This window comes from Zophobas morio, unplaced genomic scaffold (assembly GCF_036711695.1).
Source record: "Zophobas morio isolate AGI-343-1 ecotype UQ-CSIRO unplaced genomic scaffold, CSIRO_AGI_Zmor_V1 ptg000004l, whole genome shotgun sequence".
Lineage (NCBI taxonomy): Eukaryota > Metazoa > Arthropoda > Insecta > Coleoptera > Tenebrionidae > Zophobas > Zophobas morio.
The window spans coordinates 13111095-13180051 of record NW_026972109.1 but is presented as its reverse complement, the minus strand read 5'-3'; the positions used below and the strand labels follow the sequence as shown (position 1 = coordinate 13180051).

Genomic DNA, 68957 nt, shown 5'->3' with positions numbered 1-68957 from the left:
ACATCACCCTATGATTAATAGGAGCGGAGCAGAAATGAAAAATATCGGAAAAACGGGAAAATTATTCTTCCTTTGGCAGCTTCCGTTGCTTACGCTGTTGTTAAACGGTTAAAGTTACATAAAAATCATGTATGATGGAATTGTTCCCTTCTAAAAGTTCTAAAAAAAAGTCCGCGACAGCATACGTCAATCTTTTAAGGTCGACTCAGTATAACCTTTTTTATGGTAATAATTTTTTTTCTAAAATAATTTAATATAAAATTCTGGTGTCACAGTGTTTGTAACCAATCTTTTCCGAAACGCCTTGACCGAATTTTATTAATTTTTTTGTGTATATTCGGTAGGTCTAGTAAACTATTTTTTAAACCCCTAAGTGATAAGGGTGACCCACCAAACTTTTTTTATTTTTTAGACAACATTTTTTATTTTTATTTTTTTAAGATTTGGCATCAAAAAATACATATAACCCTAAATTTTGACCCTTCTACCACCAACCCCCATTTTTTAATAACGATATGAGTATCTTTGCTTTCATCCACAGATGCGCAATAGGGTTGCAAGATGACCATTGAATATAAATAATCATTGTCGTACGATAAATTTTTATGTATTTATTTTAATTTTTTATTTAACTATGTACCAAAATATTCACTAGAAATGCCAAAACAACGTTTGCCGGGTCGGCTAGTTTCTAATATTGTATATATTTTAATTATATGTCTTCAGGTAATTATTGTATTTTATTTTTTTAATTCAATGTTTCAGATAGAATGATTTTAATAAAACGTTAGCGCTAATTGCCATCGACTCATTCTTTATTCATTATACTCGTATTTTTAAATATTTTTATTTCGCTGTTCATTAGGGGCCCCACAGTGTTGTAGAACACAGGCCCGCAGTTTGATTGTTACGCCACTGGAGGAGGTGTTCCACAGCATTCGGTACTGGGGCCGACCCTGTGAAACATTTTGTACGATGACGTAATGAGGATAGACGTACCAGAGGGGGTTACCCTAATCTGCTATGCTGACGATCTGGCATTATTCTGAATAGATGAAGGAACATCACAGAGTTGGTCTTTGAACTAGATCAAAAAAGATTGTGCCGGAATCGGTAGTGAAATACCTACCTGGGTAAAAACTTAGATCGTGGGTTTCCATTCATTGTTGTTATTGGTTAATTGATTTATTGTTTAATATGAATTAAAATTAATAATAATTATTACTCCTAATTTATTTAATTATTGTTTAATAATTTATTTTGCCATTTCAGTCAGAAAGAAAGTATGATTGTGCTATATCAATGAATTCAGAAAAATAAGGTCTATTCAAAAATGCATTAATTATAGGGTAGTGCCATTTAAAAAAGATCAAGTTGGCCTTGCATATCTCAAACAAATGAATAAAAAAAAAATATTTTTTTTTGACGAATAATAATTAACACAACTTCTTGTATTCCTACATCTAATTTCAGGTGTTTTGTACAATTGGTGCTCAAGATATTTCATAGTTTCCATACATTCTAGTCATTCTATATACATACATAATATAAAAATGCAAATATGTATGTTGAAAACTGTTATTCAAAAATCCATTGTGTCCGATGTTATTTTTCTTTTTTTTTTTTTTTTAGTAAAACACTACATAGATAATAATAGCACCTTATCTGTGAGTAATTATAGTTCTTAGAAATATAAAAGGAAAGGCGAAATTGAAAAACCTTTTATTTGCTCATGTTTATCTCAACTAGGAGAAATAGATAATTTTTTCTAAATAGGTACGGACTTTTTTTTATATTCTTGTTTTTTTCGTGATTATATTGGCAAATTATCCACTTGACTAACACTATGATAAAAAACACTTGAAGCGAACTTCATAAAAAAAAAGATTAAAGAGCCGTCCCGGTATATAAAAGCGGCACTATCAAAATTTCTCAGACAAAAATCCAACCATGAAGCCTTGTATTCTACTGCTTGCATTCGCACTAGGTAAGAAAACCAAATCTTTTAATCAAAAATTACACCATATTGCAGCACTACTAGTAGGTGCCGACGAGCACCCTCCGTACTTAGTATCCATTCAACAAATTTTCTACGAATTTGGGGACGATCACTACCACGTATGTTCAGGCGTTATCATTTCACCCTTTTGGATACTAACATCAGCAACCTGCGTACATCCAACAAGAATGCGCCCACCTTTCCCAGCCTATGTAGTAGTTGCAGGAACCACAACTCCCGACGGCACAGAAAACAGACAAGAAATCAGTGTCGATATTCTTCGACAATATGCATACCCTGATTTCGATAAATATAACGCTTTCAGTGCGTACGACATAGCAATTTTTCAGCTGGATTTTCCTTTAACACTGAATGAACACGTCCAACCCGTCCAACTTCCAAAACAAGGATCTTTGCCTAGAGGGAAAGCTGAGATTTCTGGATGGGGTTCAACGTTTAATGAGTCAGCTATAGCAGAAATGTCAGTTCTAGATTACACAGGTACTAGCCTATCTATAAGTTAATTTTCTTGTTTTGCTAAAAAAAAATTGTTACTAGAGTGCGCCAATGCTCTTGATAGTATTAAAGACGGTAATTCGCAACTTTTATCTAACGTTTCCAACTTCTGCACTGGTCCTTTGGATGGTACATGGTAGTACTGGTTCTTGTTACTTTGACAAGGGGTCGCCTTTGGTTCAACATGGCGTTCTTGTGGGTATTGCCAGCTGGGGGGCCACCGCACTACAAATCGAGTGTGGGATAAATGGTCTTCCTTTTATCTTTACAGAAGTCAGTCAATTTATCGACTTTGTTGAGAGTTATGCTACTGATTTAACTTGGCCGCCCTGTCACTGCGAGAAGAGTGAATTTTAATTTTAAGTATTGTAATTGAAAGTAATATATTAGTTGAGCATGAAAAATCTTATATTTATTTGCTTATAAAAATAAACAAAAAATACAAAATTTTTAGAGATCATGGCAGGTTTCCCCTAATTTATTTTTTATAATTAAAAATAATGTATCGGTTGGTAGGAAATATGCCGTGAATGAAAAAACAATACTTTGGATAAATTCAAGGTTGATTTCAATCGATTTAATGTCATCTCCCATCGAAGTTCGTGACTGTCAATTTTTAATGAAGCAAGGTCAGTTGGCATTGTTTACTTGTCTTTCTTTTCTTTCATTCTTTACGAGTCATGAAATATATTTTCATTTATAATATATGTACGCTTGTTGTTTTATTACTTCGACAAATTTCAAAATACCTATATATCTACTCAAATTTGATGAAGAAATATTAAATGGATGTAATTGTTATATAATTTCCAATGGCGTTTTAAAAATGTGATGTGACCAATATTTTGTGTCTTAAACTTGTTAACGCTCCGAGTGCAGTAAACCGAATTACAGATCTCGTTGTCCTTAGCCTGTAAACACCACGTAATACATCCTGTTGCGAATTTAAAATCCAAACCATCGTAATTTTCTCATCAATTTAAGACTCTCCAATTAAACCTGCAATGCAGACCTTCTCATTACAATTATAACATCAAGCCTGCCGTTTCCCCGTCGATTGAAATGCCACCGCCATCCAATTACCCCGAATTTGTATAGCTCGCATAAAAACGTTGCGCAACCGAAAACAACGTAACGTAATTTAAAGGACTCAAATGGCACAATGTTGTGATGGAGTGAACCAACAGGCCCATCAGGTTTATTCCAGCGTTCTCCGCTCAATTAAAATTAAAAAGCGCCCGTCCAAAAGCTCGACGTCCCATCAAACTACCTGTTTATACCAATGGCTCTGGTTGCATTTACATACCCAAACGACATGAAGGAGATGACAGAGACGCATACTTAAAATGATATCCCAATGATGTAATCTGGTTAAACTAAACGGCCGGTTAGTTCTGGAGAAATGCGCCACATAATACACCCTAATTAAATTAAAATGCCGCAGTCAACTTAGAGATAATTGATTGTCGAAACAAAAGGCTTCCGATACCATCTCGCAGCCATCCAAGACCGGCCATCAATAACACGAAAATGACAATGCGCCAGGGGCGGACTGAGGGTACGCGACTAACATCGTCCGGCAAGCGACATTCATTCCCGGTAACGGTGACTGTTGTGGAGGTTTTTATTACACTAAGCGAGTGCAAGAGGTTTTGTTGCAATTTCGCCAGAAAAATGAAACTAGAGTTGCGATAAAACCGTGAGCGAAGCCGGCCCTGGTAATTATCGGTCCCAAATCTCGAAAAATATAAAGTGAAGCGCACGTCAATTGTTAGGAGCGACCCTCTTTATGAAATGTTGTCATACAAGTATCTTATCAGATGTTAACTCGCTCATTTGTGTACGCCAGGTTTTGGTCGAGGGGCGTCCCTTGTCCGCTTGATAAATTCCATAATAAATATGCCGATTTCGTTGGCAATTTTTAAAAGGAAAATTAATTGCAACTGCAGTTCAGGTAAAAGTGGGGCTGAATTGGGCCACGGATGCACCGAAAAAAAGGTAATTAAGGCCAAAGTAGTTAGAGAAGTCGTATAAAATATGGGTATTAATGTCACTGTAGAGGAAAATGTACATTCTTTGACTCTTTGTTATATACAGCTTTCTATTCTATATGACATCGCGACAGAAATCCCTATTCATGCTAAAATCAATAGCGTTTGCAAAACCATTTCAGTTTTTATACCAAGGGTTTCATTTTTTCTCCATTTTTTCTATTTCAAAGCCAATATTTGTTGAATGCGATAGTCAGTCTGAGATTAGAAAAGTATATGATAATACGCACTGCTTACAAATAGAATGTAGGAGACCAATTTCGCCAGGAAATTTTCAGACATTTTAAACAGGTATCAAACTCCTTCGGGAAATCGTCGTATATGGTCGTTGAAAGGAGGTGAAATGTTGTTAAGTGCCCAATACTTACAAAAAATCCACCTACAAGTAATATATGGAGAGAAAGTATAGTAGGTGTGCAATCCCCTCGGGAACTCTTCGCATATAGATAATGTTAAATTATCGAGTTGTTAATAATGACTTTAGAATAATAACATTAATTTAAATATATAGTAATATTTAAAGAGAAAACTCCTACATTGCAAATAAATACTTTTACCTACGTCTGTAATTGTGGAAGAATGCTGTATTTTTATTAGAGTTTTAATAAGTATATTTCAAGTGATATTTCCGGATTTTTTTTATCTCATCTTAACTTTCTAGAGGGGACAAATACATATTTCAAATTTTGATACGTAACACTAATAACAACAACAACTACAACACTGTGTTCCCAAAATTTTGGGAAAATTACATCAATTGTTTTATATACCGGGTGTCTGGAAAATGGCGGATTAACTCTTCAGTACGTTATGTACGGGAGTTTCGGGAGTCCCAAAAAAATAATAAAAAAATCCTTCATGATGTAGGCATTAATTACATTATTATTAATAAAACAAGCTGTTATTTTTCATTAATAAATAAACCAAAAAAAAAACATTTAATAAGACAATTAAAAACTATAAACAAAAACAAAACCAACAAAAGAAAAATCCATTAAAGCATAACCAACTAAACTCTAGAAAAGTTATTCAAAATTCCTGCCTTGTGCGTATAAGTAAGCTCGTAATATTTCCAAATTTTGAACATTTTTTATAAAAATTAGTCATCAGTACTTGCTAAGATAAATCTGATTTTGGCAAATGAGACCCCCTCTAAGAAAAGAGAGGGTGGGTGGGCGGGGCCAGTACCTGCTAGGATACGACTGATTTGTTCTCTCTAAGAAAATAGAGCGCGGGTAGGGAGGGTTAGTACCTGCTAATCTAAGATCGATTTTGGCAAATGACATATCCTCTAAGAAAATAGAAGGCGTTTTTTTAATAAAAAATAAAAACAGAAAAACTTATTTTTCTTTTTGAGCCAAAGCTATAACGTATTTTGGCTTAAAAAATTTTGACAGTGTAGATAATATTATTGCTCACCTGGGAATAAAAGTTATTTTTTCGTTAAACTGTCCATTTTTTAGTTATTGTTGATTAAAGCAAGACCTAAAAAGGGCATTTTTTGTAAATGTAGGCTACCAAACATCTTCTTTCGTCAAGAACGAACCAAGAAAGTGTATGATTTACGATAGGGGTTGGCCACTATTGAGAGATTAGACGGATTTAAAACCCTTGTTGAGAAAGTATGCAAATGAGGTGACCGTAGTGTGTTCTACCTGAAGGTTTAAAATGCTGCGGAAAATAGATTGAGAAACCCACAAGGTTCAGTCTAACACAACTTTTTATTTTCTTTATAATGTTTTAAAAATATATAAAATAAACTGTTTATGTTCAAATATAACAGCAAAAAAAATTCGTGGAAACTTGTTTCGACAGAACTTCCCTCGCACCTAAAATACAATGAAACATACATTTTCGAGTTAAATTTTTACTTTAGGTACACAATTTTGTGATGAAATTATCAACATTTTGCAAGGACACGTAAATCAATTTGGATTAGACTAAAAATAACTGTATTCCCAAAATTTCTGGGAAAATGGAGTGAGTCGTTCTTGATTTAATCAATAGAATAAATTGACTCATTCATTTTTTTTTGAACTACCTAAAAATATCTAAAAAACATGCATGCAGTGATAAATTACCCGTAAAAACTCATCATATTTTGCACATTTTTAGTAGAATTTATTCGGCAAAATTTTGAGATGACGTTATCAATTTTTTAGTAGCATAATCCTGAACTTGTGGTTTATAAATACATTACTGAGCTTTTTCGGTTTTTCGGTTTTTCGATTTTTCAACTTTTGATGTTTCAATTTTTCAGTATTTTAATTTTTGACATTTTCAATTTTTCCATTCTTCAAATTTTCGATTTCTCCATTTTTTTATTTTTCGATTTCTCAATTGTCCGATGTTTCAATGATACGATTTCGCAATTTTTCAACTTTTCGATATTTTAATTTTTCAATTTATAAAATTCTAGATTTTTCGATTTCTCGAGTTTTCAGTTCTTCTATGCATATTTCAGTTTTTCAATTTTCGGAGTTCATTAAATTTCTGATTTTCCATTTTTTTTTTTAATTTTTCGATTTTCCAGTTTTTCGATGTTTCGATTTTTCAATTATACGATTGTTCAATTTCTCGATTTCTAAATTTTAGATTTTCCGATTTTTTTTTTTTATTTTTTTTTTTTCTTGTTTGGACTATTTATTATTACTAAAAATAAAAGTAAAAAATAACTACCAAAATTGTGACTAAAAATATGTAAAAATTAATAGAAAGTAGAACGCATTGCTGCTAAAACATAAAAATAACTGTACTTTGCCAAAAAAATCTATTGGATAATTACTGTTCCACTAGTATTGCTAATTTAGGACGTTAGTATCAAACGCAATGAAAGTATTAATACTTAGTTAAACAAAAAAATAGCTGCATGTCAAAATCGAGTGAAACATGTGAGATGTGTGTAAATAAAAGCATCTAAATAATAACTATTTCCCGCAGAATTTCTGGAGGCTTATAGAGCCGACATTGGCCTGAGCGCGCTCCGGTCTGTGGATCACACAAGTTCTCGGGCGACGATGTATCTAACGAGGCAGTTAAAATACCTGATATGTCACAGCGCAAAAAGTATTTCTCAAAAAACTTTCAAACGTTGATGTCTTTTTAATCGAACAAAACACAATTGACGAACGCAATAATCCAGAATGGTGCACAGAAAAATCCTCTAGACTAACCGAACGTTATTTTGGTAAAATTTGCAAAATGAAAGAACAAGTAACACGGCTAATCCTACTGTACTGTGAAAAACATTTAGGGTTACCTAGTTTCATTTTATTTTCATTATTCAGTATTTTTTTAAAAAGCAAATATTTTGATAAATATAAATTTTAAACAAAAATGACCGGGTCTTCCCCACAGAGCTCAATGTTGTCTTTGCACTGATATAAAAGTTGAAGCGAAACATGCTCTCTCCTCGTCTAAAAATGCAATTTCCTTCGAAGAATGAACCATTAATTAAACACTAAACAATCACTTATTTTAAAAAATATTGTGTCTTCCTCAAAGATTTAGACATAATCTATCAATTGAAATGTAGATCTTTTTTTCAAAGTTGAAATTACGCCCCTAAAATGAAATTCTATTTAGCTCATTTTTCGGTCTGCTACTGGGTACCCTTAAGAGCGTAGCGGAGAGTTAATCCGCCATTTTCCAGACACCAGGTATATATATACAATATTCTGCCTCGTCTATTTTTAATACATTCATTTATAATTTAATTAAATTAAATATAGCTAACAAATTTCTAAAGGAAACAAGTAACATAAATTAATTGTAACATTAACTGTGAATAGACCTAACTTTAACATTATTACTGAAAAATGTTTCTAAAAAGAGAGATTTTTCATAAAATTTTTGGTGGGCGTATTTAATAGTTATTTATGTATCCGGCAAGATTGTGTGAATTTTGATGTTGTTATGGATATCACGTTGTGTCGGAAAACGTTTATTCTAAAGAAATTTAGAAGAATTTGAAGTCGGCCAGGGAACGATTTGATGAAATTTATTTTCCCAACTTTAATAAAAGTGTTGAATATCGAAGCTTGTTTGAATGATTAATTAATGTAAATGAATAATCAATCGTTGCTTAGCAATTTTTGACTGATTTGTGCCACAAAGGCCAATTTATGCCCGCATTTAGGTGCTTATAATCAAGATTATGATTATAAAATAGAATAAAACACTTTCACAATCGATTTATTAGCGTGGTTAGCTTAACCACGCAATTAATTGATAATATCATCAAATTCAACACATCAAATCCTCAATCAAAATCAGTCAAGAATAATGCTCCATTAAATATTTTATTTTTTAATTTGCTTTGTATAAACTGGGTGTTAATTTTGTTATTGCTGCCACATACTCATTTGTCCCACATCGGTTGTACATTTCGTTGTGAAGTTTTTAAACGTTTGTTTTAAGACTTTTTACTATTTTTTACTTCCGAGTTTATAAAAAATTTTAGAGTAAAATGTAACGATAATTGCATTTAACAAGATCACTTTTGCAATCCTCGAACGCAATTACTTTGAAGATCTTTACGTCGTCTGCGTGCATAGGTATATTGAACTAAATACCCTTTACAATGTTATTAATATAGACTGAAAAAAAAAAAACGATCCCAGGACTGAACCCTGAGACACTCCCGAGTGTGCAGCAATTTTCTTCGATGTAGAACCCAATTAGAAAAACCAATATTTTGCAGCTTTATAAGTAATAATCGAAGGATTATTTTATCAAAGGCGGTTAAAAGCATCAGAAACAACTTGCGTAAATGTACACAGATTCGTAGACGTAGAGTAGCCGTTAAGAAATCCATGTTGAAGTTTTATAATTCTGTTATGAAGATTAAATAGGAGAAATGTATGCAAAACAATTAGTTTGGTGTTTAAACCACGAATATTTTGATAATAAAGAGAATATCGACAAGAAATACAAGAAGATAACTCCTCAAAGTAATTTAAAGAACAGGTGGATTTTTGATCTTTTTTGCCAAATTTTGATTCTACTTTGTGTCAAAATATTCAAAAATTTTACCACCTGGAAAATGCTAAATCCACTATCCATTTTACAGTTGTATTTTTCTGGAACGGAGACAATATTATAAAAATAACTAAAACACAGAGGGCACTTTAATATGACCAAAATGTCACACAGTTTGTCACCTTTGTCACTTTTAGATGTCCTTGTCACACGACTAAATTCGTCAAAATTCACCGTTTCGCTACCCAATCTTTGAAAATTTGTAGCAATTATGACCACAGAACTGTGTACAAACAACTGAAGTAATGGCTGACCGAACAAATTGACTTTTAGCGGCAAACTGATCAACTATGCAAATACTAACACTGATAAACCGATTTTGCAGTTTTCGAACGGTGAAATTTGGACCTTATCTGCTAGCACATAACAGTTATTTTTTCAGGGCTCCCGCGAATTATTGGAACAAAAGTGTATACACAAAAATAGCAAACGTTTTGTTAAACCCATCTGTGCTCCCCCTGTCAAAAAAAAGGAAAGTTCAACATTGCTCTACCTTTTGGGAGCACTAGCTTTGCTCAGCGCAGCCACAATAGGCTATGCTAAATGTGATGACAACTTTCGCCAAAATGTCTTAGTTGCAAGCTTGCCATGGACTGATAACGTTATCAAATTTGTATTCCAAGAAGAAGAAAAAGAAGAACCTAAACCAGGTGATGCGAAAAATCAAAAGAAAAATAAATAGAATCCAAAATAATTATTGAAGAGATTGTTTCATTGATTAAATTAAAATCTCAAGTGTACAGAAATGATAGAAAAACTAGTCCTCACAAAGATAGTTTTTGCAATATTTGAAAATTTTTTGTGTCAGTGCTTTGAATGTGAACACCAACATTACGATTACCACGCAATTTCCTTAAGTCAAACACTGGGGTACTTGGTACCAGCATTATGCAAATTTAAAGTTGTTTGTGCGTATTAAAATGTAAGTAATTAATTAATAATTAATAACACATACATTTACTGAGTGACATTACAACCGGATTTCCGGTAATTAGCTCTTTAATAACCGCAATAATTACAAAACCACCGCAATCGTGTTAGATTCTCACAGAAAATTTGCAATTCATTAGCAATAACGCTGTTAAAAACAAATGAAAAAGTACAATTACGCGCCATCTATAGTGTAGTAGCTTCAACGAAGCCCTCTGCGATCTGTTTTATCAGCAAAAAACACGGCACCTATATTTCCGCGGCTTGATTTAAAAAACGTGCAGCAGATGTCGCCGCCACACTTATGACGTCACATAATTTGGCAAATACGTAATCAAAATAAAAACATACTTCGTGACTCAAGGCCATCACCTGTCAGAGTCGAATTTATTCGAAAGTGAAAATTCCTTGACCAAACACGCAACCCAATTTAAACATTGTTAACTTTAAATATTAAAATTTGACTTTTCCCCCAAAAACACGTCAAAATCGAAACTGGTTTCCCACCACAGGCGGTCAGTCGCTCCGTTGCACCCATGTAAATGGGTAGATTTTCGTCAGTCGTTTCATTGAAAATAAAAAATTCACGTCACCACCATTCCCTACCGCTACTCCTCGCATTCTTATCAGTCTCCGTTGATTTTCAGCCGCGAAATGCGCTCTGCAACAACAATCCTTTGTTTTTTCAACAACTCGAAAAAAATACTTTTCTGTAGCAAATCACAGCAAGTGATAAGAAATTTGAGTGTTAGTTCGAGTACCAAGATGAGATTCGTGCAGTTTAGACTGAAGGCGGGCGGTCTGCCGCACTTGGGGGCGCAGTTGAGTCCAGACGGGGACGTTTTTGATATCAGCAATGTGGACCACTCCATCCCCAACACCCTGACCAAATTTTTGGGGGCTGGTGGCGATGTTTACGAACGGGCGAAAAGGTAAACAACTTTTACTTTAGAAATTCTTGGGTTGTTTTCTTCGGTTTTGTAATAGTGCACTGACGTACGGTGCAGCTGGAGGGAAATTAGGTTAAACGATCGATTACACGTGGTGGCGGCGGCGAGGGGCGGGTTGTTATGGTCGCTTGTACTTTCACACGTGGATGTTTGTTTGGCAAATATTAGGATAAAATTAGCACGGTTTGCGTATCCTCTCCAGAAAATTAATGGGATGTTTGAAAACACGAGGAATCATGACAACAACTTATATAAGGTTGTTGTTAATGCAACTTAATTCCCGGCTTAACCAATGACATCATGAGGTCCCTCTATAAACAATATGTGTATTAAAAAAATATCATCGTTTATCGCCAACCGTTACCGCAATATTGTTTACCGATGAATTATGATTAGCTTGTGAAAATATGGACATTATTTCTCTGAATTGACAGGGGCGTATTTGATTTATTTTGGTCGATTGTCGGTTAGTAAAATAACAAGTGAAATTCAGACTCTATTCCGTATAAAATTTTTACTGTATAAATAAAAAAACAAAGTCATAAAGTAATAAACTTTATATTCGGTACCATGATGTTATATCACATATGATGCACATAAGAAGTGCGTAATATTAGTAGCCTGGGGGCAATTTCATAAAAACTTCAACTTGACAAGCTACAAGTCAATACACTGGATGATTTTTACTTGCAACTTGCAAGGTCGACTAGCAGGGCCGGCTTTAGGTTAAAGTGCGCCTCGATGCGGAATTTGAAAATTCTTAAAAGCCGGTCCTGCAATTAGCAGCTTATCATTATTAGTGAGGTTATCGTGGTCATTGTCAAACAAATAAAATTATAAAATATCTCATATATTTTTTTCTTCATATACAGGCTCCAACTGAAACTTCACCCCTTCATTTTTTTAATTAGAATTAAAAAAAAATATTTATACGAGTGTTTCGATCTATGATTATGTTGCCTTAAATCAGTGATGGAAGTTTAGAGATATAACAATGCGTTTGATTTAGGTTTTGATTTAGATATAATTTAAATACAGTTTTGCGTAGTTTTACAACCGACTCTACTAAAGGCCGCATGGCTTTGTATATTTTAATTTTTTTAGTAGATAGAGGTTATTGCTGTAGTAGCTAAGTGCATTTACGAGTTAAAAAAAAGCTCGTGAAATTGAATCGGTGTAATCATTTTTATTTTTTTCTACTAAACTGAAGCAGAAAAACTATCTTTAGATATGCTGTGAACGATCCCTTCTTAAAAAGAATTTTAAAATGATCGGAGTCTCCTACGTGTTCTGAATCTTTCAATGCCATCTAAACGTCCTCGCTCCTAATGTAAATCCAATTGTTTTATTATTTACTGCAGTGGTGCATATTTTACAATAATTAACTAAAAAATACGAAAATATAAAATATTATTCTTGAAGGGTCATTTTTTATTGTTTGTTAAAGACTGGTGTGTTTTGGCACCCTGAATACAAAAAAAAAATCGTCTATTTTATTGTAACTATTTAAAAATTTAGAAACACTCGGAATACAAATAAAAAACATGTAAATAGTTCTTTATAGTATAGAATTTCTCGAGTCCACCGGGCTATCAAGGAGTATTTTTCAACAAAAATGTATTTCAATACTTTTTTTTATGACTTTTTATCTACAATCTAACACTAATCATAATGCCACTGTATTTGCAAGATTTCAGAGAAAACACATTTTTGTGATAATCGATAAGATTAAGAGATTCACATTTTTTTGAGCTACGTAAGTATTTGATGTAAGGAATACTAAAAAATAAAATAATGTTGGCCTAGGGTCGTTCCATATGAAAACACTAAATGAGATATGATTTTTGATTTTGATGATGATTTTAGGTAACAAATTACTGGTATGAAAAGATGAATACAGGGACTGCATTTCCTAAAAGTTTCAAAGTTGTATTTTTTCCACAACATAAGGATTTAGGGGGGGGGGGGTAAAGTACTGTTTTTGAAAGTTTACATACATATTTCAATATTTTTTTTCCTTGAAGAAAATGATAGTCCAGGACAGGAACTTAAAACTTCCGTTACATTGTCTATTATACCAGTACTAAATGCCTAAAAAAAACTACTTTCTCAAATCCCTGGTGTTGGTACACGAGTCAGTTGAAAATCACCAAAATCAGAAAATGAATGATCAAATCGGAATAGGGGTGGGTGGGTGGGGCCACTTTTTACTTTGTTTTATTTAAATCTTACATTCTACCCCTTGTTAAAATATAATTCAATTGCGATTTTACAGTAAATAGAAAAAATAGTCAGAAAAATAGAGAAAAGAGGTGGACGGGGCGGAGTTTAGCTCAAATAGTAGTCCACCTACCCCCTCTTCGTTCCAGTGACTACTCCTAATATTGTTCAGTCTTAACAAGTACTAGCCCCGCCCACCCCCCTCTATTTTCGTAGAGGGTATGTCATTCGCTAAAATCAGTCTTATCTTAATAAGTACTAACAAAAAAAACTGAAAAATTTCTAATCGAAAAATGAAAGAAACGAAAACTCATGAAATTGCAGATCAAAAAATTGAAACAATTTAGTAAAAATTAAATTGTATTAAAAAAAGCAATCCTAGTTTGTATTAATTTACCAATATAAAATCAAACTTTCGTTCTTCAGAACTAATAAGAATCAATGATCAAAACGGAATAAGGGTGGGTGAGCGGGGTCACTTTTTACTTTGTTTTCATTCTTAGACCCTACCTCTTGTCAAAATACAATTTAATTCCCGTTTTACAATAAATAGAGAAACTAGTCAAAGAAATAGAGAAAAGGGGTGGGCGGAGCAGAGTTTAGCTTTTTTGTAAAGAACCTTGTAAGCAAACAGTAGCCCCGCCCACCTACCCCCTCTTCATTCCAGTGAGTACTCTTAACATCAACGTCATTCGCTAAAATCAATCTTATCTTAGCAAGTACTAACAAAAAAAACTGAAAAGTTTTTAATCAAAAAATGAAAGAAATGACAAATTGAAAAATCGAAAATTGAAAACTCGTGAAATTGCTTATCGAAAAATTACAAAATCTAAAAATTGGAACAGTTTACTAAAAAGTAAATTGTATTAAAAAAAAGTAATTCTAGTTTCTATTAAAATCCAACTTCCGTTCTTCAGAACCAATAAGAATTAATGATCAAAACGCAATATGGGTGGGTGGGCGGGGCCACTTTTTATTTTGTTTTAAATCTTATACCTTATCCCTTGTCAAAATATAATTTAATTCCGATTTTACAGTAAATAGAGAAAAAAGGCAAAGAAATAGTGACAAGAAGTGGGCGGAGCAGAATTTAGCTTTCTTCTAAAGAACCTTGTAAGCAAACAGTAGCCCCGCTCACCTACCCCCTCTTCATTACAGTGACTGCTCTTAATATCATTCAGTTTTATCTTAATAAGTACTAGCCCCCCCCCCCCCTATTTTCTTAGAGGGTATGTCACTCGCTAAAATCAGTCTTATCTTAGGAAGTACTAAGAAAAAAAAACTGAAAAATTTCTAACTGAAAACTGAAAGAAATGAAAAATTGAAAATTCATGAAATTGCCGTTCGAAAAATTACAGAATCTAAAAATTGAAACAATTTAGTAAAAAGTAAACTGGATTAAAAAAAAGTAATTCTAGTTTCTATTAATTTATCAATACAAAATCCAACTTTCGTTCTTCAGAACCAATAAGAATGAATGATCAAAACGCAATAGGGGTGGGTGGGCGGGGCCACTTTTTTTTTTATTTTTATGAAAAAAAATGAGGTGATCTTTTAGGTAACAAATTAGTGGTACGAAAAGTTGAACATAGGGACTGCATTTCCTAAAAGTTTCAAATTTGTATTTTTTCCACAACATAACGATTTCAGGGGGTAAAGTAGGCTGTTTTTGAAAGTTTACATATATATTTCAATATTTTTTTTCCTAGAAGAAAATGATAGTCCAGGACAGGAACTTAAAACTTTCGCTACATTTTCTATTATACGAGTACGGCCTAAAAAAAATCTACTTTCTCAAATCCCTAGTGTTGGCAGACGAGCCAGTTGAAACTCACCAAAATCAACTTGTTCAGATAAAAATGATTGATCAAAGCGGAATAGGGGTGGGTGGGCGGGCGGGACACTTTGTACTTTGTTTTAAATCTTAGATTCTACCCCTTATTGAAATAGAATACAATTGCGATTTTACAGTAAATAGAAAAAATAGTCAGTGAAATAGAGAAAAGAGGTGGACGGAGCGGAGTTTAGCTAAAACATTAGTTCCGTCCACCTTCCTCCTCTTCGTTCCAGTGACTTCTCCTAATATTGTTCAGTCTACTAGCGCTTGCTAAGATAAAACTGATTTTGGCAGATGATATACCTTCCAAGAAAATAGAGGGCGGGTGGGCGGGGCTAATACCTGCTAAGACAAGACTGATTTTGGCAAATGTCACACCCTCTAAGGAAATAGATGGTGGACGTGCGGGGTTAGAATTTTTCAACTATATCCGAAAATTAGTTGAAGACATTTTCTTGTAGATTTCGTAATCCAGAAGTCGGATTCGTTTCTTCGGAAATTTTTACCGTTTTTCTAAAATCACTAATTAAAATACAGCAACTTTTAGAGTTTCGTCAAGATAGCTCTCTAAAAATTTAATATTCATTATTGAAAGCACAGTAAAATAAAATTACAATCACTTCAGTACGTGTTGTAGAAAAAAAATTACAGCCCATAGTAGACTTCAAACTTCAAAGGGGTGCCAATCGGAAGTGAAACATCCAAAAAAATAAATGACGAATATTTTTCATATTGGTGACCTAAAAGATCATCCCCAATTTTTTTCATCAAAATCATTACTGAATTTCGCAGTGAACTTTTCTGAACAAAAAAGTGATTTCTTAATGATGTTTCTCTGTTTTCTGCGAAGGATAAATAAAATTATATAAGTATTTTTTCGATAGCAAATTAATATTAAAGTCGCTTTGAACCAGTTACAAGTAATCGTAAATAAAGTAGCACAGGTGGATAAAGTAAAATAGTACTCCTATTTGTTATGGTTTTCTAGATAGCAGTATACACCCACATACATATACACTATATATTCCATTATAATGAATAAGTAAATAAAAGCAAATAGAAAAATATCACAGTTAATACGCCTCTGGCAGTGGACGGAAATCCTTAATCACAATAGTCATTTCCATATATTATAGGTAAATCATTGTACAAAGTCCAAATACCCATAATCAATACATTAATAATTGATCACGCATAGCACCAACACGCCACCACACCCCCCAGATTTAAACATTAATAAAAAATAAATTTCCAGGTTAGTCGCCTCGGGAAAATCAGTAGTACCGCTAACAGACGTCGATCTGCTCCCACCAATCATAAAACCAGACAAAGTAGCCTGCGTGGGATTAAATTACAGCGGCCACTGTGACGAACAGAACATCCCTCACCCTCGAGAGCCCATGTTTTTCAGCAAGTTCGCGTCATGCATAATCGGACCGTACGATGACATCCAGCTACCCGTGATCAGCAACGTGTGTATCCCACTCCTGATGTTTATTTAACTAAACTAATAATTAAAATAAAATAGAGCGTCGACTGGGAAGTTGAACTAGCCGTCGTCATAGGAAAAAAAGCCAAAGCGATCAGATCTGACCAAGTCAACGATCACATTTTTGGATACACAGTCGCGCAAGACATTAGTGCACGGGACTGGCAGAAGAAGCGAAACAACGGGCAGTTTTTATTGGGTAAAAGCATGGATACGTTTTGCCCAATGGGACCTGCAGTTGTCACGAAGAATAAAGTCGACGCTAATAATTTGAGCATCAAGAGTTGGGTTAACGGCAAGTTGAAACAAAACGGGAATACGTCAGAGATGATTTTCAAGATTGATTTTCTCGTTTCTTATTTGTCTCAGTAGGAGTGTTGTAGTGGTGGTTTTGTTTGTTGATGTTTGTTGTTTTAGGATAGTTACGTTGTATCCGGGTGACGTCATCCTCACGGGAACCCCCGCTGGCGTGGGCATGCACCGCAACCCCCCTGAATTCCTACACAAAGGTGACATTCTAGAAAGCGAGATCGAAGGAATTGGTAAACTGAAAAACACTATTGTCTGATTTTGTACAATACAAATAAAGATTTTATTAAATAATGTAGATGGTTTAACAGTTTGGTACCGTCCCACTTGGGGGGATGAAAGGTTGTGGTTTTTTAGAAGATAGAGGGTGATACTCTCTTTCATGGTACGGCTCATATGGGTCATCTACATAATACCTCCTCTTAGTCCAAAACGGTCCTGCCATTTTATCCAATAAATAGCTCTGGCTGGCGTTGCACATCACGTGCTGTCTCAAACGTCGCTTCCTGGGTGGACTCTTCTTCCAGAGTTTCTTCTGGCGACCAGCCATAGTTCTCACCCATCCACCCCAAGCCAGGCGATAGAAACGTAACCTGACGGCTTTCACCGACTTCCTTTTCCCTTTTCGCATGGAAAATTTTATTAAATTTCTCGAAATTATATTGTTGCTGATTTGGGTTAACTTAGGGTTAGTGAGGAGGCTTGAACTGGGGGCTGCAATAGTTGGAGGGATAATCGACGTAAAGCTTCTCGCACACACATGAGGGATTGGTTTCTGCACGACATTTTTCACTATGGGGGCTCGAAGCACAAGCCGAGCCACTGGAATCAAGCACCGCAACATTTTCAACTTGGTGATTTTTGGTTTGTCTGATTGGCGGTGATGTAATGACATTACGCAATAATAGCGATACCGATGTGTTAGACAAGGATGGACGAGTTGGTTTTGCAGTGCGACCAACGTGAGAACAACCGTATTTTCTAACCTCAAAACCCGGAACGAAAAATCCATCAAATTGTCTTAATTTTTATAAAAAACGCTTAGTTGTTGGTGCTTGTAAGTAAAGAAACGTTTTGAGAGTGTTGGTGATTGTTGTGATGTACCTTATCGATAACAAAAGTCTCAGCTTTAGTAAATTTGAGTGATGTCTGCGCTGTCAAGTTAAGTGCACGGTGTATTTTTGTGTTGGATAATTTTTGCAGAAACCGCTCCCAAAGTGGCTGCCCCAGAAGATGTTAAGGCTTGTAGGCAGGTTTCCCTCTAAAAATTTCCAAACGGTGAGCCCCCTAACAGCCCCTTTAATTAATTTCAACTTTACAGCCAAGTGACAAAGTTATGTCATCTCGTGACCCCGCTAGAGCAAATAGTTTACATAAGTCCGGGTTTGTTACTTAAACTTTCCCATTTTTGTATGATAAAAATCCCCGTTACGTAATTCATGGTTATTCTTGACGATTAAGTAATCTAACCTCAAAATTCGGGTTTCTTTTGTGCAGAAATACCGACGGATATGCGAACTCAAGAACTGTAACAAGAATGTAAGGTGTTATGCGAAAGATATCTGTCCTCCCCCCGCCCCCAAGAAGAGAGAAAAATCTGGTGGCGGTTCCACCGCTATTTACACCTTGGGGGCACTCGCTTTGGTCGGTGGTGCTACGATTGGTTATGCAAAATACGACCCCGAATTTCGGAAAAGTCTAGTCGAATACGTTCCTTGGAGTGACGAAGTTATTAAGTTTGTGTTCCAAGAAGATTACAATTTTCTTGATGCACTTGGAAGAGCGTACGATGGAGTAAAAAAATCACTATCTGAATCACTAACTAAGGATGCAACAACAAAGAAATTGGAGACAGTTGCTAAGAAAGAACAAAAAGACTACAAAGGTAGGAGGTAACAGTTTATCCATGAGTGACTAACTCTGTGTTTACTAGCACCAAAACCAGTCATACCAGCTTTGGAAGACACTAAAGTACCCCAAGAAGGGTACACAGAGATCAGGCTTGAGCAGAAAGATGAAGACAAGTGTGAAATTGGTATTAACCCATTTTTAACACTTACAACATTAACAAAATTGTCTTTAACTTATTCTTGTCTTAACTTTTGTTCTTGTTTTAGCTGGAGAAGCTAAAGTTTCGCCTGAGGACGTCCAGCTGCCTGAAACCCACCCCAAAAATTTGGCAGATCTTGAAGCAAAAATCTGCGAAAATGCAACGACTGCCGTCAATGCGTACAACCAAGCCATTTTCGATTTACAGGTGTACAACCAAGAAATCCGGTGCATGATTGACGAGTCGATAGGCAAGATCACTCACGCCCAATGGGAAACCGTCAAAGAAAAAACTAAAACGAAAAATGCCTCGATCAAGCTCGCCGAGACGCAGGCGCAAGAAGCCACGGCGAACGTAACCAAACTAAGAACTTTACTCGAGAAACACGAGACATCAGCAGCCACTACAGAAATGGTCAACATTAACATAGCAAAGGTTCTAGAAGACATCGAAACCGCGAAAGCGCAGTACTACGGCGAGAAAAAAATGGGAAACATAACCGAGAAGTATTGGGAGAAAGTGCAAAAAGCTAGATTACATTTTTGTGAAGAACTGGAAGCTCTGTTTCCATCAATCGATATTTATAATAAGAAGTTAGAAGTTAATGAGGCCGATTTAGATTTGTTTATTCTACATGCATATAGTGTTGTGTTATTTTATCAGAAAGAGTTGGCTAAGTTGGAAACGATAGCGCATGAAAAATTGGAAGATGCGATGAGGGTGGCTAGGAAGGGCGGAGGAGATGCCTTGAACGACGCCCAGATTTGCGAAGCTTTGGAGCAGGAGAAGCGCAAGTTGACGTTGTGTTTCCAGAAAAAGGTGGGCTGATTTTCAGTAAATAGGTTGGAGTTAGGGGGAAATTCATAATGCTGTACAACGGAATAGACAGCTGAACAGCAAATACTTTAATTGAAAATCAGATATTAATTTTTTAATGTTTTTATTACAGTAGAAGTGGTAATAATTTGCAGTAGGGTATTTGTTCCATTAAAAACAAATTTACGTTTTTAAACAAATACAAGTTCGAAAATTGTGAAAAATAAAACTTCTCGAAAATTGGAAAAATCAATTGGTCAATTTTTAAAATTTTAAATATCTTGTGTTTAACTTCGTAAATTTCGCAGTACCAGAGTAGAATTACACACAAAAACAAAATCAACAAAAGAAAAATCCAGTAAAGCATAACCACTAAACACTAGAGAAGATGTTCAAAATTCCTGCCTTCTGCATACAAGTAAGCTTGTAATGTTTCCAAATTTTGTTTATTTTTTCTAAAAGTTAGTCATCAGTACTTGCTCAGATAAAACTGATTTTGGCAATAACATACCCTCTAAGAAAAGACAGGGTGGGTGGGTGAGCGGGGCTAGTAGCTGCCAAGATAAAACTGATTTTGGCAAATGAGACCGCCTAAGAAAAGAGAGGGTGTGTGGGCGAGTTAGCAGAATAAGACCGATTTTGGCAAATAACATAGTCTCTAAGGAAAGAGAGGGTGGGTGGGCGGGGCGAGTAGCTGCTAAGATAAGACTGATTTTGGCTAATGAGATAAAAAAATTCCTTAAATTTTGGTGGAGTTATAATGATTTTAAAATCAGTTGTTTTGCTACGTTTAACAACTAAACAACACATTCATTATCACAACAACTAGTGATAAAATTTGTAGTTAATATTTCTCGCGCCCATGAGCATGTTTAATTACCATTTCAGTTATAATGTACAAAGATATGGTTGTTTTTGTAATAATTTGATAAAATTCCATTTGACAACAATGTTTCTGGTGTTTTATTGCCGGATAAATTTAAAGGAATCTGATGTTTTATTATTGGATGAGCTTGAAAAAATCTTTTGAGCCTTTAGTGTTTTATTCCTTATGAATTTGAAAAAGTTTTGAGTGCCGCAGTTTTTTTTTTTAATTGGGCAAACTCTTGGTGTATTATTTTGGGAGCCCATGGAATTTTTTTTTGTAAATTATGTAAAACAATTTTTGGGGACTTGCTGTTCTACTTTTGGAAAATTCTGACTTGACCTGAGTTGAGTTAATTTTGGGACCCCGTTTTTTTCTTTTTTTTTTTTGAAAATTTAAAACTTGAGGTTCTAGGTATTCCTGTTTGGAAAGAATTTGAAAGTACTTTGGAGCCTCTAGTGTTTTTTCTTATAATAATTTAATTAATTTTTTAGAGGATACGTCATTTACTAAAATCATTCTTATTTTATAATAATAATAATAATAAATACGTATATTTGCCCAACAGATACATATGTAACCCATTTACAGGACAAAAGTGAATATAAAAATACAATAAAATTAATTACTACTTCTGAGCTTAATGATAGCATATAATTCGCTACGCAAAAATGTATTTTAATGTAAAAAATATCAATATCACTTCCCAAATAATGGTTAATAACATAACAAATCTTATGTATAGGTGAAAACTTCAATAAATTAGAATTAGCCCTAACAGATGAAAACAATTCTCTAGCTCAAATTGCTTTTCCCGGTACATAAAACAAATTTGTAGCAGGAATTAGCCCCGCCCATCCACCCTCTCTTTTCTTAGAGGATATGTTATTTGCCAAAATCGATCCTATTTTATCAGGTACGAACCCCGCCCACCCGCCCTCTATTTTCTTAGAGAGATTTCATCTGCCAAAATCAGTCTTAGCCTAGCAGGTAAAGTAGCCGTCAAGATATACCGAATGCTGCCTGGGGCGCTGTCATGCTCTCATTCATTGAAGTGATTAGGATGGTTGTAATTTTTATTACTCTCCACTTGTGAGGCCGTCCGGAACAGGGATGTAATCAGAAAAATTTCTAAGCAAGTTTATAAATGCTCCTACCGGTGATACATCTTGCGTTCTAAACAATGTTTGGGCACAGCTTATCTCATATTTAAGTACTACCCTGTACTAACTCAATGGCACGCGGCATCCGGCCCAACTTTATGGCATCTATAAGCTGTGGTTAGGGGTTTATTGAGCGCTTGAGGCGTTAAGCTTATTGTGACGGCTACTTTACTAATTTCTAGTACACAATTTGACGTAACTAATTTTCGCGCCTACTAGAATTGAAATATCTGTATTATATGTTACAGTTAAAACCGGTTTTCAGTTAAAACGCATTTTTTCTAGTTAAAACTAGTTTTTACTAGACAAAGGCATTTAGTAAAAACTAGTTTTAACTAGAGAAAACGCGTTTTAATTGTAACATATATATGGACCTTGTATTGTTTAATACCTTCCCAAATAGAGAAAAAGATTCTGAAGATTTGAATATCTGCCCCAATACCTTATAATATTGTCAAACATATAATAGACTTCAAAAACTTGGAAATCAAATATTTTCCGGTAAATTTCAAGGAATCTGATGTTTTGTTGCTGGATAAACTGTAAACAATCTTTTGAGCGTTTGATGTTTTATTTTTTATGAATTTGAAAAAGTTTTAGTGTCGCAGTGTTTTTTTTTTTAATCGGGAGAATCTTGGGTACCCATGGTGTATTATTTTGGGAGTCCATGGAATTTTTTTTGTAAATTATTTAAAACAATTTTGGCGGACTTTGGTCTTGTATTTTTGGAAAATTCTGACTTGACCTATTTTTGAGGTAATTTTGGGTCCCCGTTCTTTTTTTTTTTTTTTTTTGAAAATTTAAAACAATGTTGAGGTTCTAGGTATTCTAATTGGAAAGCATTTGAGAGTGCTTTGGAACCTCTAGTGTCTTTTCTTATAATAATTTAATTACATTTCTTAGAGGATACGTGATTGGCTAAAATCAGTCTTTACTTAGCAGGTACTATTTTATTCAAAAAATATTAGACACCTCCATTTTATCATTTATCACAATTTATATGTAATTCAAGCTTTACTGTCATTTTGACAAATATTTGCACTTTCCAAAAACCTATTTTGTCAAACGAAGCCTTTGATATTATTAATATCCCACAGATGACACTACTGTCAGTAAATTAAGGCTATCTAAATAAAGCACATTTTACAAGTTATGACTTTAGTAAATGACAACTGCCCAATATTTTTTTAATAAAACTGTACCAGCCCCAGCCGCCCGGCTTCTATTTTTTTAGAGGATATGTCATTTGCCAAAATCGATCTTAGATTAGCAGGTACCAACCCCACCTCTTATTTTCTTAGAGGGATCTCATGTGCCAAATCAGTCTTATCCTAGCAGGTACTAGCCCCGCCCACTCTCTCTTTTCTTAGAGGGTTTCTCATTTGCCAAAATCACTCTTATCGTAGCAGGTACTAGCCCCGCCCACCCACCCTCTTTTCTTAGAGGGTATGTCATTTGCCAAAATCCACTTATTTTACCAGGTACTAACTCCATCCACCCGCCCTCTATTTTCTTAGAGGGATCTCATTTGCCAAATCAGTCTTATCCTAGCAGGTACTAGCCCCGATCAGCCACCCACCTCTCTTTTCTTAAAAGGTGCGTCATTTGCTAAGATCAGTCTTATCCTAGCTAGTAGCTCCTAAGATAAAACTGATTTGAGTAAATGAAATATTCTTTAAGAAAAGAGGGGGTGGGTGGGTGGGGCTAGTACCTGCTAGGATAAGACTGATTTTGGCAAATGAAATTCCTCTAAGAAAATAGGGGCGGGTGGGCGCGTTTAGTACCTCCTAAAATAAGTCGATTTTGGCAAATGACATACCCTCTAAGAAAAGAAAGTGTGGGTGGGCGGGGCTAGTAGCTGCTAAGATAAAACTGATTTTAGCAGGTACTAGCCCCATCCGCCCACTGTCTCTTTTCTTAGAGGGAATCTCATTTATCAAAATCATTCTTATCTTGGTAGCTACTAGCTTTGAATTCCACTGGTTGAGTTTCTTTTTTCACAATTTCTTTTGTGAAGAGGCGTTCTGGAATAATTATTTATGTAAGAGGTACCCATTATTAACATTGAATAACATGCAAAACATATATATTTATTTGGTTCTCTTAGACTTTAATCTAAGGACTGAAAATATATTTTAAAAAACTTACTGCTTTGCCGCAAGGTTTGCAAAAAACACGATCTCCATTTAGAACCAACTCTGAATAGTTGATAGTTTGGAAGACATTTTTTTAATTATTCATAATATCACTGCTCTGTCGCCAAGTTCGTAGACGAATCATGAATGAATTTGGAAATCGAAGAATGAAATACAAATCCATTCTAGATTTTCCATCTCTTCCAACCCCTCGTTAAATAGATTTGCAAAACTATCTATATTTACAATAAATAAATGAAGTCTTGGAAAAACCCGACCGTATTACTAGAAAAGATCGGTACTTATTTACCTGCATACTGCCAATAACCAACTAACTGTATTAAAATTAAGATTTTCACCAATTACTACGAAAGATGCGGCAAAAATTTAAAAATATGCATAATAGTATATTATTAGCCAAGGTTGCAGAGCCAAGCATTCTAGACCGAGCGCAAATTAGAACCCGAGACGCGCACCGTCGAGGGCTCTGAAGCGCGAGGTCTAGAAGTGGCTTTGCAACCGTGGTTAATATACTATTTTTTTCACTAGTAGAAACCATAAGACAATAAACTGAAAAAATAAACGTTCAATTTTTTGACGCAACATGATTTTGTTTTGATTTCTAATCAAACTTAATCTAAATCTTCAACACAAAGAAAACCGTTTATAGTTGTCGCTGAGTTAATCATTTTATCTTCTACCGTCTACCAAACACCATGCGTATACTCAAGTAATGTTTGTAGCACACATTTGTTCATTTTTTAAGAAATATTTGTATTGATGAGGCTGATACGTGTTTAAACTCCATATTAATTTTAATAATAATGAAAAAACTTTCAAAGTTTAAATAATATATTTGTAGTCACTGCTACACGTGTTTCGGTACACAGTACCGTCTTCAGGCAGAAGAGAAACTGGAAACACGTGTAGCAGTGACTACAAATATATTATTTAAACTCTGAAAGTTTTTTCATTATTATTAAAATTTTAAGAAATAATCACATCAAACATTGCGTACATAACCTCAATTTTTCTTTTTGAACCGTTGGTCGCAAAAGTTGAATTTGCTACCTCTAAATGAGTCGACATTTGCATGCGTCATGGCTGCTAGTGAAAAAAAAATGCATTTTGCATATTATCCGAGCCTTATTCATAACTGAGATCTGAAAGTGCCGCTTACTCTAAAAGTGGACTGTACTTGCCCCTGGGAATTTTCTGCTTCAGGGTAGAAATGGATTTATTGGTGTTATAAAACGATTCCAGATTATATTCTCCATAGATTGTAAAGATTAAAAAGTCATTATTCAATTTTTGTGGCAGCTGCTCTACCAATTTGTCACTGAAACTTCCCAATTGTAACAATTAATTATAAGGTTTTATGTTTTATAAATAATGAATTCTAGACGATAAATAGCATAGAATAAAATGGTAATGTTACCAACACTTTGTCTTCCGTAAATTATAATGTGTTTTTCATTTTCAAAGAAAATATATGTTTCAGTAACACAATTAAGGCTTAGTTTGTACTAAAAAGGGGGGCGATTTTTTTTTTTTTTTTGGACTGATTGCTAAACATTTATTTTTTTTTAAATTCGATTCTTCTTTTTCTCAGTGCTTACAACTAAGAAAAGAAGCAGAACATGAATTAAGAGAACAGCTAAAACGCCAATCCCAAGTTTTCGCAGACCACTTGGACGAAGCCGTCGCAACCCGCGCAATGGAAATCGAGCGTAATTTAGCAAGAAAATTCGATGAACAACTAGAAAAAGAAAGCACAACTTATAAAATGGAGTTAGCGGCGATGGTAGGACGACTGAGAGGGCTAGATACGGCCCTGAAAGGTTTGTCCAAATTCAAAAACCCAAACAGAAACTTTAACGCGCTCAGTTGGCACTAAAACCCAAACGTCAAAATTTCAGTCACCTCAAAACGTCAAACTCATTACTCACATAAATTTCAGTAAACGCAATGCCAACCAACTCCTAAATCACGCCCAATCAAAAAATTTAACCAAAATTTCATTTTGCGTCTTTCCCACGACATGCCTCTTCCATCACAATAATAATTTTTTGTTTAATTGTTTTGCGATGGAAGTCGAGGACAATCAAGGTAGTTGATTTCGTGGTTGTCGAGTGTTCGCATGGCGACTTGATTTTTTCGTTGCAGCGAGGGCTACGGCTGACAAAACGGCGAAACAATCGCAAGTGCTGTGGGCGGCGTGTCAAGCGTTGTTGCGGGCTATTAAAACGGGGTGTCCTGGAATACCCTGGAAGGATCAGTTGAGACCTCTGAGTCCGGAGATCACGTTGGTGCAAAAGGCGGCAGGTGAGATTATAGGCGAAGTCGGGATGAGTAGCGCATGCGCTTTGTAGATTTGACGTGAGTGGCGCAAGCGCCCTCTGTGATCAAGTAGAGTAGATGCTTCTAGTTCCATACACTAGTTTTTATTTTCATGAATAATTTTAATGATTTTTGATTGAATTAAGTACGTGATCGGTGTCAATATGTTTTTATAATCAATAGGAGTGTTTTTTGAAAGACAATTAACCTTTCTTCGGATACTTAACTTATCATGTCAAAATGCTGTAATAATTTATTTTGTGATATTCCTCTTTCCGGGTAATGCCCAAGGTCCTTTCTCTGACATTTGTGTAAAGGACACCAAATCAAGGAACGGTATTTAAATTTGGACAAAATTGCGTTTTAGATTTTTTTTATCATTAAACTGGCACAGAATATTCCGTTTGAAAGTTTTCCTTGGGACACCCTGTATTTTCGTGTTAAACGATTTTCGTATGGGTGTCAGGTTTGTGTATTTTCGTCATTTACACATTTTTCAGATAAATTTGTGGTGCATTAGCATGGAATGATTCATTGTTGGTTTTTTGGGAAGACACACCTTTATTAATTCATGAGAGTTTGGGGAATGTTGTTTACATTTAACATAAAAAAAGTGAATAAAATATTCACACAATTGAACTAGGGTGGATAAAAGTCGCTTGATTTTGAAAGATCGGGAGTGAGTTTTATTGTAGTAGATATGTCAAGGTGATGTTTTGATAGTCATTTTTTTTTATGGTTGCAAAATATTTATGTAAATGTTTTAATTTTGTAATTAAGAAGTTGACAAATTAAAACATTAAATGAAACGGATTTATATGACTCGACTGAAATGTGTGGTCACAAAGAAATTATAAATTTAATTTACAGCGTACAGATTAGTCTGCTGTTATTTTCTAATCTCGCCTCACCGACTCGATTCATGACCTAAAAAGTAATTTATGTTATTTTGATCTAGTGTGCTAATATACTCTCGTCAACACGATTAGGCTATTAGAGAAATTTACGAACAATTTGAGTGCCGATTCGTTTAAATGTGAAACATCTGTGTTAGAGTGTATAGAATGAGTGAAATTTGTCGCTATTTTTGTTACTTCTCGAACTAACCTAGGCTTTTCTCAGTAGAGTAGCAAGCTGATATTTATTGTGGTGTTGGAAAAAATAGCATGAAATGTTTCTTATACCGGATGTCTGGAAAATAGTGGATTAACTCTTCAGTACGTTATGTGCGGGGGTTTCGGGAGTCACAAAAACAATCTTTATGATGTAGACTACGAAAAAAGCCTTATTTATTAATTTAATGCGTGAATACCTCCGGCTTACTTTGTCATTTTTTAGTAACGATGATAACTGTAACAGCCAGTGGTCATTAATTTTTGTGCATTTTTATTAATAAAACAAGCTGTTATTTTTCATTAATAAATTAAAAAAAAACATTTAATAAGACATTTATAAATTACACACAAAAACAAAATCAACAAAAGAAAAATCCATTAAAGCATAACCAACTAAACACTAGAGAAGATGTTCAAAATTCCTGCCTTTGCATACAAGTAAGCTCGTAATGTTTCCAAATTTTGTTAATTTTCTCTAAAAGTTAGTCATCAGTATTTGCTCAGATAAAACCGATTTTGGCTATAACATATCTTCTAAGAAAAGAGAGGATGGGTGGGCGGGGCTAGTAGCTGCCAAGATAAAACTGATTTTGGCAAAAAGAGAGGGTGGATGGGCGAGTTAGCAGCTGTGCTAAAATAAGACCGATTTTGGCAAATAACATAGCCTCTAAGAAAAGAGAGTGTGGGTGGGCGGGGCGAGAATCTGTTAAGATAAGACTGATTTTGGCTAATGAGATAAAAAAAAAATCTTTCTCAAATTTTGGTAAAGTTATAATGATTTTAAAATCAGTTCTTTTGCTACGTTTAACAATTAAACAACACATTCATTATCACAACTAGTAATAAAATTTTTAGTTAATATTTCTCTTGTCCATGACCATGTTTAATTACCATTTCAGTTAGAATGTACAAGGATATGGTTGTTTTTGTAATAATTTGATAAAATTCCATTTGACAACAATGTTTCTGGTGTTTTATTTCAGGATAAATTTAAAGGAATCTGATGTTTTGGTACTGGATGAGCTTGAAAAAATCTTTTGAGGTTTTAGTGTTTTATTCCTTATGAATTTGAAAAAGTTTTGAGTGCTGCAGGGTTTTTTTTTAATTCGGGAGACCATGGAAATTTTTTTTGTAAATTATGTAAAACAATTTTTGGGGACTTGGTGTTCTATTTTTAGAAAATTCTGACCTGGACCCCGTTTTTTTTTTTTTGAAAATTTAAAACAGTCTTGAAGTTCTAGGTATTCCTGTTTGGAAAGAATTTGAAAGTGCTTTGGAGCCATGATTTTCCACGTTTAAAATTTTTCAATTTGCAGTTTTTGGATTTCCAGTCTTCCAATTTTTCAGTTTCTTTAATTTTCAATATTTTGATTTTACAATACATCTCTTTTTCCCGATTTTTTTAATTTTCATTTTCTCGATTTTATGTCACAAATTTTCATTTTTTCAATTCCTTTATTTTTTATTGTTTCTTTCGATTTTTCAATTTTTCGTTTCTTCAATTTTTTGAATTTGCAGTTTTTCAATTTTTCGTTTCCACAATTTTTCATGTTCCCGATTTTTATTTTCCAGTGTGGCGAATTTTTAATTTTTATTTTCTCGATTCACAATTGTCCGTTTCTTCATTTCCTTTATTTTCTGTGTTTTTTTTTCGATTTTACAATTTTTCAATTTTTAAATTTTTCACTTTGCAGTTTTTGCATGTCCAGTCTTCCGATTTTCCAATTTCTTTAATTTTAAATATTTCTATTTCATAATACACATTTCTTTTTTTTTTTCACTTTTTCGGTTCTTAAGATTTTTCAATTTTTCATTTTGTAATCTTTCGTTTTTTATTTTTGATTTTTCAATTTTACAATTTCTCAACTTCCAAAATTTTCAATTTTTCGTTCCTTCAATTTTTCGTTTTGCATCAGCTTTTCAATTTGGTAATTTTTCAATATTACAGATTTTCATTTTTCGATTTTTCAATTTTTCATTTTTCCCTTTTCCAATTTTTTGTTTCCGATTTTTATTTTTCATTTTCCCGATTTTTTAATTTTCACTTTTTCGATTTTATATCACAATTTTCCTTTTTTTGATTCCTTTATTTTTTGTTGTTTCTTTCGATTTTACAATTTTTTCATTATTAAATTTTTCAAATTTTCAGGTTTTTAGCAATTTTTCTTCAAATTTTCAAGTTTGATTTTCACTTTGTACATTTTTTAAGTTTTTATTATACACTTTTTCGTTTTTTTATTTTTGATTTTCCAATTTTTCAATATTACAATTTCTCATTTTTCCATTTTTCACATTTTCGATTTTTAATTATGCCGTCCCCTCAATTTTTCAACTCCCCGATTTTTATTTTGCATTTTCCTGATTTTTATTCTTCATTTTCTCGATTTTATATCACAATTTTTTGTTTTTTCATTTCCTTAATTTTTGTTGTTTCTTTCGATTTTCCAATTTTTCGTTTATTCAATTTTTCAAATTTTCAGGCCAATCGATTCCAATTCGTCGATTTTCCAATTTTTAAATTTTTCAGGTTGCAGTTTTCGGGTTTCCACCCCTTTTTACTTTTTGGATTTTCAATTTTTCGTTAAACTTTAGATTTCTCAAATTTTCGATAGTTTTATACTTCGATTTCTTAATTTTTTTTCAACTTTTGGATGTTTTAATTGATTTTTCTTTTTTAAAATTTTGCAATTTTTTTTTATTTCTCGATTTATCAAATTCAGATGTTTGGATGTTTTGATTGCTCAATTTCTCAATTTATCAATTTCTCAATTTTTTTCTCGATGTTTCGATATTTATGTTTCTCGGTTTTTCGATTTTCCAATTTTTCGATGTTTCGATTTTTCAGCTATTCGATTTTTCAATTTTTTTAAATTCTGGAGTTTCGATTTGTAGATTTTTCCGTTTTTCGATTTTTAAGTTCTAGATTTTCGAATTTTTCTTTTTTGATTCTTTGATGTTTGGATTTCTCCATTTTTCATTTTGCGATAATTCAATTGTTCAATGTTTTAAATTTTAGATTTTTCGATTTCTGGATTTTTTGATTTTCCAGTTCTTCAGTATTTCTATTTTACAATTTTTCAAATTTTGACGTTGCTAAATTTTCAGTTTTCCGATTTTTCGATTAATATATGTATATTTTGATTTTACCGTTTCTCGAATTCGCAGTTTCGATTTTTCATTCTTCAATTCTTCAGTTTTTCGTTTTTTAAACTTTGGATTTTTCAATTTTCGACTGTTTTATATATATTTCGATTTGTGAATTTTTCGAGTTTTCAATTTTTTGAGAACTCGATTAATCGAGATTCGGATGTTTCGATGTTTTGATTGTCTCAGTTTTTGAATTTTTCGATGTTTCGATTTTTCGATTTATCGGTTTTTCGTTTTTTTTGCTTTTCGGCTTTTCGATTTTTGAATTTTCCGAGTTTTCAATTTTCCAATTTTAAAAATTTTCAAGTTTTGACGTTTCTCAATTAATCTATTTTTTTGGTTTTCCCACTTTCGACTTGCGAAGGTTTCGATTTTTCAGTTTTTCAGTTCCTCAATTTTTCGATTTTTCAGGCTCCAGATTTTTCAATTTTTCGATTCTTTAGGTTTGCAATTTTTCGGCTTTTCGATTTCCCAATTTTTCAATTTTTTAATTTCGCAATTTTTGGATATTTCGTTCAATTTTGTGAGTTCTCTCAGTTTTTCGATTCTTCAATTTTTCAATTTTGGAATTTTTTAGTATTTCGACTTGGATTTTTCACGTTCTGGATTTTCCGATTTCTCGACTTTTTACTATTTGGATTTTCAATTTTGTTTTTTGAACTTTCGGTTTTCACCATCTTTCAACTTTTCGATATTTTAAGTTTTCAATTTTTAAAATTTTAAGTTTTTCGATTTCTCGAGTTTTCAGTTCTTCTATATTTGAATTTTTGTATTTTCGAAATTTAAAGTTAATTATAAGTTACTTTTTTAAAAGTCACATTAGAAGAACACGAACAAAAACAGAGTAAGAGACGGTACTAATAAAAACACAGGGTGTGAGTGAGAGTTTAAAAATTTGACTAGAGAACACTAGAGAGTGTTTGGACTACGTGAAGAGTTATTTATGCTCAACTGTTGTGTGACAATTCTGAGTGATACCACCTTAACACATTTTTTGGAAAACAAAGGAACTTTAGTTATTCCTTTTATTAAAATAAAACAAATTTTTAAGGTAGTCAGAGAAATAGAAAAAAAACACACTGTCTGTTGCATTTATAAACCGGTTTTAGCAAAGCCGAACAGTCGTCCGAGTATAGTCGGTACATCTCTAAAAAATATCTATATCACTTCCTAAATAATGGTTAATAACATAACAAATCTTATGTATAGATGAAAACTTCAATAAATTAGAATTAGTCCTAACAGATGAAAACAATTTATGTCATCTATAAGCTGTGGTTAGGGGTTTATTGAGCGCTTGAAGCGTTCAGCTTATTGTGACGGCTACTTTACTAGCCCCACCCACCCACCCACCCTCTCTTTTCTTAGAGGATATGTCATCTGCCAAATTCATCCTTATCTTAGCAAGTACTAACTATTTTTCCCAGACTCACCAGTTAATTCTAAGAGCGCAGCGGAGAGTTAATCCGCTATTTTCCAGACACTCTGTATTTTTACTTCCTGGGCGTAAGGTAAGAAAGTATTGTAATTGTCTGTCTGCCGTCTGTCTGGATTTTTATTAGACAGATAATCTCCGAAACTGCTAGACCAATTTTATATGTTTATTAAGAATATCGAATTATAAAAATTTTACACAATATGATGGTGTCATTTTCAAAATTTACCTTGGTACATATTATTTAAATTTATAAAATACGATACTCCTGCACGTGTGGTTTATGAATCCGTTTTGAGATTTTCACCTAGATATCCAGATATTTGAAAAACAAATTGTATAACATTTTCCATTTTAACTTTGAAACTGCAAAATAGAGTACTCTGGAATCTTCCAAACGTTTTAAAATTATCGTAAGCATGATAAATCGTTAATCAAAATTTATTCGTTTATCCTTTCCCAAAAAATTGATGACGTCATGTCAAGATTTTGTCGAATAAATCTGATCTAAAATAAGTAAAATATTATGATTCCTAGTTGTGGTTTATCATAATTTTTGTAATGATTTATACAAGATGACACAAAATAATTAAGGAATGAGCCAATCTATTTTATTGATCAATTCAATTTGATAACTTTGCACCATTTTTTTTTTAAATAAAACCTGAACGTACTCGCTGCGCTCGCATTCTGAACGTTCTATTTTAAAGTTTAATCTTACAAGTATCCAAGAAAACGGACTTTAGGTTCATTTGTAAAAATAAATCTCTAAATTTTGAAAAACACAAACATACTTGTTTGTTGGGTTTCTACCTAAGTTTAGTATTGACAATTATTTTTAAGACTGATACACGCTTTATACATTTTTTTAATAATTTAGCTTTTCACGAACAGCAGTGAAAAATTTTAATAACACGTTTTGTTGTAGTAATAAATCTCTAGACTGATTACTTAAAAAAAACAAACATTTTCAAGATCACTTTTTTAGACACAGAAAAATCAATCTTTAAACTCACATTTTTAAATGACAACTAAATTGTTCTTAATAATTTAGGTTTTCAGCGACAGCAATAAATAATTTTTTGAATTACACCTGAACGTGCTCTCTGCGCTCCCATTTAAATTTCTGTTTTCAGCGTATTTCTGCTAGAAGTGGTTTGGATTCTATTATAAGAATAAATTTCTAGACTTAAAAGAAACACATCTTTAGTAAACGAGCTCAGCGAGCACGTTTATATTGCTACAGTCTCCCTAACTTTAGCAGATAATGACAAACATTTTTAGGGTTCACGAATAAATCGTCAATGAGGCTATTTAGGTTTGTTATGTTATAATAATCCTGTAGACGTCCCTGTGAGGCTAAATTATTCTGAAAAATTTGCGGAGTCTCATGTTTTTTTAATTGCTGCATACGTAGATTTTTTTTCATAGAAGTTGTTTATTGATTCATTTTTGATAAAAATTCACACTAAAAAAATAAATACCTGACCGATTTTTTAATAAATAATAAAATTAGCAAAAAAAAATCGAAAAATGTGTATTAATTGACTTCAGACGCGAGGGAAGTTCTGTCTAAATAACTAGACCAATTTTTATCTCTTATGATTATTTAGCGAAAGGCGACGAGCTAGTCGAAGCTGTGATAAACGGCATTCCACCGGAGGCGAAAAATCGGGGCGTCTTCCCTGAAGACGCTCTCCGTGAACGCTTCCTCAAAGTCGAAACGGTAGCCCGAAGAGTAGCTCTAGTGCCAGAAGACGGCGGAGCTCTGCCCCTCCATATCCTCTCCTTCATTCAATCAGTTTTCTTAATTAAAAACCCCAGCCCTATACCGCAGGCGGAACTGAACGACGAAGAAGTCGACTTTGGTTCGTTGACCACCAACGAAATTCTTCAAAGAGCCAGGTAAAGAAGCCACCGCTTGTCGTGTGAATGCTGAGTTTTTGTTGCAGATATTGGTTAGATCGTGGGGATTTCGCCCAAACTCTTAAGTATATGAACTTGTTAAAAGGTGCACCGAGGTCCATAGCGAGGCAGTGGATGAACGAAACGAGAATTCTTTTAGAGACACAACAGGCTGCGAACACCTTAATGGCACACGCCGCATCTAGTGGTCTTTTGCATCTCTAAAGTTGTATAAATGATTAAATTAAATAGTAACAATGCAGGTTTACTTATTTATTACAGCTGATTGTGCTTTCGACTTATTTTTTCATTGTTTCTCTCTGTATATTTTTAATTACGTCCTTCAGGTGTACGATTAAAGAGAACGATTGTTACATTTCGTTTTATTCGGGAAATGCAACGTTCCGCCGAATTTTTAATATACTGGACCTGCATGTTTCAATCATTTCGTGTACACTTTATTTATTGAAGACCCACCAATACCCCACTTTACATGCGACAACCCCGCAAAACATAGTTGCCCTTTGATAGATACGATCATAGATAACTTTTTCCGGAAAAAATGCTAACATCCAAGTTCCGCCTGTTTCAAAGTATGTATCCATTACGGCAACAAAATTGCAAGTGTTTCTTTTCTTATGCGATAATATAGAAATATCAAATTTCTTTGAAACTTGTTAAATAAGACACTGATGCCGCGCAAGTAAACTTCTATTCCTAGGATTTTAGTTTTTCAACTATTTTTGTATTTTGTTTTACTTTTTGCCATTACAGATTGAACAAATTCCGGTTATGTACTACGAATCCTACCGACTGCGCCATTTTTGTTACCGTTAATAAAACTTGAATATTAATGAGAGCACACTTAATTCAATTTATTTATTCAAATCCAGGTACAGAGTTAGGCATATTATCCCGATCGCAGTATGTCCTTCAGCTCCTTCATGTTGTTGAAGGCCGTCATGACCTCCTGGTTCCTCTTCTCCTCCATGAATTTGTCCTCGACGATTGCCTCCCGTAAAGCCGGTAGCAGTTCCTTCATGAACTGGTATCTCTGAAACCGTTACATAAACACACCTGCTAATCGATCACTTTATTTACCTCGTTATTTGCAAGAGTGCGTTCGTCTGGTCTTGAAGGGAAGGCGGAATATGCGTGGAAAAACAACACGAGCAGAAGAAAAACAGCGTTTCCTACGAAGTTTGCGCGCATTTTCGTAATCTGGAAACAGAGTAAATCCACTCAAGAGAAATTCCCTCGAAAGACTGAGAAAGTCGCTGGGAATTTGCTCTTTTATAGGGAGGAGAAGTGTGATTGAGAGTTTGCGAACGTCGCACAGTTTACAAACCATTAGGAATAAACGCAGTTGTGTGAAAATGGTTTATTTAGAAAACGATTGACAGTTTACAAGGAATTTTTGAATTGGGCAGGTAAGCTGCACAGGTCGAAAAAGGCCTCGGTGAGAAAAGGGGTCCTCTTGCTCTTGTCACACAACCGAGTCAAAGAAGAGCCGACTTTGTCACGCTTCTCGTACACTTTTGACAAAAAATCGCAATTTTGAGGGTCGAGCTGAAATACGGTTATCACTTTTCGGTTCAAAATTTTGAAAAACTTACTGAAGTCAGACACAGAAATAATTTAGTTTGTGCTGTTTCGCGGTGGGTTAAAGCGGAAGCGACCATCACAACACTCCACAACACAACTACAATCTTGACAAGACGATGCATTGTGGACTCACCTCTGGACCAGAAGCAGCAGAACTACCGGTTTGGGGTTCGCCAGGACCCTTTTTGTACCCACAATTATCTCTTCCAAATCTGGAATTTCCGGAACGTAATTAATTATCGATAATACACCAACCCTTCGTACCTAATTAAGTGTTGGCATATGGACGTGGACTTCTGATAATCCGGCGTCTCGCCATTAGTTATATTTTTAGGTGGCGACGAGGAAACTGCTTTTTGACTTGTGGTATTTTTTTGACACTTTTTCACGGTTTCGTGACTTTACATGACCAAACATATGGATTTAGTGGTGCGGAACGCGTTCGTGCGTTCCGTTGCAGATTTTTTTCAATTATACGCCTCTTTCTTATCAGTTTGGGGGTTTTTTATTTTTTCATTATGGTTTTAGGTGGATTAGGCGGAATTGAATGTTGTGTGGTTAAGAATAGATTTATGAGATGTCAAAAATGATAATTTGTTGGTCGCTTTTGAGTTTAATTATAATATTTTTGCTGGTATTTTCGATACATCTGATTCGGAGATAATTGGAATTTGATTGCTACGTGGGTAGTTTATTTTTATCTTGCCTGCAGTGGAAAGCTTTTTTAAATAACAAATACATTCAACCTCCATGTCTCTATTTCTATGCTAAAAGACAATTTCCCAGAGATTACGGGATTAGGGAGGGGCATTTTGAGAAAATCTGACGATTTAGAACGCTACAAAGTAAAGTGGATGTAATAGTATATTTAGCTATCTATGAGCCACTTTTGTGGCTGACTTTGTTTTTAGAACGTGATACTTGCTCTAGCGTAAATTAGATAGTGAATGTTTATCTACTATTCGAAAAGCTTTGGCTAAAAATAGAGACAAGGGTATCTACAGATACTTATCGGAAAATATCTGAAAAACTGTTTGAGGTAGGTATTGAAATTTTGTAAACGTCTTGTTTTAATTTAACTGAGGAAATCCATTTGAAAACCAGGTCAGCTTCTATTAGAGTACTTATCGATTATTCTACCTACAACTTCGAACAGATTCCTTCATTCTTTCTTTTTTCCCTTAGCTTAGATGTAGGCTTTAAATCTGTAGTGTATAACAAGTTGCCGAAATCTAGCTGAGACTAGAAAAAAAAAATTGTCAAAGGTTATTGCGATAAAATTTCTGTCGCCCCTGAACAGCAGGAGAGTTTTCAATTTTGTATTTTCCAGTTTCTCTATTTTGCATTTTTTCGTTTTAGTTTTCTCGACTTTTCAGTGTTTAATATTTCAGTTTTTCGATTTGTAATTTTTCATTTCGGTTTGTTATTTTCTTTATTCTTTCAAATATTCGATTGTTTGCGATTTTATATTTTTTTGTTTTTTTAATTTTATTTATTTCAATTTTTTGTTTCTTCAGTCTTTCAATTTGCAATTTTTCAACTTTTCATTTTTTTTTGCAGCTTTTGGTTTGGGTTTATTTTCTTTATTTTTACAATATTTTATATTTTTCAATGTTTCTTCAATTTTTCCATTCTTCAATTTAATTTTCACTTTTGCATTCTGCTCGTTTCTTCAATTTTATGATATGTATCTCTTCGAATTTTCTTTTTAAAATTTTTCAGTTTTCCAATTTCCAAGTTTTAGATGTTTTTAAATTTTAGATTTTGCAATTTTTGGATTTACAATTTCACAAGTATTAATTTTTTAATTTCAGCTTTCTATTATTTCCTTTATTTTTTCGATGTTTCGATTATAAAATTTTTACGTTTTACAAATTTTTCCATTGAAATTTTCTCGAATTTTCAGTTTGTAATTTTTCGATTTTTCGATTCTTTAATCTTTCATTTCTTCAATTTTTTATTTTTTATTTTTTTTTTCTTTCCTCAATTTTACGATATGCATCTCTTCGAGGTTTCATTTTTTGTCCTCTGTTTTTCGATTTGCGACCTTTCGTTTATTTTTTTTTGCTTCATTTTTTCCATTTTTTGGTTTTTCAATGTTCTCATCTTCAAATATTTCTTTTTTTCGATGTGAAATTTTTCAATTTTTGGTATTTTGAATTTTTCGAGTTTTCAACTTTTAGAATTTTTAATTGTTCGTTTTTTCAGTTTTAGATTTTCCAGTTTCTCGATTTTGCACTTTTTCGTTTCAGTTTTATATTTTATTTATTTTTTCCGTTTTTCGGGTTTTCAATTTAATTTTTATTTTTTCTTTTTTTCAATTTTTTGTTTGGTTTATATTTTCTTTATTTTTTCAATTATTCATTGTTTCGATTTAATTTTTTTTTATTTTTTTCGATATGAAAATTTTTAATTTTTGGATTTTTCAATTTTCTGATTTGCAATTTTTCGAGTTTTCGACTTTTAGAATTTTGAATTTTTCAATTTTAGATTTTGCAGTTTCACGATTTTGCAGTTTTCGTTTCAGTTTTCTATTTTCTTAATTTTTAAAATTTTTCGGTTTTTCAATGTTCTGATTAATTTCTATTTTTTCTTCTTTCACTGTGAACTTTTTCAATTTTTCTGTTTTTAATTGTTCGTTTTGGTTTTTATTTTCTTTATTTTTTTTAATTACTGGATGATTCAATGTTTCGATTTTCAAAATTTTGAATTTTTCCAATTGTTCGTTTCTTCGATTTTCCGATTTGCGATTTTTCAGTTTTTTGTTTCCTCAGTTTTTAGATTTTGCAATTTTTAGGGTTAAAATTTCTCGAGTTTTTAATTTTCAATTTTGAACTCTTTGATCTTTCATTTCTTCAAATGTTCCATTTGCATCTCTTCAAATATTCATTTTTTGTGAAAATTTTCAATTTGTCGGTTTTTCAATATTCTAGTTTTTTAATTTTTCTTATTTTCAATGTGAAAATTTTCAAATTTTAATTTTTCAATTTTATAATTTGTAATTTATCGTTCTGGTTTTTATTTTCTTTATTTTTTCAATTATTTGATTTTTCAGTGTTTCGATTTTAAAATTTTTGAATTTCTCCAATTGTTGGTTTCTTCAATTTTTCGATTTGCGTTTTTTCGATTTATCTTTTTTTTTTGTTCTTCATTTTTTAGATTTTCTCGAATTTTCAGTTTTTAATTTTTCAATTTTTTGATTCTTTAATATCTCATTTCTTCCAATTTTTCGATTTTTCAATGTTCCGATTTTATAATTTATTGTTTTTTCATTTTCAATTTTTCGTTTGTTAAATTTTTCGATTTGTAATTTTTCGAGTATTCATTTTTTGCCGTCAGTTTTTCGATTTGCATTTTTTCGTTCCGTTTTTTTTTCATTTTTTTTTTTTTAATTTTCGGTTTTCAATGATTTTCTTCTTTTCGATGTGAAAATTTACAATTTTTCGATTTTTCGTTTCTTCAATTTTTGATTTGCAATTTTTTAGTTTTATTTATAAATATGTGTGTAATAATAGTCATAATTTTTAAATTTTTTCATTTTTTCGATATCACGATTTTACCATTTTTTTAATCATTCGATTTTTACAATTTTTGGGGTTTCCAAATTTTCGAATAAATTCGTTTTTTCTTATTCCCAATTTTTCGATTCCTTAATTTTTTTCAATTTTTAAGTTTCTGGTTAACAATGGAAAAATTGCGATTTTGTAAATTTGAAAAATCAAAAATGAAAACACAAAAAAGTATAAAATGAAAACTTTGAAAAACCTAAAAATTGGAAATCAAAAACTTGAAAAATTGAAAAATCTAGAGATTAAAAATTGAGAAACTGCAAAATAAAATTGAAGTATAGTAAAACTAGTAAAATCAAAAATTGAAAATTTGAAGAATTGAATAAAAGAAACATTATAAAATCGGAATAAACATTGAAAAAATAAAGGAAATGAAAAAACGAAAAATTGTGATATAAAATTCAGAAAATGAAAATTAAAAAAGAATATGAGAAAATGAAAAAAAATGAACTTGTAAAAAAAGGGAAACGACAAAATAAAAAATTGAAAAATTTTAAGTTGCAAAAACGAAAAATTATGAAACCGAAATATTAAAAAATGGAAAAATTAAAAAAATAAAGAAAATGAAAAAACGAAAAATTGTGATATCAAGAAACTGTAAAATCTAAGAAGCAGGTAAAACGAAAAATTGCAATGTAAAAAAATTGATCGATGGTAAATAAATTCAGATTTTTTGAAAGAGATTTAATTTTGCGAATTTTAGATATAGTGGAATAATAACAGTCCTATATTCCCAAATTTTCGGGAAAATAGAGTGAATCGTTCTTGATCTAATCAATACAATAAACTGCATCATTCATGAATTTTTTGAGTCACCCTGAATAAGTAATTCTAAAAACTATGAATGCATTGATAAACCACAATTATGGAGTTATAATATTTTGCATACTTCAGAGAGGATTTATTCGGCAAAATTTTAAGATGATGTCACCAATTTTTTTGAGAGGGCATCAACAAATAAATTTTGATTAATGATTTACAATGCTTATGATGCCCTTAAAACGTTTGCAAGATTTCAGAGCATTCGTGTTTGCAGTTTCAAAGTTAAACTGGAAAATGTTCTTATACAAGTTTGACTTTTTTTCCATAATTTTATAAAATTTACTGTTGTAAATTTTGGAGATGACGTCATCAGATTGTTGCATGATAGTCCTAATATACGAGTATGTATATACAAAATTTGACAACAATCGGTCCAGTAGTTTAGAAGATTATCTGTCTAGTAAAAATCCGGACAGACGACAGACAGAAATGTCACGAGGGCAAAGTATAGTCCACCAAATAGTGCGAAATAGTGCAAATCGGACGTGGTTGACCATTATAACTAAAATGTGTTCATGCAAATCTGATTCATAGACACCTTGTTCCTTTCAGGAAAGTAATCGGAAAAAGTGGTGTCCGGTCGAAAATTATCAATACTACAACTCTAACCGGTTTATTGATGGCTTCCAATAAGCAGAAAATCATTGTTTATCATTTGACGGACTCTTGTTTCGTATATAATTCAGGACAATTCTTAATATTCTCAACGAGGGTGTGACAACTCTGCCAAGTCATCTATATTTGGCTACATTATTAGGTGATTTAATGATTTTACAGCGAAGAATCTGCGTAACAAATTTGACTCATGACTATTGTTATAAAATAATTCCATTTTTTCCACATAGTGTTATTCCCATGAAAAATACCACCCATCGCGATAAAATTTAATCAGCCGTCGCCCAAGAGCCAAGCATCACCTTGACAAAATTAATACCAGTAAACAAATACATTAATAGGCGACTCGTCTACACACGCTTACAATTAGCGGTTATTGTCCTTTCATAAAGCCGCCTTCACACCTGTCAATTAAACAAAAATGAATCACCTTTTCAGCCAAATGATTTATTAATCCTTTCGAGCATTAAGCATTACAAGTGACATTAAATAAAACCTGTCACACTCAAATCAATAAAGAAATTACGAAAAGTCTATTTCCGTCCGTCGCGGTATAATTTCTGGGTTTCTTCTGATCCGATGATGGCATTGCTGACTTCCGAATTTCTTTTTCCTTGTAGGGGCAAGCGGTAGGGTAGAATTGGGACTTCTTGTGGCGGGACGAGTTCCTTAGGGGGACGTAGTTGCGAAGCGATCCAGCTGGCGAGTTGGTGGGCTCCAGGACTGGCATACTGCAATCATAAATTAGTAACTTTGATCAAGATGAAGAAGTAGCTTACGTCTCGATCTAGGTAGCGGTAATCGTCGCCTGCATATGGGTAGCCTAAAACTGGGTTAATAATCAAACCGATTGTGAGTACGAATAAAGTTGCAATTTTTTGCATTATTATTAGTTGTGGTGGTGAAGGAGATTAGTTGGAAACTGAATCCGAGAATTTCCATATTTTCTTAAATAGTCAGGAAGACGATGTGGATTAGTCTGTTTTAGACGTTCTTATTTCAAATGGATTTGTCGTGTTGTGGGAGAGTGTCAGTAACAAACCTTGGGAAAATATTGCAGGGAACTTTATTTTAAGGATTAAAATGCTGCTTATTTTTACCATCTGTGTTTGTGACGTTGATATCGCAGAAAAATATCAAGTAATTAAAAGCTACAGTGAAAATTAAACAAATCTTTACGAAAGAGATGAATTAGAGAAAACGTTCTTTTCGGAGTGCAAAAAGATAACGTCAATCAAGTTTATTTTTAGGGGTGCAAGACCGAATTTAGTATTATTGGAAGTGCTTTCTAGGGTTAGATAAATCGGGCAGCGTAAGCGTGGGAAATATTATACGTAGTAATGAATGTTTTCTAGACGTTTTATAGTTTCTGGAATATGAAAAAGTAGATCTCCGTTTTCGTCTATGCCTTTCGAGATACAACGTTTCGGCTTTAGTAATATATTTTTATTTTTACTTCCCGAGGGTAAGCGAGTCTACTTTTACGATTTCTCGACTGTTCCCGACTCCTAGAGTACGAAGAAATAGGTCTCCCGTTTCCGTCTGTCCGTCTGTCTGTCTGTCCGTGTGTTTGGAAATAATCAAAATTATGAAACGACATTTTGCAATTTAATTTTGAATTTGCAAAACCGAATGCTTTGAAATGTTGTAGATGTTTTAAAGTTATGATTAGCATAATAAATTTTTAATCAAAATATATTTGCTTATCTCCTTCAAAAAATTGATGACGCCAGCTTAGAATTTTGCCGAATAATTTCTTTTACTTGTGATTCATCATTGCATTATATTTTTTATTAATCAAATTAAGAGCGAGTCACTCCATTTTCCCGAAAATGTGATAATACAGACGTCTTTATTTAATAAGAATAAATTATGGTAATGATATTCAGAATATTTTGTCGATTGTAGCTTACTTAATAGTTTTGATCCTCTGTTGTGAGGGGACGAACTCATTCAAATCAAACTAGTTTTTACGTGACATTGTTCCGATGTATAAATATAAACACTTTCAAGTTGTTTTTCATATCGAGGATAACCTAAGAACGTACAGTAAGTAATGGGGTGCGTCGGGCAATTTGGTACTTTCATATTTTCTCGATTTCATAACCCCGAGACAAGGTCGTAGCTAGCGTCCCATTGATCTAGACAAGTTATAATTAACTAACATCGAAAATCAAAATAAACTGTAGTGTTTTATTCAATAAGTGGAAGTCAGAGCTTTAAAAAATCTGGAACTTGAATTTTTTCAGAATTTTTAGATGAATTTTTCAAAAATGAAATTTTCCATTATGTATTACCACCATTATGTAAATTTCACCCATTCTCGACGATTTTCGAAATTTAACTAAATACATTTTCTTGTAGATTTTGGGCCTCATTTCTTCGATAACTTCAACCTTTTTTCCAGAATTAGTTAATTAATTCAGTGCACTGAAATTTTTAAAATTTCAAAATATTCCATACAACATATGCAGAAAGAGCTTGCGTCAATTTTATAAGTAATTGCGTGTTTCCAAGTTCAATTCGGATTGCAGAGTTTTTGTTCGGATTAAAGAAGCATCGACTTCAAATAGCCTCTGTTCGGATTACTGGATGTTCGAATAATCATGAATTCGGATTATAGAGGTTGTACTGTATCTACAAAATGAAATGCGATTTCAAAATTTTTAAATTGGTCAAAATAAAGTATCTCGGTCCTGTGTCAGGGGGGGGGGGGGCAATTGCACCCATTGCCCCCGCCCCCCTGGATCTGCGCCTGATTTTAGCTTATAATGGTTGCCATAAAAAATACAATAAAATTCGCAAAATCAAATGTTTTAATTTTTGGAAAGGGCTGCATTTGACAAGCTGTACTTTATGAGCGAGGGAAGTTCTGTCGAAGTAAATTTTCGACAAATTTTTTTCACTCGCAATGTGTAATATTCATGTTTATAACATCATAACAAATTTTTTATTGATGAAATTACCATACTTTCTCGAAAAGGTGAGAATATTTTACTCTTTATTTAAAAATGTAAAACCTTTTCTGCAGCGCCAAATGTCTTTTTTTAAGCATGTGAAACGTTCTGCGGGATCCCAACTGTCTTTTTTAAAAATGTAAAACCTTCTCGGGGGCTCCAAATGTCTTTTTTTTAAAGTGAAACCTTCTCGGAGGTCCCAAGTGTCTTTTTTAAAAATGTAAAACCTTCTCGGGAGCACCCAGTTGTCATTTTTTTAATGTGAAACCTTCTCGGAGGTCCCAAGTATCATTTTTAAAAATGTAAAGCTTTCTCAGTGGCCTCAAATGTATTTTTTTAAGAATGTAAAACTTTCTCGGGGGCTCCAAATGTGTTTTTTTAACGTGAAACCTTCGCGGAAGTCCCAACTGTCTTTTTTAAAAATGTAAAGCCTTCTCGGTGGTCCCAAATGTATTTTTTTAAGAATGTGAAACTTTCTCGGTGGTCCCAATTGTCTTTTTTAAAAAGATAAAACTTTCTCGGTGGCCCCAAATGTATTTTTTTAAGAATGTAAAACCTTCTCGGGGGTCCCAATTATCTTTTTTAAAAATCTAAAACCTTCTCGGGGGCTCCAAATGTGTTTTTTTTTAACGTGAAACCTTCTCGGTGGTCCCAATTGTCTTTTTTAAAAATGTAAAGCCTTCTCGGAGGTCCCAATTGTCTTTTTTTAAAATGTGAAACCTCCTCGAAGACATCAAATGCTTTTTTTAGAATGTGAAATTTTCTCGGGCGTTCCAACTGTTTTTTATAAAAATGTAAAACCTTCTCGGGGGCAGCCAATTCTTTTTTTTAATGTGAAACCTTCTCGGGGGTCCCAATTGTCTTTTTAAAAAAATGTAAAACCTTCTCGGGGGCACCAAATTGTTTTGTTTTTAATGTGAAATCTTCTCGAGGGTCCCAATTGTCTTTTAAAAATGTAAAACCTCGAGGACACCCAATTGTCTTTTTTTTAATGTGAAACCTTCTTGGGGATCTCAACTGCCATTCTAAAAAAGTAAAACCTTTTGGGAGCACCAATATCTTTTTTTTAATGTAAAATCTTCTCGGGGGCTCCAAATGTTTTTTTTTTAATGTGAAACGTTCTCGGAAGTCCCAATTGACTTTTTTAAAAATGTAAAACCTTCCCGGTGGCCCCAAATGTATTTGTTTAAGAATGTGAAACCTTCTCGGAAGTCCCAATTGTCTTTTTTAAAAATGTAAAACCTTCTCGGTGGCCCCAAATGTATTTTTTTAAGAATGTGAAACCTTTTTGGAAGTCCCAATTGTCTTTTTTAAAAATGTAAACTCTTCTCGGGAGCTGCAAATGTCTTTTTTTTAAGATGAAATCTTGTCGGGGGTCCCAAGTGTCTCTTTTAAGAATTGAAAACCTTCTCGGGGGCACCCAATTGTCTTTTTTTTGTGAAACCTTCTTTCGGGATCCCAACGGTCTTTTTTAAAAATGTAAAAGCTCCTCGGGGGCTCCAAATATCTTTTTTTATGTGAAACCTTCTCGGAGGTTCCAAGTGTCTTTTTTAAAAATGTAAAACCTTCTCGGGAGCACCCAGTTGTCATTTTTTTAATGTGAAACCTTGTCGGAGGTCCCAAGTATCATTTTTAAAAATGTAAAACTTTCTCGGTGGCCCCAAATGTATTTTTTTAAGAATGTACAACCTTCTCGGAGGTGACAATTATCTTTTTTAAAAATGTTAAACTTCCTCAGGGGCGTCAAAAGTTTTTTTCTAGAATGTGAAACCTTCTCGGTATCCCAAGTGTCTTTAAAAATGTAAAACCTTCTCGGAGGTCCCAATTGTCTTTTTTTAAAATGTGAAACCTCCTCGAAGACATCAAATGCTTTTTTTAGAATGTGAAATTTTCTCGGGCGTCCCAACTGTCTTTTTTAAAAATGTAAAACCTTCTCGGAGGCACCCAATTGTTTTTTTTTTGTGAAACCTTCTCGGGGGTCCCAATTGTCTTTTTAAAAAATGTAAAACCTTCTCGGGGGCACCCAATTGTTTTGTTTTTAATATGAAATCTTCTCGAGGGTCCCAATTGTCTTTTAAAAATGTAAAACCTTCTCGAGGACACCCAATTGTCTTTTTTTTAATATGAAACCTTCTCGGGGGTTCCAATTGTCTTTTTTAAAAATGTGAAACTCCTCGAATGCGCCAAAGTTTTTTCTAGAATATGAAACCTTCTCGGGGAACCCAACTGTCTTTTTTAAAAATGTAAAACCTTCTTCGGGGCTCCAAACGTTTTTTTTTAATGTGAAACCTTTTCGGAGGTCTCAACTATCTTTTTTAAAAATGTACAACCTTCTCGGTGGCCCCAAATGTATTTTTTTAAGAATGTGAAACCTTCTCGGGGGTCCCAATTGTCTTTGTTAAAAATATAAACTTTTCGGGGGGGCTCCAAATGTCTTTTTTTAATATGCAATCTTGTCGGGGGTCCTAACTGTCTTTTTAAAAATTTAAAATCTTCTCGGGGGTCCCAGTTGTCTGTTTTAAAAATGTAAAACTCCTCGAATACGCCAAATGTTTTTTTAGAATGTGAAATCTTGTCGGGGGTCCCAACTGTGTTTTTTAAAAATCTAAACCCTTCTCGGGGGCACCCAATTGTCTTTTTTTTGTGAAACCTTCTCGGGGGTTCCAACTGTCTTTTTTTAAAATGTAAAATCTTCTCGGGGGCGCGAAATGTCTTTTTTAAGAAGGTGAAACCTTCTTGGGGGTCCCAACTGTCGTTTTTTAAAGAAGGAAGGTGAAACCTTGGGGGCCCCAAGTGTCCTTTTTTCAGAAGCGAGGGAAGTTCTGTCGAAATAACTTTTTACGAATTTTTTATAATTCATAACAAGAGATGTTAAAAAAAAAATAATGCTACAATAATCAATTTTATTGACAATTTAAAGCGTCTATAGTTGTATTAGAATACATATATCTCTTTTCGATCTTTGTCAGCAATATTGTCATCTAAACACAAGAGAAACATAAATGTGAAGTAAATAGCCACAGCGCTGGTGAAATGCCAGATATCGTGTTTGTCGTAGAAGTTCCCGACATAACATTCATGATTGTAGGAGCGAGAGTCAGCAGGACTTGACTAACAAAGAAATATTAATTAGTTTGTTTCATGACTACAAATTTTTGACTTATTTCTAAAGTTTACTTACAGTCATGTAGGTGCTTTTATCGAAAAAGAAGTACAGGGCCAAGCCCCAAAGAACTAGACTCAGAACAGAATAAATCCCCGCTTGTAAGGAAATTCCTTCTTTATGAATACAAATCTAAAGTATAAATACAATTTTTTAGATGAATAGTAATAAAAACAGATTATATAACCTATACCTTCATAAACAAATAAAAGATCGAGTATAAAACTGCATTGCCCATTAGCAGCATAAGGAGAAAAGTACCAAAATCTAATATTTTGTAAACATCAAAAAGTACAATTGCACCTATTAGTACAACGAGACTAAGTGCATTGGCAAATACCACAATAGTCCAAAACAGTCCTTAAAATATAAACACATAAAGAAATGATGATAACATATATAATGTTTAGTAGTATATACTTTTTGGTCGTTCTGCAATTTCGTTTATCTGTGTATAGGACGACTCTCTAATTATAGACATTATCCATTCTTTTAATTTTGTTAAACCGCTGCGAAGGTAAAAAATTTTCGATGCTGTGAAGTAGATCCACAATATATAAGCAATCACCAGAAACCACATCATATAATTTTGACTTTTCTCAAAAATCATTCCAAGAACAGCTAAAAAAACAGAATTTGTGTTATGGTTTAACAATAATAATAGTAAGTATAAAATTACCGATTAGTTCAATACAACCAAGGATGGCAAAAGTCCAATAAGCCGACAATGTTATGTCAGAGTGGCGCTTTTGGTAGAGTTTTAAAACGCAGAGAATACTCATTATATACATAAAAGTGACATCTGAAATACATTCTCTAAGTCTACTTTAGCAAAATATAGATATGTTTCTACTACCAAATTGAAAATTCTTTTGAGTTGGACAAATGTGGTAACATGCAGACAAGATGCCCTCACTAATTAAAACTACCGGCATGGCATAATCTGTTCCATAATAAACTGGAATACCCTTCTACAATATATTAAGTAAAAATATAGTTTTGGGAATAATAACAAAAATAAGTAACCTGTTGTTCACCTCGTATTCTTTGGCGAAGATATACTATTACCATGAAGGAAATTCCTAGGAGAACGTAGCCAATGTTTGACTGCACATGGTTAAAATCGGATAGAATCCAGAAAGGGTTTGCGCACCCAAAATTGTAGTAACAAATATCTTCATCCCCTGTCTCATTTAGACTCTTCTGGTAGTTAGCTGCTAACTGTACAACTGGAATTCCATAGAAAATTGCAATATTGGTAACATGCGAAAAATAACTATGTGCCTTTTCTTTGTTTTCTTTAAAATTTTTGCAGAGTTCATCTACAGTTTTCCAAAACTTTTTGTTTGCGCGTTGATCATTTTCAATTTCGGTATTGATGGCGTTGTTTTCGTGGTCTCTATTTGTTTCTTCAACGATTTCATTTTCGTCTTGGTGACGATCGGTTTGATTGTTTTGTTCTTCGGGATAGATGTTGTTGTTTCCAGTGCTTCTATTTGTTTCTTCATACACTTTATTTTCGACTTGGTGATGATCGGAATCGGTGTTGTTGTTTGAAAGCAGTTTTGACTGTTGTTGCTTTTCCAAGTAGTAAAAAACGAAGCAATGAACGATGCAGAAAGCTGCAATACAGCTAAAAACTATTAAAGGAATGTAGATATATTCGTCGTGAGTAAAAGTTTCTTTTATCTCAATTGTAACTACGGGAAGGTCATCATAGATGGCTCTTTCTCGATTTTCTGTTTTACACAGATAATATGTTTCTTCTTGCACAAAGACAAGAATAAATCCGTTGGCAAAATTTCCGCCCTGCATCATTATCAATGTTATTATTATTAGAAAGAAGTATAGAAAATACTTACGTTAACCCTTATGGTACCATTTGATATTATGGTTTGGCGTATTCCATCAAGAAAGAACAATTCACCCAAAAGGTAAACAGGACACTAAATCAAGAGTAGGTAAGTCGCTAGGACACATTTATACTTCCTGTGCTTACTTTTATCTTTTGAATAGCTGCCGTAAAACATGTATTTTGGTTAGAAGTAAACTTTATTTCGATTCCAACATTTTTAGTACCATTCGGTTTGTACAGAAACTGCTGGGGTCTGCCAGGCGCTATTGTCGATATATTACGAGACTGGTTGGTTGCCAAATAAAATTCTGTTTTTTCAACCACTTTAAGGTTGACAGTTACGTTATCGGGCGAAGATGTCGACAAACTTACGGTAAAGTTTTGTACTCCATTAAAATTCCCTGATAGCAAATTGCTGTTGCAAAGCGTCCTACAAGTGTCATTAAAAAGTACAGAACCGCTACTACGGTGTGTTTCCATAATCAGGGGAATCGACCACTCCAAAATATCTTGGTCTTGTTCCACCACTATTACCACTGGATGCTCTTTTGATGCATTATGATTAGTTTCGTTTGCCCAAACGTGTGTGGCGAAAGGATTACTTGATACCGCAGTAAAAACGAAGATTCGTCTGGTAGTTGAATTCAAAGAGACGGTCATTGTATCCGAGAAACTTCCTTCTTTAACAATAACGTGTATCAAGTCGCCCGTGGTGAGAGCAAAAACACTAGTTATGATTAACATGAACACCATAATGTTTGAGGTAACCATGTTCGAAACCTACTGACAGAAACTTAAATGTTTGTTTCGTAAGTTGCAATTGCAAGTTTTTATCAAGTCGAGATACGAGTGGACGAATAATAAATAGAATAGAATCTGATAACACAAACGTTTCCGGATAAAAAATAGACTGCCATTTTTTATTTATAACTAGGAGAAGAGTAACTACCTATTTGTTGCATCTCAATTCTAAAGTCACCACCTACATGATGTGTGAAAATATAACTTGAACAAAAAATTATGGATTAAATGACAATATACTTAGGAAATATTTATCAAAAGACAATTTATTTACAAAAAAAGATATTGGAAATTCCAGGTATTGTGTCTTCTGATAAGATTTAATTTACGTCACAATCGCTATAATTTTTATATTTTTTTGAAATGACTATCTGTACAGGACGTAAAAGTAAGTTAGAGCACTATTAGTTCTATTGACGAGATTTTAATTAGATAATGGGTTATAAAATTTTATTAATATTCAAAGATAGATAGATTTTAGGGATTTTATTGTCGCTGGCATTTAAACATCTAAAATTCAAGCCAACAAAATACTGGACAATAAATAGTAAGTTTCAGAAAGCCGAGTTAAATACCAGACGTCGTCTATCGCAAAAATTGATCAATATATTCTCTTGATTCCGCTGGGGGCTTCCGCAAGACTTATCTGAAGAACCATTGTTATTCACATGCTACATAAAAAAGAAAACCTTCTCGGGGGTTTCGAATGTCTTTTTTTTAATATGAAATCTTGTCTTTTTTAAAGATTTAAAACCTTGGAGGTCCCAATTGCCTTTTTTAAAAATGTAGAACTCCTCGAGTGCGCCAAAAGTTTTTTCTAGAATGTGAAACCTTCTCGGGGATCCCAAATGTCTTTTTTAAAAATGTAAAACCTTCTCGGGGGCTCCAAATGTCTTTTTTAAAAATTTAAAACCCTCTCCGAGGTCCCAATTGTCTTTTTTAAAAATGTAAAACTCCTCAAATGCGCCAAAAGTTTTTTCTAGAATGTGAAACCTTCTCGGGGATCCCAACTGTCTTTTTTAAAAATGTAAGACCTTCTTGGGAGCTCCAAATGTTTTTTTTTTAATGTGAAACCTTCTCGGAAGTACCAACTGTCTTTTTTAAAAATGTAAAACCTTCTCGGTGGCCCCAAATATATTTTTTTAAGAATATGAAACCTTCTCGGGGATCCCAATTGTCTTTTTTAAAAATCTAAACCCTTCTCGGGGACTCCAAATGTCTTTTATTTAATATGACTTTTTGTCGGGGATCCCAACTGTTTTTTTTAATGTGAAACCTTCTCGGAAGTCCCTACTGTCTTTTTTAAAAATGTAAAACGTTCTCGGGTGTCCCAAATGTCTTTTTTAAAAATGTAAAACTCCTCGAGTGCGCCAAAAGTTTTTTCTAGAATGTGAAACCTTCTCGGGGATCCCAAGTGTTTTTCGGTTAAATGTAAAACTTTCTCGGGGGCTCCAAATGTCCTTTTTTTAATATGAAATTTTGTCGGTTGTCCCAACTGTCTTTTTTAAAAATTTAAAACCTTCTCGGGGGTCCCAATTGTCTTTTTTAAAAATGTAAAACTCTAATGCGCCAAAAGTTTTTTCTAGAATGTGAAACCTTCTCGGGGATCCCAACTGTCTTTTTTAAAAATGCAAAACCTTCTTGGGGGCTCCAAATGTTTTTTTTTAATGTGAAACCTTCTCAGAAGTCTCAACTGTCTTTTTTAAAAATGTAAAAGCTTCTCGGTGGCCCCAAATGTATTTTTTTAAGAATGTGAAACATTCTCGGGGGTCCCAATTGTCTTTTTTAAAAATGTAAAACTCCTCGAATGCGCCAAAAGTTTTTTCTAGAATGTAAAACCTTCTCGGTGGCCCCAAATGTATTTTTTAAGAATGTGAAACCTTCTCGGGGTCCCAATTTTCTTTTTTAAAAATGTAAACCCTTCTCGGGGCTCCAAATGTCTTTTTTTTTAATATGAAATTTTGTCGGGGGTCCCAACTGTCTTTTTTAAAAATTTAAAACCTTCTCGGGGGTCCCAATTGTCTTTTTTAAAAATGTAAAACTCTAATGCGCCAAAAGTTTTTTCTAGAATGTGAAACCTTCTCGGGGATCCCAACTGTCTTTTTTAAAAATGTAAAACCTTCTTGGGGGCTCCAAATGTTTTTTTTTAATGTGAAACTTTCTCGGAAGTCCCAACTGTCTTTTTTAAAATAAAAATGTAAAACCTTCTCGGTGGCTCCAAATGTATTTTGTTAAGAATGTAAAACCTTCTCGGGGGTCCCAATTGTCTTTTTTAAAAATGTAAAACTCCTCGAATGCGCCAAAAGTTTTTTCTAGAATGTGAAACCTTCTCGGGGATCCTAACTGTCTTTTTTAAAAATGTAAACACTTCTCGGGGGCTCCAAATGTTTTTTTTTAGTATGAAATTTTGTCGGGGGTCCCAACTGTCTTTTTTAAAAATTTAAAACCTTCTCGGGGGTCCCAATTGTCTTTTTTAAAAATGTAAAACTCTAATGCGCCAAATTTTTTTTCTAGAATATGAAACCTTCTCGGGGATCCCAACTGTCTTTTTAAAAATGTAAAACCTTCTTGGGAGCTCCAAATGTTTTTTTTAATGTGAAACCTTCTCGGAAGTCCCAACTGTCTTTTTTAAAAATGTAAAACCTTCTCGGTGATCCCAAATGTATTTTTTTAAGAATGTGAAACATTCTCGGGGGTCCCAATTGTCTTTTTTAAAAATCTAAACCCTTCTCGGAGGCTCCAAATGTCTTTTTTTTAATATGAAATTTTGTCGGGGGTCCCAACTGTCTTTTTTAAAAATTTAAAACCTTCTGGGGGGTCCCAATTGTCTTTTTTAAAAATGTAAAACTCTAATGCGCCAAATTTTTTTTCTAGAATATAAAACCTTCTCGGGGATCCCAACTGTCTTCTTAAAAATGTAAAACCTTCTTGGGAGCTCCAAATGTTTTTTTTAATGTGAAACCTTCTCGGAAGTCCCAACTGTCTTTTTTAAAAATGTGAAACCTTCTCGGTGATCCCAAATGTATTTTTTTAAGAATGTGAAACATTCTCGGGGGTCCCAATTGTCTTTTTTAAAAATCTAAACCCTTCTCGGAGGCTCCAAATGTCTTTTTTTTAATATGAAATTTTGTTGGGGGTCCCAACTGTCTTTTTTAATAATTTAAAACTTTCTCGGGGTTCCCATTTGTCTTTTTTAAAAATGTAAAACTTCTCAAATGCGGCAAAAGTTTTTTCTAGAATGTAAAACGTTCTCGGGGATCCCAACTGACTTTTTTAAAAATATGAAACCTTCTTGGGGGCTCCAAATGTTTTTTTTTTTTAATGTGAAACATTCTCGGAAGTCCCAACTGTCTTTTTAAAAATGTAAAACCTTCTCAGTGGCCCCAAATGTATTTTTTTAAGAATGTGAAACCTTCTTGGGGGTCCCAATTGTCTTTTTTGAAAATATAAAACCTTCTCGGGGGCTCCAAATGTCTTTTTTAAAAATGTAATTATGAAATCTTCTCGGGGGTCCCAACTGTCTTTTTTAAAAATGTAAAACCTCCTCGGGGGCACCCAATTGTCTTCTTTTTGTGAAACCTTCTCGAGGGTCCCAACTGTCTGTTTTTAAGGATGTGAAACCTTCTTGGGGGTCCCAATTGTCCTTTTTTAAACTTTTTTTTTTATTAAACTGCGACTAGTGCCTTCTATAATGTTTTCTCCATAGAGGTTATCACGAAAAAGTACAATTCCCCAAAATCAAATCTTATAATTTTTCAGATAAGCGGTATTTGTTGGATTGTTTTTCAGAAGCGAGGGAAGTTCTGTCGAAATAACTTTCGACTAATTTTTTATGATTCATAACAGGAGATGTTTAATAGTTATTTATGTACCAAGTCAGTAAAGTGATTCTTTATGGAACGAGTCTGAGATTATGAGCCGAGCGAGCGAAGCGAGCGAGGCGAGTAACAGGCGAGTTCGATAAAGATCATTTACTGACGTGGTGCATACAAATTTTTATCGCCAACCGTAAAAATTTATAATTAAAAATAATGGAAATGTTATGATTTATCACATTTTATTATGACAGTAAACATATAATAACAATGAGTCAAAAGATATCTACTTATTACTTGTTATATTAAATGTAAATGTACAACCTGACGGATTATAAAAATTGAGTCCTGAAGTCGAAGGAGTTTGAAGTGAAAATGTTTGAGGATTAGCCGTGCTAATAATTTCATTAGGTGAATCTTGAGTAAAATTATCATTGGTAACAAATATGTTGTCAGTTTGACTTTCACCTAAAATTGTCTCTGCGATTTTCTTTTTATTGAGCACAGATTCCTCAACATAGGACTCTGCAATCGTATCGCTTTTCCACCCTCCGTGGCGTTTTAAATTTTCCTTACTGCCGCCTGCGTTGGCAAAGAGAGTGGCAGATGTTCGACGGAAACAATGTCCCGTATAAAGTGATGGTTCTGGCAAATGCAAATACGTAGCAATTTTGGTTGGTATACTTCCAAAAATATGGATCCCTACTGGCTGGACTGTACATTTGTGATTTCTATAAGTTAGAAAAAATCGGTCGTGGGGCGTCTGCTTAGGACGCAAAGCTAAATATTTGTTAAATAATTCTATGGACTTTACTTTTCCTTCAAATTCTGATGTGATTACAAATAATCGAGGCCTGTTGGTTTTTGTTTTAGTTATGTGAACAACAAGAATTGTTTCTTTGTGCTCGATGTCACTTACTTTTAAATTCAGAAGTTCATCATTACGGCAAGCCCCAGCAATGCCAAACACAACACAAATCTAAAATAATTATTACATTTATATCAAATTGGGTTTAAAAAGTTTGCATAAAATACTTTCAGCATCAAGTAGATTTCATCCGGAGCATTTAGTAAAAATTTAAGTATTTCAACTTGTGAAAGAGTTTTAGACTTTTTTGGAATATGATTTCCTCCTTTTTGTTTTAAAAAAGCCGTAAGTTTCTTGTATTTACTAATGTCGACGTCATTTTTTGCAGAAAGGGTTGCTTTCACCATGGAATTATACGACCACATTGAAGAAGGAGAATACTTTTTAGATAAATCGGAAAAATATGCCAGTAAAACGTTTTCACTATATTTTGTAGTTCCATGTTTTTTACACCATTCCATGAATATGTCATACTGGCGATTGTATTTTTCGACAGATTTTTGTGGTAGAAGTTCGAAAGACGTCTCTAGCGACTTTCAGGCGGCGTGTATTGAATGTCTCCTTCCATTATTTTCTATATAATTCGCGACAGAACTTTTCTCGCTGGAACCGTGACAGTGACAGACAGAATGTCATACAGTCATGGTTATGTTGACAATTATGAGCGGCAGGTAAAGTGCTTGATTTTTACAGTAAAATAAAGTGTTTGTTTACTTCCGAAAATCGCTATGGTAATGCATGTCTCTATTGCCGGTTGGCGATAAAAAAAAATAATGCTACAGTAATCAATTTTATTGATAATTTAAAGCGTCCATATTTGTATTAGAATACATATATCTCTTTTCGATCTTTGTCAGCAATATTGTCATCTAAACACAAGAGAAACATAAATGTGAAGTAAATAGCCACAGCGCTGGTGAAATGCCAGATATCGTGTTTGTCGTAGAAGTTCCCGACATAACATTCCTGATTGTAGGAGCGAGATTCAGCAGGACTTGACTAACAAAGAAATATTAATTAGTTTATTTCATGACTACAAATTTTTGACTTTTTTCTAAAGTTAACTTACAGTCATGTAGGTGCTTTTATCGTAAAAGTAGTACATGGCCACGCCCCAAAGAACTAGACTCAGGACAAAATAGATCCCCGCTTGTAAGGAAATTCCTTTCTTATGGATACAAGTCTAAAGTATAAATACAGTTTTTAGATGAATAGTAATAAAAACAGATTATGCAACCTGTACCTTCATAAACAAATAAAACATCGAATATAAAACTGCATTGCCCATTAGCAGCATAAGGAGAAAAGTACCAAAATCTAATACTTCGTCAACATAAAAAAGTACAATTGCACTTATTAGCACAACGAGACTAAGCACATTGGCAAGAACGACAATAGTCCAAAACAGTACTTAAATAATAAACACGTAGAGAGTGACGAGATAATATAATGTTTAGTGGTATTTACCTTTTGGTCGTTCTTCGTTTAGCTGTCTGTATGATCCAGATTTTATCCATTTTTTTAATTCTGTTAAACCGCTGCGAAGGTAAAAAATTTCCGATTCTGTGAAGTAGATCCACAATATATAAGCAATCACCAAAAACAACACCATAAATATTTGACTTTCCTCAAAAATTATTCCAAGAACAGCTTAAAAAAACAGAATTTGTGTTATGGTTTAACATTAACAATACTATAAAATTACCGATTAGTTCAATACCACCAAGGATGGGAAAAATCCAATAAGCCGACAATGTTATGTCAGAGTGGCGCTTTTGGTAGAGTTTTACAACGCAGAGAATACTCATTATATATAAAAAGTGACATCTGAAATACATTCTCTAAGTCTACTTTAGCAAAATATACATATGTTTCTACTACCAAATTGAAAATTCTTTTGGGTTGGACAAATGTGGTAACATGCAGACAAGATGCCCTCACTAATTAAAACTACCGCCATGGCATAATCTGTTCCATAGTAAACTGGAATACCCTTCTAAAATATTAAGTAAAAATAAAGTTTTGGGAGTACATAATAACAAAAATAAGTAACTTGTTGTTCACCTCGTACTCTTCGGCGAAAGTGTACTATTACCATAAAGGAAATTCCTAGGAGACCATAGCCAATGTTTGACTGCACGTGGTTAAAATCGGATAGAAGCCACAAAGGATTTGCGCACCCAAAATTGTAGTAACAAAGATCTTCATCCCCTGTCGCATTTAGACTCTTCTGGTAGTTAGCTGCTAACTGTACAACTGGAATTCCATAGAAAATTGCAATATTGGTAACATGCGAAAAATAACTATGTGCCTTTTCTTTGTTTTCTTTAAAATTTTTGCACAGTTCATCTACAGTTTTCCAAAACTTTTTGTTTTCGCGTTAATCGTTTTCAATTTCGGTATTGATGGCGTTGTTTTCGTGATCTCTATTTGTTTCTTCAACGATTTCATTTTCGTCTTGGTGACGATCGGTTTGATTGTTTTGTTCTTCGGGATCGATGGTGTTGTTTCCAGTGCTTCTATTTGTTTCTTCGTGCACTTTATTCTCTACTTGGCGACGATCGGAATCGGGGTTGTTGTTTGAAGGGAGTTTTAACTGTTGTTGTTTTTCCACGTAGCAAAAAACGAAGCAGTGAAAGATGCAGAAAGCTGCAATACAGCTAAAAACTGTTAAAGGAATGTAGATATATTCGTCGTGACCAAAAGTTTCTTTTATCTCAATTGTAACTACGGAAGGCTCTTCACAGTTGGCTCCCTCTCGATATCCTTTTTCACAAAGATAATCTGTTTCTTCTTGCACAAAAACAAGAACAAATCCGTTGGCAAAATGTCCGCCCTGCATCTTTATCAACATTCTTATTATTACAAAAAAGTAGAGCAAGTACTTACGTTAACCCTTATGGTACTCTCTGTTACTATGGTTTGGCGTATTCCATTGTCAAAGAACACTTCACCCAAAACGTAAACTGGACACTAAATCAAGAGTAAATCGCTAGGATACGTTTATACTTCCTCTACTTACTCTTATTTTTTGAATATCTGCCGTAAAACATGTATTTTTGTTAGAAGTAAACCTTAGTTCGATTCCAACATTTTCAGTACCATTCGGTTTATACAGAAAGTGCTGGGGTCTGCCAGGCGCTATTGTCGATATATTACGAGACTGGTTGTTTGCCAAGTAAAATTCTGTTTTTTCAACCACTTTAAGGCTGACAGTTACGTTATCTGGCGAAGAGGTCGACAAACTTACGGTAAAGTTTTGTACTCCACTAAAATTCCCTGATAGCAAATTGCTGTTGCAAAGAGTCCTACAAGTGTCATTAAAAAGTATAGCACCGCTACTACGTGATCTTTCCATAATCAGGGGAATCGACCACTCCAAAATATCGTGTTCTTGTTCTACCACTATTATCACTGGATGTTCTTTTGATAGCTTAGTTTCGTTTGCCCAAACGTGTGTGGCGAAAGGATTACTTGATACCGCAGTAAAAACAAAGATTCGTCTGGTAGTTGAATTCAAAGAGACGGTCATTGTATCCGATAAACTTCCTTTTTCAACAATCACGTGTACCAAGTCGCCCGTGGTGAGAGCAAAAGCACTGGTTGTAATTAACATGAATATATAAATGTGTGAGGTAAGCATGTTTGAAACCTACTGATAGAAGCTTAAATGTTTGGATTATAAGTTACAAATTTTGCATGTTTTATCAAGTCGAGATACGAGTGGACGTAGTTTTAACAAATAGAATCTGATAACAGAAACGTTTCCGGACAAAAAATAGGCTGCCCTTTTTTTATTCCTCGAAGGAGAGTAACCACCTGAATTTGTTGCATCTCAGTTCTAAAGTCACTACATACACGATGGTTGCAACTCTAGCATGAACAAAAAAGTATGGACAATACACTTGGGAATATTTATCAAAAGACAATTTATTTACAAAAAAAGATTATGGAAATTCCAGGTATTGTGCCTTCTGATAAGATTTGATTTACGTCACAATCGCTAAAATTTAAACATTAAGATGTTTTTTCTGCTCGAAATCTATAAAAAAAATTAAAAACAAATAATTATTTATGTATGAGATACCTGTTATTGACATTGAATAACATGCAAAACATATGTTTTTATTTGGTTCACTTAGATTTTAATCTAAGGACTGAAAATATATTTTTAAAAATTTACAGCTTTGCCTTGTCGATTTAATTAACAATTAATTCAGTGAAATTTTTAGTGTGATTTTAAGGATATTCTGCTTTTTGTTGATTGTTAATTTTAATGCGAGTTGAGTGTTCTGCTAATTGTTATTTCCAAGGCCTATACCCTTGACTCAATTCTTCCTAAATTTTCGCAAGAGCTTGACAAATACTTGCTCTAAAAAATTATTCAATTACATAATTAATTCAAACTTTTATGGCCAAAAACAGTTCGATTTTAAAAAAATCAAATATAAGCAGGTGTTTTATTTTATAGGAGTTTTTATTTCTTACATTTTAAGATAAATTTTGAATTCGTTTTGTTGCCGCTTTGAGAGCTATAAACAAAAACGACACGCATAGATGCTTGTAAAAATCTTGTCGTTAATCTCAGTATTTTTATCAACCATACACAATGTTTTATCGACGGTTTTCCACATTCCAGATTCAGCTTATACAAATACAATTTACAGATCAGATGGTTTTGTATTACATTGCAATGCAATGACTCAAATTGCTGATATTTTTATTAGAATACAGGAATATGTCTTCGTTCTTTAAGAACAATATTGTCATCTAAACATAAGAGAAACATAAATACGAAGTAAATGGCTCCAGCGCTAGTGAAATGCCATAAATCGTGTTTGTCGTAGAAGTTCCAGAACCACTGAAGACAGCGCTGATTGTAATTGCGCGACTCGGCAGGACTTAACTAAAAAACAAATTTTAAGTAGATTTTTCCATGATGACAATTTTTTGACTTACAGCCATTTGGGTGTTCTTATCTAAAAATAAAATCATAGACTGGACCCCAAGAGCGACACCCAGCACACCATAAATCACCGCTTGTACGGAAATTCCTTCACAATGAATAAGAGTCTAAAGTATAAATACGATTCTTTAGGTGAATAGTAATAAAAACAGATTATACAACTTGTACCTTCATAACTACATAAAATATCGAATATAACACTGCATTGCCCATTAGCAACACAAGGAGGAAAGTACCGAAATCTAATGTTCTGTTAACATAAAGTAGAGTTCCGCTTATTAAAAAAGCGAGATTACATAGATTGACAATTATAGTGATGACAAAACGTCCTTGAAATAATAAACATATAAATAAATGATAGCATAATATGTTTAGTGATATGTATGTACCTTTCTTTTGTGGTGTTAAAATTTCCTGTATTGGTTCGTAGGACTCTCTAAATCTCATCCACTGCTGCTGCAATCCTGTCAAAACGCTGTCAAAGTAATAAATTTTTAATGATATGTAGATACACAATGTAGTATAAGTAACCACCACAAGAGGTACCACGATGAAGGCTCGATGTTGATCCTCATCAACAATTATTCCAATCACAGCTTAAACAAACATTATTTGTATTATGTTTAAACAATACGACAAAATTACCCATAAATACAATAAAACCAACAACGGTAAAAGTCGAATAAGCTGACGCTGCTATATCAGAGTGACGATTTTGATAGAGTTTCAACAGGTATAGAATAATCATTACATACATAAAACTTACATCTGAAATATATTACTTAAGACTAGTTTGGCAAAATTTGGAACATTTTTTAATACCAAACTGAAAATTAGTGTTAGTTGGACAAACATGGTAACATGCAGACAGAATGCCTTCACTGATTAAAGCTGTAGCCATTGCATAATAAGTTCCATAGTAAACTGGAATCCCTGTCTGAAATTTGAAGTAAAAATAAGGTTTTGAGAATAAAAGTAAATAACCTCTCGTTCAGGTAGTACTCTGCGACGATATAATACTATCACTAGAAATAAAATTCCCATGGTGATATAACCAATGTTAGACTGCACATGGTTAAAATCAGAAAGAAACCATCCAGGATTCGCACATCCAAAATTGTAGTAGCAACTATCTTCATCCCCTGTCTTATTCACTATTCCTTGGTAAATAGCTGCCAATTGTACAACTGGAATTCCATAGAAAATTGCAATATTTACAACATGCAACCAATAATTGTGCGCTTTTATTTTATTTCTTTCAAGACTTCTGCATAATGAGGCTACAGTTGTGTCATTGTTGTTTGAATTTTCGGTATCTCTATGTGTTTCTTCATCCATGTGATTTTCGCCGTTGAAAAGATCGGAATTGAAGATGTTGTATGCAGGTTCTTGCCGCTTTTCCCACCAGGAAAAAAAACAGCATGTCAGAATCGTGACAGCAGAGAATCCTGCAATACAGCCAAGAACTTTCAAAGTAATGAAGATGTATTCGTTTTCAGGAATAGTGTTTCTTATTTCAATAGTAACTTCCGGAGGGTTTTCACAAATGACTCCTGGACATGCCTCTTCACATGAATTTTCTGCGTTTCCCTTCGCAATGATGAGAATAAATCCATCGGGGAAATTTGCGCTCTGATGTTATCACTATTATTATTAGGAGCAACTAAAACAATTAGGTACTCACATTAATCCTTATGGTACCTTTTGTTACAACAGTTTGTCGAATTCCATCTTCAAAGAATACTTGACCCGAGACATAAACCGGACACTAAAGGAAGACTAAGTCCCTACATTACTTTCGTACTTCTTATACTTACTTTTATCTTTTGAACAACTGCCGTAAAACAAATATTTTTGCTTGAAGCGATATTTATTTCGATTCCAAAGTCTCCAATAAAATCCGGTTTATAAAGAAAGTACTGCGGTCTCCCTGGAGCTACTATCGATATATTATGAGGTTTGCCTTTTGTCAAATAAAATTCTGTTCTCTCAACTACTTTAAGGCTTACGTTTACATTATCAGGCGAAAATGTCGATAAACTCACAGTAAAGTTTTGTGTTCCATTAACATCTCCTGATAGTATTTTACTATTACAGAGTGTTCTAGAAGTGTCGTTAAAAAGCACAAAACCTTTTCCATTTGATGATTCAAGGGTCAGAGGAATCGACCACTTTAACACATCTGGTTCTTGTTCTACCGTTACTATCACTGGATGGTCCTTTGACACATTACTGTTGTTTGTCCAAACGTGTACATTGTAAGGGTTAGATGACGGAGTTTGCGGCGTGAATACAAAGAGTCGTCTAGTAGTTGAGTTTAAAGTGACCTCTGTTCTGTTCGAGAAAATTCCTTCTTTAACAATCACGTTTATCAAGTCGCCCGTGGTGAGAGCAAAAACACTGGTTGTAATTAACATGAAAAAAGAAATGTTCGCACTAATCATGGTTGATTGAAATCGACTGATGCAAGTATAAATGTTTACACTCGTCTTATCAAGTCGAGATACGAAGTAGTTTTGTTAAACAGAATCTGATAATACAATTGTTTCTGGGTACTCCTTTTTTATTCGCCGGAGAAAGGTATCTAAATTTGCTATTTTTGTATATATATATTATGAAATCGCTATAGTTGAAAACAGATATATTTGATTTAAGCGATAAAACAATTAAGAAATTATATCGAAACACTTTTATTTGTAACAAAAAATAATAGGAAATTCCAGGTACTTTGCCTTATGATAAGATTTAATCTACATGGCAAGAATGTGGAAGCAATAAATTAGACAAAATTACATCGTTAGTCCGATTGGCGAAATTTTATTTAGACAATCGGTTATAAAATTTTACTGGTGCTCAAAATAGTGTGGAAAAGACTTCTCAGGTTTTTCAATATATCGCTGCTTTGGTTTGTAGGGTGTTTATTTCCGCTTTGTCATTGCAAGATCATCAGTAAAGTTCGGAATTATATGCAAGAAAAATTACTTTTTTTACACATTAATATTTTATTTCTATCATTTCTTACAACTCTTATAACTAATACAGGGTGTTATTAAAATTCATTTTGTTCTTCCAAAAAATTGCAAAAACGGCAAAAAATGATGGGCTAATGAATGTATTGTCATGTTAACAAGCAACAATTTTACCTACTTTAAATTACTATAGTGATCAAATTTACCTTTAACATTTTTGGAATCAGTAGCGCACACGCAGATTTTCAATCAATTTTATCTCGAAAACTAAAGGATTTTTATTAGATCAATATTTGATGCATAAATTCTCTACATCATGACCAATTACCTTAAAAAAAGTTTTCATCTATTTCAAAAATACCCTGTATAACAAATATTTGGACCTAAACTACACATTTACAAATTAAAATTACCTATGTCGGCGTATCTATTACTCTATTGACTAGCTATTTTATTCACTAACTAGTTACTCACTTGAAAAATATTATTATTTATATTTATTATAATATGTTTTTCTAGATTTTCCATTTTAAATGAATGTCTTCGATGACTTAAAATATATTTATTCACTGAAAAACTACGCTCTATATCGACAGGTGTTACTGGGGCATATTTAAGGGACAACACAATTTGAGGGTCTATATTTACCTCCTCTGAAAACTGTCCATCTAAAACTTTTACCACATTAGTTAGTCTAGTCAAACCCTCATTTTTACTAAGGACTTCGTCTAGTTTTTTTGAGACTGTTTGAGCTATAGGACCTTGTGCTTTATTGATATATTTTTTTAATTTTCTATTAGCTGTACGGATTCACTTAGGGGTAGTTTTTGTTTTTCTAATTTTGTTAATGCCACACCAATTCATTCGTAGTTGTTATTTATGAAACTTAAGTTCTGATTTAATTTAGGACTATTTAAAATCTTGTTGTCCCTAAGATCGTAACGTGTCTTCATTCTACCACTCGCCACTTTATTCTTGGGGTGCAGCATTTCGTGAACGCTCGGCAGCTTGTCCTGTACGCCATCGTCGTAACCTTTGACCTTCTTCGTGTCCTGCAGTTCTTCCAAAAGATGAACCGACGGCCCCCTCGCCTTAATCTTAAGTCTTTTAACCGCCGCACAGGTCCTGCATATCTTCCACCAGCTCTCGACGTCTTCCCGGCAACGGACCCAGTAGAATCTCTTCGTAACGTTGGAAAGCGTCTTGTTTATTCCAGAACCTTCGTTGCGTATTTCTTGAAGTACTTCCTTGATTCTAATGGCCGGAACTACCAACTGCATAGTGACATCGTTTCCATCCGGACTTTTCCAGGCTCGCTTAAGCAATACCTTGAAAGAAGGAGACTCGTCTGTTATTTCCGACCAGCCAGGTCGTTCTACTCCATCTTCTTTCCATCTGAGGGGCGGCCCAATATCCTCGTCTTCCTCATGGTCCTTTCTACATCGAGCTGTAGTCCATTCATCATCTTCTACGACTGCTTTCTTCCTGTGGTTGAACCGTGCTTTGGGCTCCTCAACCGCGTCACAGTGTTTGTAGTTCTGATAAGCGATCAATCTTGCAGGCTTCGCTTCAATACAACGCTGATTCAGCTTGAACTCTTCATTTCCAAGACTTCCTTTACTGGATCAATTGTCAAATCCATTCCCAAAATGAAGTCATCTTCCATGCTAGCCACGAGAGCCCGATGTCTTATTCTCAGCTGACTAATACGGATATCCACCGATGCTTCGCCCATGATCCAGTTACAGTAGTCAATCTGATCGTTTCGGGTATCGGTTCTACATCTTCAGCTCTCACGAGTCCTTTACGTACAATTGATACCGCAGCGCCAGTATCGATGGTGAAACTTCTTATTTTCACTTTGCTGGCGGCCTTATTCTCACCAGTGAACCCATTTTCCCGAATACCGGCTCCTTTTAGATATCGGGGAGGTCTCTGTTTTGTGCTTTTTTTTTGGAACTGGTAATCGAGCACGGCAATCAGGTTTGAGATGTCCCTGGCGTCCATCCTTATAGCATTCCAGGCTTTGCTTAGGAGATACATCATTCTTCCGTCTTCGCAATAATTTTTCTAGCAACTTCTTTATCTTGTTGTTTTCTTCTTTCTCTCGTTCTGCTATGCTGACTTTGTAGCATGTTCTTGTGGTACTGAAAGCAGCTTCCACTTCCAGAGCGCGTATGAGAGCATCAGCTGACGTTTGACATCTAAATATAGGTATACTTGTAACATCTTCTTAACTTCGGTGGTGCTTCCGAGTATGCTAGACGTACCATTTTTTTGACATCTGCTGCAAATTCTGGTAGAGATTCTACAACTTTCTGTGTTCTTGTCTTTAACGGGGCGGTAAAAACTTGCTTTAGATGTTCATCCCTAAATCGCAGTTCTAGAGCAGTGGTTAAGGCACTATATTTGCTTATATCTTTGTCAGATAAGGTTTGAAGCATCTCCAGCCCTGCGCCTGGCAAAGCAATCACCAAAGCTGTAGCTTTTTGTTCTTCTTCCCAGAGATTTGCCGTCGTTGCTGCTTCGAACTGCTTTTTGTAAGTCTAGTTCGCCATTTGACATAGTAAAGTTCAGTTTTCATCCAAACAAAAAAAAAAAACAATGAAATCCAAAAGCCGAAGGGGATGGGGTTAGTTTTACCTTTTCGTCTAGATTCCAATGTTTTTCAATTTACAACCCCCTTTTTGCCCAATAAAATGAGTGACCAGAAGGGAAACCGGGTGGGTGGGCACTTTGATTTTTTTAAAGCGTAGATTCGATCACTTGACGACTTGACCTTGACAAAACTAAATTTAGTCTTTTTCTAATCAAAAAACCAATGAAATTCAAAAGAGGACGTGAGTGGGGTTAGTTTTACCTTTTTGTCTAGATTACTAGATTCCATTGTAATTCAATATAAAATGCATTTTTCGTCCAATAAAATGAGTGACCAAAAAAAACTGGGTGAGCGGGCGGGGCCACTTCGAATTTTTGTAAGTCTAGTTCGCCATTTGATATAGTAAAATTCAGTCTTCAATCTTCATCCAGTCCAAAAAAACCAATGAAATCCAAAAGGGGAGTTGGATGGGGTTAGTTATACCTTTACGTGTAGATTCCAATGTTTATCAATATAAAACTCCCTTTTTGTCCAATAAAATGAGTGACCAGAAGGAAAACCGGGTGGGTGGGCGGCGCCACTTTGAATTTTTTTTAAGCATAAATTGGATCACACAGTGGGTGGTTGAATCGTTCTGGGGCCGACGTCACATAAGATGAAGTGGTTGCTACATTTTTTATTGTCTTTTCAAATTTCTTCATTCGATCTTCTATAGTTTTCATTCGATCGTCCACGTATTCATGCACTGATTTTTCTAACTCACTTTTTAACTGATCCTCGACTTCTCCTTTTGCTTTTTCCTTCATTGAGACCATATTTCGTCAGACAACATTTTCCAAAACTTTTATTTGTTCTTTAATTTCTTCTATTTCATTCTTGTTTGTTTCTATGTCCATTTGGAACTTTTCAGTTAGGTTGGTGATAATCTCATCTATTTTTTTGTCCATCTTTTTCCGTTCGTGTGTCCATTTTTTCGTCCATTTCTTTGTTTCTTGCTTCCATTTTCTCGTCCATTTTTGCAAGCATAGCCATCACCCGGTTTACTTGATCCTCCATTGCTGCTGCAGTTTAAGCTCTCGTCTCGACAGGCATAAATTCTTCAGAATTCTTCTCCAATCTGCCCGGAAATTGTAAAACCAGTTATTAATCTCAAATCTCATTTCCGACATCAGTGTTACGTTGAACGGGTGATTAAAATCGGCGTGGATAAAACTCAACAATTTTATTTCTTAATAACTCAAATGTACACGACTAACTAGACTTCTCTCATTGTCTGGACTACCTAACTGCTCCCGACGGTGGTTCCCACTTAAACAGCCGTGCGGTCCTTCTCAAAGTTCTCCGTCACCGCTTCTAGGCTTGTTCCCGAATATTCCAGGCAAGCATGGTCTGGCATAAAGCAAACTTGAATGTCTCCTCTTCATTTTTGGCTGTATTAGCAGATAAAGTTTCTCGTATTGATGTTTGAGTTACTCTGGTTGAGTTTCTTTTTTCACAATTTCTGTTGTGGAGAGGCGTTTTGCAGTGTTGATCTACAAAATGTTTCTTTGTGCTCGAAATCTAAAAAAAAAATTGAAAACACATAATTATTCGTGTACAAGATACCTGTTACTGACATTGAATAACATGCAAAACATATTTTTTTATTTGGTTCAGTTAAACTTTAGTCGAAAGACTGGCAATATATTTTAAATAAAAAATTTACTGCTTTGCCACAAGGTTTGCAAAAATCATAATCTCCATCTAGGACTAAGTCTGAGTAGGACCGAATCCAAGATGATAGTTTGGAAGATATTTTTTTAATTATTCATAATATTGCTGCTCTGTCGCCAAGTTCGTAGACGAATGATGAATGAATTTGGAAATCGAAGAATGAAATGCTTACAAATACATTCTAGGTTTTCCATCTCTTCCAACCCCTCGTTAAATACATTTGCAGAATTATCTATATTTACAACATCCGGCTTAGAGGCCGTTAAATAAAGAATTCCAGTAATACACCTAATTGGGGGTGTCCATAAATGAAGTCTTGGAAAAACCCGTCCGCATTACTAGAAAACGTCGGTACTTATTTACTTGGATGCTGCCAATAACCAACTGTATTAACATTGTAAAAAAATTAAGATTTTCACCAATTACCACAAAAAATGCAGCAAGAATGTTAAAATGGAATAAATGCAAAAATGCTTAGTTAAATATGCAGAAGCTCTTCTCTTAGCTTTCTTTTCGATCCCCTTCGGATATAACAGACACAGGTACTATTTCGTCGTCGAAAAAGGGCGAACCATTGTGTTGATTTAATTTACTTAACATTTAATTCAGTGAAATTTTTAGTGTGATAAGTGTGATAAGGATATTCTGCTTCTGATTGATTGTTAATTTTAATGCGGGCTGAGTGTTCTGACTAATGGTTATTTCCAAGGCCTATACCCTTGACTCATTTCTTCCTAAATTTTCGCAAGAGCTTGACAAATATTTGCTTTAAAAAATTATTCAATAACATAATTAATTCAAACTTTTATAGCCAAAAACATTTCGGTTTAAAAAAATCAAATATAGGCAGGTGTTTTATAGCACTTTTTAAAGATTACATTTTTCTAATTCCTCAAATTAAATTATTTATCACATTTTAAGACAAATTTTGATTTTTTTTAGTTGCCGCTTTGAAGGCTATAAACTGTAAAAACAAAATGACACGAAATAAATAAATGTGTGTAAAAATCGTTAATCTTTTCTCATTTTTATCAATTTTCATTGCTCAATGTTTTATCGATGATTCTACACATTCCAAACTCAGGTTAAACAAACACTATTTACAGATCAGATCGTTTTGTATTACACTGCAATGCAATGAACTCAAACTGCACACATTTCTATTAGAATACAGGAATATGTCTTCGTTCTTTAAGAACAATATTGTCATCTAAACACAAGAGAAACATAAATGTGAAGTAAATGGCTCCAGCGCTGCTGAAATGCCATAAATCGTGTTTGTCGTAGAAGTTCCAAAACCACTCAAGACAGTGCTGATTGTAATTGCGAGACTCAGCAGGACTTAACTAAAAAACAAATTTGAAGTAAGTACATTTTTCCATGATGACAATTTTTTGACTTACAGCCATGGCGGTGTTCTTATCTAAAAATAAAATCATAGACTGGACCCAAAGAGCGACACCCAGCACACCATAAATCACCGCTTGTACGGAAATTCCTTCACGATGAATAAGAGTCTAAAGTATAAATACGATTCTTTAGGTGAATAGTAATAAAAACAGTTTATACAACTTGTACCTTCATAATTAAATAAAATATCGAATATAACACTGCATTGCCCATTAGCAACACAAGGAGGAAAGTACCGAAATCTAATGTTTTGTTAACATAAAGTAGAGTTCCGCTTATCAAAAAAGCGAGATTACATATATTGGAAATTACAATAATCAAAAATCGTCCTTTCTTTTGTGGTTGTAACATTTCGCGTAATGGTTGGTAGGACTCTCTCAATCCCATCCATAGCTGCTGCAATTCTGTCAAAACGTTGTGAAAGTAATAAATTTTTAATGATATGTAGATACACAATGTAGTATAAACTACCACAAGAGGTACCACTATCAAGGGTCGAGGTTGATCCTCATCAATAATTATTCCAATCACAGCTGAAACAAACATTATTTGTGTTATGTTTTAACAATACGACAAAATTACCGATAAATACAATACAGCCAAGGACGGTAAAAGTCGAATAGGCTGACGCTGCTAGATCAGAGTGACGATTTTGATAGAGTTTCAACAGGTATAGAATAATAATCACGTACATAAAACTTACATCTGAAATACATTACTTAAGTCGAGTTTGCCAAAATTTATATCATTTTTCAATACCAAATTGAAAATTAGTTTCAGTTGGACAAACATGGTAACATCCAGACAGAATGCCTTCACTGATTAAAGCTGTAGCCATTGCATAATAAGTTCCATAGTAAACTGGAATCCCTGTCTGAAAATAATTATGAAGTAAAAATCAAGTTTTAAGGAAAAAAG

General features: G+C 33.8%; 9 protein-coding genes and 1 pseudogene across 10 annotated transcripts in view; 3 read left to right on the top strand and 7 right to left on the bottom strand.

The window, feature by feature from the left end:
• Positions 1–1930: 1930 nt before the first annotated feature.
• On the top strand, positions 1931–2919 carry LOC135135174 (trypsin-2-like; annotated as a pseudogene).
• Positions 2920–11002: 8083 nt separating this feature from the next.
• On the top strand, positions 11003–17635 carry LOC135141938 (fumarylacetoacetate hydrolase domain-containing protein 2A). Its single transcript, XM_064073556.1, has 4 exons — positions 11003–11468; positions 16799–17015; positions 17072–17400; positions 17450–17635. The coding sequence occupies exons 1-4, from the start codon at positions 11191–11193 to the stop codon at positions 17598–17600; spliced, it is 975 nt and encodes a 324-aa protein (XP_063929626.1). The 5' UTR covers positions 11003–11190; the 3' UTR covers positions 17601–17635.
• LOC135141947 (large ribosomal subunit protein bL35m) lies at positions 17593–18353 on the bottom strand. The gene has a single exon (XM_064073560.1). The coding sequence runs from the start codon at positions 18351–18353 to the stop codon at positions 17646–17648; it is 708 nt and encodes a 235-aa protein (XP_063929630.1). The 3' UTR covers positions 17593–17645.
• A 175-nt stretch (positions 18354–18528) lies between these two features.
• Positions 18529–34757, top strand: LOC135141929 (MICOS complex subunit Mic60). Of its 2 annotated transcripts, XM_064073538.1 has the most exons (8): positions 18529–18619; positions 18839–19226; positions 19275–19376; positions 19459–20210; positions 25983–26211; positions 26537–26695; positions 34021–34312; positions 34360–34757. In XM_064073538.1, the coding sequence occupies exons 1-8, from the start codon at positions 18575–18577 to the stop codon at positions 34535–34537; spliced, it is 2145 nt and encodes a 714-aa protein (XP_063929608.1). In that variant the 5' UTR covers positions 18529–18574; the 3' UTR covers positions 34538–34757. The 2 variants fall into 2 exon arrangements, with proteins under 2 accessions (XP_063929608.1, XP_063929614.1); XM_064073544.1 differs by lacking the exon at positions 19275–19376.
• Positions 34758–35162: 405 nt separating this feature from the next.
• Positions 35163–40953, bottom strand: LOC135136036 (uncharacterized). Its single transcript, XM_064065165.1, has 6 exons — positions 40918–40953; positions 37062–37159; positions 36182–36316; positions 36051–36129; positions 35414–35533; positions 35163–35366 (listed from the first exon to the last, which is right to left on the bottom strand). The coding sequence occupies exons 1-6, from the start codon at positions 40951–40953 to the stop codon at positions 35223–35225; spliced, it is 612 nt and encodes a 203-aa protein (XP_063921235.1). The 3' UTR covers positions 35163–35222.
• Positions 40954–41349: 396 nt separating this feature from the next.
• Positions 41350–42541, bottom strand: LOC135135167 (uncharacterized). The gene is made up of 2 exons (XM_064064167.1): positions 41703–42541; positions 41350–41654 (listed from the first exon to the last, which is right to left on the bottom strand). The coding sequence occupies exons 1-2, from the start codon at positions 41805–41807 to the stop codon at positions 41457–41459; spliced, it is 303 nt and encodes a 100-aa protein (XP_063920237.1). The 5' UTR covers positions 41808–42541; the 3' UTR covers positions 41350–41456.
• Positions 42542–46766: 4225 nt separating this feature from the next.
• Positions 46767–49748, bottom strand: LOC135135159 (SID1 transmembrane family member 1-like). The gene is made up of 9 exons (XM_064064160.1): positions 49043–49748; positions 48906–48989; positions 48070–48852; positions 47900–48014; positions 47723–47845; positions 47464–47664; positions 47237–47403; positions 47062–47175; positions 46767–46991 (listed from the first exon to the last, which is right to left on the bottom strand). The coding sequence occupies exons 1-9, from the start codon at positions 49667–49669 to the stop codon at positions 46815–46817; spliced, it is 2391 nt and encodes a 796-aa protein (XP_063920230.1). The 5' UTR covers positions 49670–49748; the 3' UTR covers positions 46767–46814.
• Positions 49749–55156: 5408 nt separating this feature from the next.
• On the bottom strand, positions 55157–58025 carry LOC135136031 (SID1 transmembrane family member 1-like). The gene is made up of 9 exons (XM_064065162.1): positions 57405–58025; positions 57272–57355; positions 56436–57218; positions 56264–56378; positions 56088–56209; positions 55850–56032; positions 55626–55792; positions 55452–55565; positions 55157–55381 (listed from the first exon to the last, which is right to left on the bottom strand). The coding sequence occupies exons 1-3, from the start codon at positions 58023–58025 to the stop codon at positions 56763–56765; spliced, it is 1161 nt and encodes a 386-aa protein (XP_063921232.1). The 3' UTR covers positions 55157–55381; positions 55452–55565; positions 55626–55792; positions 55850–56032; positions 56088–56209; positions 56264–56378; positions 56436–56762.
• A 1017-nt stretch (positions 58026–59042) lies between these two features.
• Positions 59043–61843, bottom strand: LOC135135151 (SID1 transmembrane family member 1-like). Its single transcript, XM_064064150.1, has 9 exons — positions 61166–61843; positions 61033–61116; positions 60333–60980; positions 60171–60285; positions 59994–60116; positions 59738–59944; positions 59517–59677; positions 59342–59455; positions 59043–59288 (listed from the first exon to the last, which is right to left on the bottom strand). Exons 1-9 carry the CDS (start codon positions 61790–61792, stop codon positions 59106–59108), a joined length of 2262 nt encoding a protein of 753 aa, XP_063920220.1. The 5' UTR covers positions 61793–61843; the 3' UTR covers positions 59043–59105.
• Positions 61844–67728: 5885 nt separating this feature from the next.
• LOC135141904 (SID1 transmembrane family member 1-like) overlaps positions 67729–68957 on the bottom strand; it is a 2746-nt gene continuing 1517 nt past the window's right edge. The window contains exons 4-8 of the mRNA XM_064073483.1: positions 68799–68913; positions 68622–68744; positions 68208–68572; positions 68033–68146; positions 67729–67975 (exon numbers count right to left, since the gene is read on the bottom strand). Coding sequence (XP_063929553.1) covers positions 67793–67975; positions 68033–68146; positions 68208–68572; positions 68622–68744; positions 68799–68913 — 900 coding nt within the window. The 3' untranslated portion in view covers positions 67729–67792. The remainder of the gene's footprint in view (positions 67976–68032; positions 68147–68207; positions 68573–68621; positions 68745–68798; positions 68914–68957) is intronic.

Excerpts from the sequence above, each read along its gene's own strand:
- LOC135141938 (XM_064073556.1), top strand. The coding sequence starts at position 11,191 with ATGCGCTCTGCAACAACAATCCTTTGTTTTTTCAACAACTCGAAAAAA. Across the intron at positions 11,469-16,798 it reads GTTTACGAACGGGCGAAAAG|GTTAGTCGCCTCGGGAAAAT; the intron begins GTAAACAACTTT and ends ATAAATTTCCAG. Across the intron at positions 17,016-17,071 it reads AGCTACCCGTGATCAGCAAC|AGCGTCGACTGGGAAGTTGA; the intron begins GTGTGTATCCCA and ends AAAATAAAATAG.
- LOC135141947 (XM_064073560.1), bottom strand. The coding sequence starts at position 18,353 with ATGGATTTTTCGTTCCGGGTTTTGAGGTTAGAAAATACGGTTGTTCTC.
- LOC135141929 (XM_064073538.1), top strand. The coding sequence starts at position 18,575 with ATGTTAAGGCTTGTAGGCAGGTTTCCCTCTAAAAATTTCCAAACG. Across the intron at positions 26,212-26,536 it reads GCTAGATACGGCCCTGAAAG|CGAGGGCTACGGCTGACAAA; the intron begins GTTTGTCCAAAT and ends TTTTCGTTGCAG. Across the intron at positions 26,696-34,020 it reads GTTGGTGCAAAAGGCGGCAG|CGAAAGGCGACGAGCTAGTC; the intron begins GTGAGATTATAG and ends ATGATTATTTAG.
- LOC135136036 (XM_064065165.1), bottom strand. The coding sequence starts at position 40,953 with ATGATTTTCTGCTTATTGGAAGCCATCAATAAACCG. Across the intron at positions 36,317-37,061 it reads GAAGGAATCTGTTCGAAGTT|TCACGAAACCGTGAAAAAGT; the intron begins GTAGGTAGAATA and ends GGTCATGTAAAG. Across the intron at positions 35,534-36,050 it reads CTGCTGCTTCTGGTCCAGAG|ATTACGAAAATGCGCGCAAA; the intron begins GTGAGTCCACAA and ends CTCTGTTTCCAG.
- LOC135135167 (XM_064064167.1), bottom strand. The coding sequence starts at position 41,807 with ATGCAAAAAATTGCAACTTTATTCGTACTCACAATCGGTTTGATTATT. Across the intron at positions 41,655-41,702 it reads ACCGCTACCTAGATCGAGAC|TATGCCAGTCCTGGAGCCCA; the intron begins GTAAGCTACTTC and ends TTATGATTGCAG.
- LOC135135159 (XM_064064160.1), bottom strand. The coding sequence starts at position 49,669 with ATGGTTACCTCAAACATTATGGTGTTCATGTTAATCATAACTAGTGTT. Across the intron at positions 48,990-49,042 it reads CAGCTATTCAAAAGATAAAA|TGTCCTGTTTACCTTTTGGG; the intron begins GTAAGCACAGGA and ends CTCTTGATTTAG. Across the intron at positions 46,992-47,061 it reads ATAAAAGCACCTACATGACT|TCAAGTCCTGCTGACTCTCG; the intron begins GTAAGTAAACTT and ends TTTCTTTGTTAG.
- LOC135136031 (XM_064065162.1), bottom strand. The coding sequence starts at position 58,025 with ATGCTTACCTCACACATTTATATATTCATGTTAATTACAACCAGTGCT. Across the intron at positions 57,356-57,404 it reads CAGATATTCAAAAAATAAGA|TGTCCAGTTTACGTTTTGGG; the intron begins GTAAGTAGAGGA and ends CTCTTGATTTAG. Across the intron at positions 57,219-57,271 it reads AGAGTACCATAAGGGTTAAC|GGCGGACATTTTGCCAACGG; the intron begins GTAAGTACTTGC and ends ATAAAGATGCAG.
- LOC135135151 (XM_064064150.1), bottom strand. The coding sequence starts at position 61,792 with ATGATTAGTGCGAACATTTCTTTTTTCATGTTAATTACAACCAGTGTT. Across the intron at positions 60,117-60,170 it reads TAACACTAATTTTCAGTTTG|ATGTAAGTTTTATGTATGTA; the intron begins GTATTAAAAAAT and ends AATATATTTCAG. Across the intron at positions 59,456-59,516 it reads TATTTTATGTAGTTATGAAG|ACTCTTATTCATTGTGAAGG; the intron begins GTACAAGTTGTA and ends TTTATACTTTAG.